Genomic DNA, 72,089 nt, shown 5'->3' with positions numbered 1-72,089 from the left:
TCCTCTGTCAAGATTTGTCTTGTTGTTTTGGTTTACATGCTGACATTGTTTTATGTGTGCATGTTGCTCACAATAAATCAATTTATGAAATAAAACATACAGAGGAAAGACTGATGTGTTTATTATAATAACCACACAGGTTTCCAGCTGTTTTGGGCTCAGCCATCTCTGTATTTACTCACAGCCCTAAGAATTTAGTTGATTATTAAGTTTTGTAGGGCTGTGTCATCACATTTGTTTTACACACTGTCAATCAAAGCTTGAAGGTGGCATAGCATTGAGCTTTATTTTTAATTAATTTAACAAATATATATGTAAGTGAAAAAAGTAGTAGACTTGTCTTCCTTCTTCATAAAAAGGTAACATTGATTATATTTTGATGGGTTAATTCTGACCAGTTACAACAGTCCATTTCATGTATGTTAATCTGCACCCTACACTTTTATTCTTCCTCTGCTGAACAACCTCTGAACCATGGAGAAACTTTCCTGAACTTGCCACTGCTGTGAATTTTGTATCCTGTAACACTGGCATGATGTTTACTGTCAGCCTCTCTCAGTTATTGTTTGATTGGGTCAGAAAAGAATCACTTTGAGGCTAATAAAGATTTGAGTGGGCACATGAAACTGAGATTTAGGATTTTCTTAGTAATAAAAACCATGCAGCTGTATATTAATGTCATGGTCCTGGGCCATGTTGGCCCAGTATTCTTAGTTTCTTGTATTTTTGTATTTCGTTCCTTATTTAGGCCATGTTTCCTGAGTTGTCCTGTTGTGTTGTTCCCTAAGTGTTTTCCCTTCGTGACTCTTACCCCCTGTGTGCTCCTCTGTGTATTTATGAGCCCTCGTCTCTCTTTGTGTTTATTCCATGTTTCCCCTGCCCGTTATGGCTATGTTCTTCCTGTGCTCTCTCTCTCCCCTCCTGTCTGAACCCCCGTGTACTTCCTATTTTACTTTGTGATTCCCGCACCTGTATACGTCATGTCAAGGTCAAGGTCAAGGTAACTTTATTTATACCCAAAGGCAAGGTAAATTTGCTTTACAGAAAAATGACAGCATTTGGCATCCCTTTAAAAACACACATACCTAGTAAATATATAAAGCTCACTGTGGCACATATATAGTAGTTTTGATATTTCGAATCAAAAACAGTTCTTATTTAATTCAGTGACAGCAACGGGGACAAAGCTATTTTTATAACGCTTTGTCCTACATCTCGGAAATAGAAACCTCCGTCCTGAGGGAAGAAGCTGAAATTCACCCCTTAGAGGATGGGAACCATTTTTAAGGATTGATAAAGCCATCCTCTGTACCTGCTTAGAGTACAGGGAGGCTAAACAAGACTGTGGCTCACCTATCAGACGACTGGACCATCTCACTATCTGATTTAGAGAGTTTTTCTTTGTGACAGAGGTCTGACCAAACCATGCCACCAAACAAAAGGATAAAACAGACTCAATAAAAGAACGATAAAACAAAGTTAAAATTTTTTGGTCAATGTGGAAGTGAACAAGTTTCCTAAGACAATAAAGGTGCTGGTGACCCTTTTTACAAACTGATTTGCAATTTTGATCAAAGTTCAGTTTTTCATTTATTATGGTCCCAAGATATTTATATGATTGTACTTGCTCTATTTTCTGACCTTTAATTAAAGTGACTCCGTGCCCATTTTGTTGTTTCCTAAAATCAATCACCATATCTTTTGTTTTAGATATGTTCAGCTGGAGATAAGACTCCTCACACCACTGAACAAAGTCATCAATGACTGGACCGTGGTTAATTTCACCCTCTTTCAGTAAGCTGACAATAACAGAGTCATCTGCATATTTAATAATGACCCTGTTTTCATGTCTGCCCTGACACATATTTGTATAGAGAGTGAATAATAAGGGAGATAGGACACAACCTTGAGGAGAACCTGTGGAGGAGAACACTGGGTCAGACAGAACCCCATTTATTCTCACTCTTTGTGATCTGTCAGTTAAAAAATCTAAAATCCAGCCCACCAGGTTTTTCCTGATTTCAAACTGTTCTAAAAGTCTTTTAATTAAAATATGTGGCTGTATTGTATTAAAAGCCGAAGAAAAATCAATGAAAAGAAGTCTTGCAAAAGTCCCTTTACTCTCTACATGTTTAAGAATTAGATTTAGTAAAGTCAAAAGTGCGTCCTCCACTCCTCTGTTGGGCCTATATGCAAACTGCATTGGATCCAGCTGACCTTCAGTCTCTTTCATAATCACATTTCTGATGATTTTTTCCAAAGACTTTCATTACAACTGAAGTGAGGGCAACAGGCCTGAAGTCGTTTAGAATTTTTGGACGACTAGATTTAGGGACAGGAACCACGACTGCTTCTTTCCAAAGAGAGGGCACATGTTGTGTTTGCAAGGATTTGTTAAAAATAACCTGAAATATAGGACTGAGTTCATCAGCACAAGATTTAATTAGGCGGCCACTAATATTATCAGGACCCTGGCTCTTGTTCACACTGACTGTATGAAAGGCCTTTTTAACATCGCTGAGTTCAATAATAAAGTGCTGAGTATCTCTCAGTTTCTGTTTCAGTTCCAAAATATCCTCGCTAAAATCAGAAGAACTAAAACGAGCATAAAACATGTTTAAGGCATTTGCAAAATCTCTGTCCGAATTAAAACCATCTAAAATGACCTGACTACTGCTCTGGGGATTTTGAAACCCTGCTATGGTTTTCATACAAGTCCAGGCAGACCCAAAATTTTTTGCAGCAAATTTGCTTTCAAGAAGGTTTTTGTAGCTCTGTTTTGCTTTCAAGATCTCGATTTTCAGTTCCTTTGTGGCTATCTGAAAATCGGTAACAGCCCCCTCTTTAAAGGCCTGTCTCTTTTTCCTTAAACAGGATTTGACGCTTTTAGTGACCCATGGCTTATTGTTAGCGTAGACTTTAACGCACTTACGGGGTATAATCATGTCTTTACAAAATACTGCATAAGAGCTAGTAACATCCACCAAAGCGTTGAGATCATCTCCACAAGACTGAATAAAAACTTCCCAATCTGTACACTTAGAAAAATTCCTGCAAGGTAAGCACAGATGCTTCTGACCATATGTCAACATCCTTAGTCTTTGTCTTCTCTTGTTTTAAGACAGTTTTATAGATGGGCAGAAGATGCACACAGTTATGGTCAGAAGATCCCAGAGGAGGAAGCGGGAGGGATTTATAAGCATTCTTCACCGATCCGTAACAAAGGTCCAACATTTTATCCCGTCTGGTAGGACAGGATACATATTGATACAGATTGCCCAAAGTTGATTTAAGGGAGACATGGTTAAAGTCCCCCATTATAAAGTTTGGTGCATCAGGAGAAAGCGCCTGCAGCTTCTGTACTACGTCTGAAATGATGCTGCAAGTGGAGGCGGGGTGAGCCTTCGGGTGAATGTAAACTACGGTAATAAAAAGTTGTGGAAACTCACGGGGGAGATAAAAAGGGCGCAGTGACATGGATAAAAGTTCAACATCTGGTGTACAAATACACTCTCTAACAGTCACAGCGCTACAATAACGTTTGTTCACATACAAACATACTCCCCCTCCTTGAGATTTCAGCACAGTAGAAATCCAACCACAATGAAGAAGAAAGAATCCATGACATTCTCACTATTGTGGAGCGTGTGTCACTTTGTAAGAAACTGTCACTTCTTTCAACCAAAACACATGCCAGCAATAGAACCGAAAAGAAATGATAAAAACTTAAAAACTTAAAAACTTAGGATGCCAGGCTCTCACTCACTGCCGGTCGCTGCGTGCGCATGCGCCCAAGTCCATGTGATGTTATGTTCACCCCGCCCTGTCTCGTTATGATTATCAGTGTCACCTGTGTTCCCCATGTGCTCCCACTTCCCTCGTTAACCCTCTGTGTATTTATGTCTGCGTCTCCCTCAGTTCTGTGTCGCGTTCTCCCTCATGCTGCGTGGATTTCCCTGTGTCTCTCTGCGAGTGTTAGTTTATGGTTCCCAGTTTAAGTTTTGTATTTCCTGTGATCTGCCTTCCAGCATTAAAGCTGTGATTTTGAGTTTATCCCCTGAGTCCGTGAGTTTGCATTTTGGGTCCTCATCCTGCCTGCCACACAGCGAGCCATGACAGAAGAACGCGACCACGACATGGACCCAGCAGCTCACAACCCCTCCGCGGACCTCCGGGAAGATCTGATCTACACGGTGGAATATCACTGTCAGGAGTGGGCGGCGCTACCAGCAGGCGAATACCGGGAGACCGTAGCCGTTCGTCTACAGCGGATGGTGTCCGGACTCCCGTGGCTGTTCGGCACGCTGCGCCCCCACATCCGGGACTTTCTCGTTTCCACTGTGGGCATCCGCCCGGGGCAGCTGTTCCAGCATGAAGAGCCGGAAACGGTCAGAATCGGAACTATGAGGCTCACCACCGTTACACCCTCTGTTCACGTTTCGTCGGCTTCCACATCTTCGCCACCGCCTGACTACACTACGCGGCGCACGGAGATGCCAGAGGCAAGTGACTTCAGTGAAGAGGAGCGGCAGCAGGTGTTACGGGCGTATCGGGAGGATGAGCTCCGTCGGAAGCCCTGGCTCAGTTCCGAGGAGGAGCTCTCGTCAGCTGCCCCACCTCAGACCAACCGCCCACCCTCGCCGCCGCGATCGGGCTACTCGTCTCCTGCTTCCTGCCTGGCACGGATGTGGTCGGAGGGCGAGGAGCTGGTCGCCACGGAAGGCCAGGCTTTGCCCACGGCCGCTCCAAAGAGAAAGTGGCGTTCCCGCCGCCGTCGCGCACCGCCACGGCCTGTTTCGCCCTCCACTGAGCAACACAAGGAAGCTGTGGGGGGCATGGACGTCGACCTCCAGGAGCGGCAGCGCACCGCATGTGCGCAACTGGAGGAAGAGCTACGGGAGGAGCCATGGCTCGCTCCTGACTACGGAGAGGTTTTTCGCGGGACACGCCTGGCCCTTGGGGGCCCCCGGAGGTGCCAGGAGCTCCCGCCTACCGCTCCTCCAACACTCGCCTCCTCAGCCTCTGCGACGCCGCAGGAGGCTCCGCCTTCCACGTCAACGGGGCCCACGGCCAAAAGAAAACGGCGTTCGCGTCGCCACCGCATCGCCCGACGCTCAGAGGTGAGTGAAACTGTCCAGTCGCTCCGAGTTACCTCTGAGCGGAAGGCATGTGAGGAGGCTACGGACTTAGCCGGTGAGGTGGCTAGCAATGAGCCATTCACCGAGCCGCAGGCCAGAGACAGTTCCGCTCCTGCTTCACTCAACCCGGCAGGGACCACAGACTCGATTCACAGACTGACAAGGTTTCCCACTGCCTTTTGTTTTGATAGCGGTAGGGAGGTGTTTCCTTTGGTGTCTCTTTCCGTGTCTGCAGTTTCAACTAAATCTGAGTTGCCTGTGGCTAATTTCTTCCCTCCTGAGCCGGCCCTGCTCCTCCATCAGTCACTGAATGACGGTAAAGAAAGCATAACTAGCGCTCCGGTTTGCCCAGCTACACCTGTTTCTCACGAACTGGAGACTATGAACGCTGATCACGAACCCATATTACATCGCCGTGAGGCAAACTTAACTGCAGATCACGACGACCCAGACTGTGTAATGCCACAACGTGAATTCTGTCCTCCTGAGGGTAACTCAGAGGGCGATTTCGACCGGTCTTGCTCCTGCACGATTACCTCCGATCAAGAGATAGAGGCTAACATTAGGGTTAATGTGACACCGTTTTATCCTGTTTCCACGAACTCATCACTAGAGACAATTCTGCACTTAGACAATGAGGTTACCACTCACGCACGGTCTAAAGTGTCACCTACCGCAGTTAATGGTTCAGATGCCGATTTATCCGTGTCTGTTTCCCAACTCAACATAGCCATCACTCCGAAGCCACAGATCACTACGGGTGCGGGTTCCAACAAACACATCCATCCAACACATCACAGTCATGCTACCACGGTGCCATCGGTTAGGTCCATACCTGTGTATTTATTGTTTTTCCAGGAGTCAGCCCCTGATGATCTAAGCCTTGTCTTTGTGAATCGAGTGGCAATTCTTGTTTTCCGTATGGTTGGATCAGCTCCTCTGAGCCGCACACTACCATCGATTAAGTCCAACCAGTTTATGTTGACCTCTCCTGGGACTACAAAGACTGGGCTAGTAACCTCTGAGCCACTTTGGACTGATGCAGACTTTGGGAACCTAATGATTGCTGGCTCAGAACTGGTGGTCCCTACCACTGTTCGCTTCATGGTTTTTTGTGCCAAGATATCAAGCCCTATAGACTGTGTTTTACCTGCTCTCTCTCTCTCTGGGTTTGTGCCTCAGCAGCCTGTGTTTCCTCAGCTCCTAGTCCAGCCAGGGACCTTCATAACTGTTTGTCCTGCGTCTGCTGTTGGACTTCCAGGTGTGCCTATCCGGCACCCTGCGGCGACACCACCGCTTCACGTCACGTCAGCTGGAGGATCCGAGGGTCCCGTCCGACAGCTGTTTTTCGTCTCCGCTGGCGGCTCTGCTCAGCCCAGCCAGCACCTCCTCGTCTCCGCTGGAGGGTCCGAGGGGCCCGTTCAGCCGCCTGTCTCCGCTGGAGGGTCCGAGGGGCCCGTTCAGCCTCCTGTCTCCGCTGGAGGGTCCGAGGCGCCCGTTCAGCCTCCCGTCTCTGCTGGAGGGTCCGAGGGGCCCGTTCAGCCGCCTGTCTCCGCTGGAGGGTCCAAGCGACCTGTTCAGCAACCTTCCTCGTCAACTGGGGGGCCCGAGGGACCTGTTCAGCAACCTTCCTCGTCAAATGGGGGGCCCGAGGAGCCCGTCCAGCCACCAGCTGCTCCATCAGCTGCAGCCTCGGAGTCTCCGTCCCCGGCTTCCACGCCGCCGCCAGCTGCAGCCTTCGTGTCTCCACCCACGCCGTCGCCTGGTCCAGCTCCGGCTTCAGCTTCGCCTGGTCCGACCCCCGCATTGCCTCTGCCTGGTCCAGCTCCGTCGCCTGTGGCCGCCACGCCACCGTCTGGTCCCGCCTCGTCTGGTCCCGCCTCGTCTGGTCCCGCCTCGTCTGGTCCCGTGCCTCGGCCGGTACGCCTGACACTGGGGAGGCGTACCGCCGCTGCCTTCCGCGCGGCCGGCCTCCTGAACTGCTCCGTCGTCTCCTTCGCCGCCACCGTTGCCTTCCGCACGGCTGGCCTCCTGACCAGCTCTGTCATCTGTGTCACACACCTGGTCGGCCCCCCGACCGTGTGGCCCTTGAACTCTTGTGCCCGCGGGCTCCGGGTCGGCCTCCTGAACTGCGCCACTGCTGCCTTCTGCGCAACCGGCCTCCGGATCCGTTCTGTCGCCGTGGCCACCTTTTCCGTGGCCGGTCTCCGGAACGGTTGGACTGAACTTTTGTGCCTTCGCCTCTCGGGTTGGCCTTCGGGCCTCTTTGGACATTTGCCTCCCTGTTCTGGACTTTTTTTGTGTATTTGTGGACTCGGTTTTGTTCTCCTGCTCCTTGTTTTTTGTTCGTTTCCTCATCCTGCCTGCCACACAGCGAGCCATGACAATTAATGACTAACCTGGTATTGTGGATGGATTATCTCAGTTGATCTCCTGACTGAAGTTTGTCCCTCACGTCAACTTTTATTAAGTGGAAAAAGTTAGCGTTAATCCTCCAGCTTCACTGTTCTAATGTGTTTATATTATGCTAACCATAGCTGTGTAGCTAGCCACCACGTACCGCATCATTATATAAAAGCTAGTCCAACTTTAGTAACCATACAAATGTCATTACTGTTTTCTGTCTTCATTTATGTCAGAAGTGACAGCAGAGCTGTACGTTTTAATTTTTCAGAAATTCCTCAGTCAGATCTAGGGATGGAACAATCCGATATACAGTATCGGTATCAGTCCGATTCTGACCTAAATTACTGGATCAGATATCAGGGAGAATTAAAAATGTAATCCGATCCATTAAATATCACAAAAGCACCTCACAAAACTTGCCACATGGCGTAACTCAGGTAGTGACCTTAGCACATCGAACCAGTATACATCATGTGATAGAGCGGCTGTTGTCTGCAAGACTCGGCGGTCTGGAGTTACTTCACACTGAAAGCATTTGGAGCCTCGCTACATGCTGCCAAACCAGCATTTCATCTCCAAGATAGCTATCCCAGAGAAGTAAAGCCAGTGTGTAAGTTCATCTCTGTATGTTTGTAAAGCATACCTACGTTAAACTTAAGAACCGATATATGGAACTCGGACGTCTGTGGGTTGTCATTGCTAAGTCTCACCGTACAAGTTTTACTTTGAAAAAATCAAAAAACAAAAAACAGTGTTGCAGGCTAAACCGTTTTGTGGTTTAAAAAAAATATGAAAACACTTTTTTTTCTATAGAAATGACACAAAATTCAATCTCAGGTTAAATGTGATAGAAACAGCTTACACTGACATGCATCTTGATTACAGATGAGTATCATGAAGCCATGTTTGCTTTTATTTGCACTGCTTTCCACTCTGGATGTCTATTTATGTTAAGCTTTAAGTATAAAAGGGTCCATTCTACAACTTGTTTTTAATTATTTTTTAAGTTGTTGAATATAAAAATTATTTTGTGTTAATATTGCACTTCTTTTTTGTCAGAACCAAAGAGTTTTCCAAATCTGAATAAAATTACATTTTGAATTACTTTTTCAATATTACTGTAAATACTTAGCTTTTAAGTTCTGCTAAAAGTTTAAATAAAAAGATCTGTATTTGCAGTTTATTCTTTTTTTTTTTTTTTTTTTTTTTTTTTTGCCTGTCCCGTTTGGCTCTTTTGCCATCAGAATTGTTGTCTAAAGGCAAAGAAAGATGCCCAACGGATTTACTTTACCAAATTGACCATCCCAGCCTTGCCGTAATGGTCCATTTGATTCACCTTTTATTGTTTATTTTATTTTCACTTACTGAATACGGGACAGACTTGACTGGGGGAAAGAAGGGGAGAAAGAAAGAGGGAAAGAGAAACAGCTGAGAAGAGGGACGGGGGAGAAGGGCAAAAGACAAAAACCAACAGAATGAGCAGAAAAAAAAAAAAAAAAAAAAAAAGAAAAAAAATGCATATATCAATCACCTGGATCACCTGCTGAGAAAGAAAAAAGAAAACAAGCAGAAGAGAACATGAGTAATAGAATAAACAACATCACAATGATATATGGGAATATGACAGTAAATACTAAATATTAAACATTATTGTGCAGCACATAAGATCAACATAACACAGTGTGCTTTGAGGTAGAAGCCAAAAAGGGTGTAGTTTGTGGGTGTGATCACCCGTGTGTACACCTGTGAGCATGGACGCGCTTGTTTTTTCAAAAGGTTCCTTCATGTAATGATCTGCTAGAGGGTGTGGGGGGGCCGCAGCCCCGTCCTCCAGGGCATGAAGCAGGTATGGAGGAGATCAAAACTCCAGACATCCAGAGGCCCCCAGAACACAAGAGACCAAGGAAGACCAACAGAGGGGCAGCCGCACCACTGTCCCAGTAAGAGCTGAGGAGAGTCCCAGATGAGGGCTCACTCAGCAGCCGCGGAGCAGAAGCCAGGGGGAGTTGTAGTGACGCGCCCGTGAGCTCCGCCGGCAGCCAGCCGTGCCTGAGTGACCGAGCCCCAGGCCGAGAGGCTGGGGGCACCCCACCTCCGAAGTGGCCCGAGCGAGCCCCAGGCTCCAGGCCCCGATAAGCGGCCGCCAAGGAGTGAGCCGGTGTGTACCTGGACGCCCATCCCCGGACACAAAGAACCACCAACGCACCGATGTCTGAAGGAGTCCGCCACTGGCAGGGGAAGTGGTGGTAGGGGGAGATAGGCCTCCAAACCTTGGAGGGCCTAAGATGTTCCCAGAGAGGTGGCGCCTGACACCCAACCTGACATATAGACACAGAAATACAGGCACACACATATACAAACATCCATTCCCACCCTCATGCTCTCATATGCACTTACTCCACACTCAACCAACGTGGAGACAGACATAAAGAGACGCTGTACACACAATCACACTCCCCAAGCATACTCTACAAACCGGGTCTAGGTACCCTTGCCCCTGGAGGGGGGAACTGCACCCAGACCCAGGTGGTGTTACCCTTTTCCCTGCGGTGGGGGGAGGCAGACCGCCCCGACTCCGCAGCAGCAGGGAGGCCCCACACTCCAGACCGCAGTCGGACGGCCAACTCCTCCTCCTAGCCCCCCCGCTCCAGCAGGTCGCAGAGAACGGGGGTGAGAGAAGACTCCAAACCTCCCTCCACCCGCTCATTGTAGTGTTGATGCATGTGTGTTCTAAGGTGCATTTAAAACCCAGGAGGGCATGGAGCTACCTGCAGTTTATTCTTTCCACACAGGTATAATAGAATAATGTTTTGTGCTGTAAAACTTGAGTATGAACTACAAAATGCAGCAAGCCATTAAAAAACAGTTTTATTGATTATAAAATACACTATATCGGATTCATATTGGCAGATATCCAAATTTATGATATCAGTGTTGGACATAGAAAAGTGGCATCATGCCATGCCATCTACAGTCAGAACAAGGTATGTCATCTTTAGATGAAACTAGCGAGCTAATTCTAGCTTCAAACTCCGTTGAACTTCATGAATCCTGTTTTCATGGATGTCTGCATGTTAAACTTTATTGTTACATGTGGTAGGGCAGACACACTGATCATTTTATTACAAATGGAATAATTAACGCTAATTAACGTTTGTAACGCTCAGTGACGCCGCAGTATTTGTTTGACTTCTTGACCAGAAGCGGGGTTTGGACACAGAAACAGCTGATGATTTCAGACTTAACCCTCCTGTTATGTTGGTTTCCAGGAACACCAGTTATGTTCCTGGGTCAATTTGACCCAGGGCAAGTTTACTCATCCAAACGTATCAGAAACACTGGCACTGATTATTTTACAATTTTCTTTTATAATTTTGATTTGTTTCGTTTTCTGCAGTGATGCAAATGACATGTGACATCTCTTCTGTTCTGGGTCAATCTGACCCACAACACAAGGCTAGACCCATGGCCATAAAGAATAGTCTTTATGGCCATGGGTCGCTTTCTCTGTCTGCTAATATGAGTAAATGGAACTCACCCTGCAGAATCTCTCATTCTCTCATTTATATGTCAGAAATGATACCAATAAGATATTTACATATTATTTAAATATCTACATAATATTTATGTGAGGCTGCACTGTGTTTAGTTCTGTTGGTTTACAGTGAGAAGATCCTGAGTTCAATTCCACCATCAGTACGGTGTACATTTTAGGACATCATCAGGTCTCAAGAAAAAAGTTGTCAGATATCAGACAAAAAAATGTCAGGTCTCAGTTCTCCAAAAAAAAAGTTGTCAGGTATCAGAAAAAAAAGTTGTCAGGTCTCAGTTCTCAAAAAAAAAAATTGTCAGGTATCAGAAAATAAATTGTCAGGTCTCAGTTCTCAAAAAAAAAAGTTGTCAGGTATCAGAAAAAAAATTGTCAGGTCTCAGTTCTCAAAAAAAAAAATTGTCAGGTATCAGAAAAAAAATTGTTAGGTCTCAGTTCTCAAAAAAAAAAATTGTCAGGTATCAGAACACAAGGTACCATACAGAGAGAAAATCTTCCTGCAGGTGGCGGTGTTGTCATGTCCCACCCAATGACTGTATAAAAGATGGACGACAGGACAGCTCCCCAAAAATGAAGCCAAAACCTCTCTATCGCCCCCTGGTGTCTGGCTGCAGTATATACGTCATAAACCCCGCCTCCCCCACGTTAGCGGATGGGACTGGGGTCAGACTAAAATAAGTTTATTCTCCTCAGATAATTTTTTTACAAAGATTCTTTCTTTTGTTATCAATAGTTCTCATCACACTTATTGATGTTCAAGGGGTCTCCTCTCCCATAAGTTTGATTCTAATTCCTACCGCGGTGATGTTAAATTGGGGTGAAACGTCATCATAACAGCTTTGACTGGCAGCTGCAGTCACGGAGAAACTTGCGTACCTCTGTTCGGGAATAGCAGATAGAACGTAGGCTCTGAGAGGAGGGCCAGCGTTTACGCTACGAAAACACAACCGAGTGTTTTAACCTGACAGCCTGAGGTGTTCTTCAGTAAACTGGACTACCCGACAGAAGGACCCGAGGCCCTGCTGCACTTTTTCGGTAAGTTAAACGTGTTTGTCAGCTAATCCGTAACTACCGTCCTTAGCTCGGTCCTGAGACTTAGCTAGCTAAGATGAGGACTCGGCTGTCAGGGTTCGTTTAGTTAATCTGTGCAGGTGAATGAATTTACACCGACTAAAGAAATCAAGAGAAACGCTCCGGGCTACTCAGTCACTAACAGTGTTGGGAAGGTTACTTTTAAAATGTATTCCATTACAGAATACAGAATACATGCCCCAAAATGTATTCTGTAACGTATTCTGTTACGTTACTCAATGACAGTAACGTATTCTGAATACTTTGGATTACTTAATATATTATCATGCTTTTTACAACAATGTGAATGCACTATTGCTGTGTGATTTATTACTATTACTGAAGGTCCGCGACTCCGAACCGTAGTAAAGGGACTTCTGACTACTACGGCGGGGTCCCTGTCAGCTCGTAGCCAAAAAATAGCTTTACTTTGTTGTGTGGGTCAACTTTTCTTGCGAGAGACAGAGAGTGGCGTTGAAAGACTGCTCCAACAGAACTTATTGTTTTCGGAGGAAAACACGAACACGGTGTACAGTCGAGTCTTAATAGCTTACTTACAACTGGCCTCGTCAGGCACTCTTCTTGGCTGCAGTGGTTATTATTATATTTACATGCTTCCAGCTCCCGTTTTTCCTCGATGACAACTGGTACCTTTCCACTCCCCTTTTTTTCCCTCCTCGCGCTCACAGACACATAACGTGTATGGCAGTCCATTCTCCCTGCAACACGGACTACACTGCCCATGATGCTACATTCTTTAGAGCTATGCTTGTAGCATTCTGCCTGTTAGCTTAGCACAACAACAACAACAACGAAAAGGCGCTCTCTCACCCAGGAAACACACAGTAGCAGAGAGAGAGAGAGAGAGCGTTGCCCTGTAACCATGGCAACCATAACGCTGCCGCCTGAAACAACAGAACGTAGCTGTCAAACAAAACCCAAACAGTCCTGACCCGCGACAATATGAAACAGGAAAGTACCGCCGTGTAATCCATTTATTTCAACAAAGTAACTGTATTCTGAATACCACTTTTAAACGGTAACTGTAACGGAATACAGTTACTCATATTTTGTATTTTAAATACGTAACGGCGGTACATGTATTCCGTTACTGCCCAACACTGGTCACTAATTACTGTTACTGTACTTTTATTACAAGTATTATACTGTAAAAGCAACAGGCTGCACTCTGCTTCAGCTCCTGTGCAGAGCTGATTATTAAATATGTGCAAACAACAGCATGTTTTCAGTCTCTTGCCACATCTGTAAAGACAATAACTTTAAAAAAAAAAAAAAAAGCTTGTACTTTGTAGCTCTTCATTAATCAGGAACTATGGATTAAACTACTGTAGTGTACTGTAATACTGAAAAAAATGTAAGAGAACAACTTCAGATCCTGAGTGTGTGAGGACAGAAGAATCAGCTTTATTTCAATTTTGAGGGATAAAATTTATATTTGAGTTTGATGGTTCTGTTCTCTTTGTGATTACAGGAGCTGCCCTCAGATTCAGACCTCAGCACCACCCAGTGACAGCAGACAGATCATCCAACATGTTAACTGCAAAATGAACTGATGAAAACAATACAAAGGTTAAAGTACCACATGTGCTGTAGTGAAAGCTGCAGCTGTTTTATTGATAAAGTTAAAGACAAAAAAACAAAAGGATTAATCACCCATGTAACTGTGTCACTATATATCAGCATTAACAGGACCTCAGTTTTTATCTCAGACCTGCACAGCTTCCGTTTTAAACACTTGATGTACTCAGCTGTGTAAAGAGCACGTTTGAGTTTCTCTAACACAATTAAATAAAACCTGATGAAGGTCAAAGGTCACAGTTTTCACAGTTTTTTGCAGATAGTGTGTTATTTAATATAAAGTGATTCAGAGTTATTCATACCAGAGTAACCAGAGAGGATCATATCTTTTTAAATATATAACTTTGTACAGGACTGAATATAATATCTTTATGTAAAAGTCCGGAGCCTCTGGGGAGTATCCAAGTATTTATAACATTACACAAACCAAAGGTCTCCATCAGTGTTCACGAAATGCTGGGTTTATCCATCTTCTGGGGCGGGCCTACGGAGGAGTGATGAAGATTTCCCTGTGAGGGAGCTGCTGGTGAAGATCATGAGTGCTGCTTGATCAATGCGATGAGCTTCAGTGTTCCTGGTGTTTCTTAAATGATGCCTCTTTCAGTGGGTCAACAGAACTTCTGACACAGGACAGCTGTGATGAAAGAAAGGGAAGAAGTTTCTCCAAACCTCTGGACCCAGGAAACCCAGCTTGGTCCTGATGGTCTCCCTCACTAGTTTCTCTCCAGGGTGAATGTAGCTGTTATACATACAGTGGGGCAAAAAAGTATTTAGTCAGCCACCGATTGTGCAAGTTCCCCCACCTAAAATGATGACAGAGGTCAGTAATTTGCACCAGAGGTACACTTCAACTGTGAGAGACAGGATGTGAAAAAAAAAAAAAAAATCCATGAATCCACTTGGTAGGATTTGTAAAGAATTTATTCGTAAATCAGGGTGGAAAATAAGTATTTGGTCAATAACAAAAATACAACTCAATACTTTGTAACATAACCTTTGTTGGCAATAACAGAGGTCAAACGTTTACTATAGGTCTTTACCAGGTTTGCACACACAGTAGCTGGTATTTTGGCCCATTCCTCCATGCAGATCTTCTCGAGAGCAGTGATGTTTTGGGGCTGTCGCCGAGCAACACGGACTTTCAACTCCCGCCACAGATTTTCTATGGGGTTGAGGTCTGGAGACTGGCTAGGCCACTCCAGGACTTTCAAATGCTTCTTACGGAGCCACTCCTTTGTTGCCCGGGCGGTGTGTTTTGGATCATTGTCATGTTGGAAGACCCAGCCTCGTTTCATCTTCAAAGTTCTCACTGATGGAAGGAGGTTTTGGCTCAAAATCTCACGATACATGGCCCCATTCATTCTGTCCTTAACACGGATCAGTCGTCCTGTCCCCTTGGCAGAAAAACAGCCCCATAGCATGATGACCCCCATGCTTCACAGTAGGTATGGTGTTCTTGGGATGCAACTCAGTATTCTTCTTCCTCCAAACACGACGAGTTGAGTTTATACCAAAAAGTTCTACTTTGGTTTCATCTGACCACATGACGTTCTCCCAATCCTCTGCTGTATCATCCATGTGCTCTCTGGCAAACTTCAGACGGGCCTGGACATGCACTGGCTTCAGCAGCGGAACACGTCTGGCACTGCGGGATTTGATTCCCTGCCGTTGTAGTGTGTTACTGATGGTGACCTTTGTTACTTTGGTCCCAGCTCTCTGCAGGTCATTCACCAGGTCCCCCCGTGTGGTTCTGGGATCTTTGCTCACCGTTCTCATGATCATTTTGACCCCACGGGATGAGATCTTGCGTGGAGCCCCAGATCGAGGGAGATTATCAGTGGTCTTGTATGTCTTCCATTTTCTGATGATTGCTCCCACAGTTGATTTTTTCACACCAAGCTGCTTGCCTATTGTAGATTCACTCTTCCCAGTCTGGTGCAGGTCTACAATACTTTTCCTGGTGTCCTTCGAAAGCTCTTTGGTCTTGGCCATGGCGGAGTTTGGAGTCTGACTGTTTGAGGCTGTGGACAGGTGTCTTTTATGCAGATGATGAGTTCAAACAGGTGCCATTCATACAGGTAACGAGTGGGGGACAGAAAAGCTTCTTACAGAAGACGTTACAGGTCTGTGAGAGCCAGAGATTTTCCTTGTTTGAGGTGACCAAATACTTATTTTCCACCCTAATTTACGAATAAATTCTTTACAAATCCTACCATGTGGATTCATGGATTTTTTTTTCACATTCTGTCTCTCACAGTTGAAGTGTACCTCTGGTGCAAATTACTGACCTCTGTCATCATTTTAAGTGGGGGAACTTGCACAATCGGTGGCTGACTAAATACTTTTTTGCCCCACTGTAATATGGATTATTATTAAATAAAAAGAACAAATTAGACTACACTACTGAAACCTTCTGCTGCTGTTTTTAAAGTTTCCTTGTTACCAGGCTAAAGAGATTTAAACAGTTTTAGATCCATTACACTCACAGTCTTAAATGTTAAAATCTCAAAGGACAGCATTATATTTTTGATATTAACAGTAACTCTGGGCTTCTGTGGAGTGTGTAGCCGATCTCATCGCTGTCTAAAAATGGATTAAAAAAAAAAAAAAAGAAGTGCTGAATCCTTCAACAACACAGACTATTAGAGTAGCAGCTGTCTGTGTGAAGCACTTGCTGCAGGGTTGCGCTATGAATGTATTCAACTGCCAACAAAAAGCAGGACTCAGTGCAGGCAACTGCCATGAGTCTGACGATGTTGGGGTGAGACAGTCTCCTAATAAAACAGAAACATCTCCGAATAAAAAAAAAATCACTTTCACCACTGTCGCTAGCTAGAATGAATTAGCCAGACAAAAATAGTACTGATTTGGTTTCGTACAAAACTAGCTTTCCTTCTCTGATATGTAACTTTCACAACATAACCGCAACTTAATATAACACAACTGTGGCAAAAATATGAACAAAAGTTAAACTTACCTTATGTCGTTAGGAGCCTGAACTGCGGTAAAACTCCGGTGAGTTCAATTACCTTACGCTCTCCCACTGTCACACGTTGATGACGTATTTGGAAATCAATTCGGGTGGGACATGACAACACCGCCACCTGCAGGAAGATTTTCTCTCTGGTACCTTGTGTTCTGATACCTGACAATTTTTTTTTTTGAGAACTGAGACCTGACAATTTTTTGTCTGATATCTGACAACTTTTTTTTTTTGAGAACTGAGACCTGACAATTTTTTTTCTGATACCTGACAACTTTTTTTCTTGAGAACTGAGACCTGACAATTTTTTGTCTGATATCTGACAATTTTTTTCTTGAGAACTGAAACCTGACAATTTTTTGTCTGGTATCTGACAACTTTTTTTTCGAGAACTGAGACCTGACAATTTTTTGTCTGATACCTGACACCTTTTTTCTTGAGACCTGACAATGTCCTAAAATGTACACCGTACATCAGGGGCTTTCTGTGTGAACTTTGCATGGGTTCTCTCTGGGTACTCTGGCTTCCTCCCACAGTCCAAAGACAGTTAGGGTTAGGTTAATTGGAAACACTAAACTGCCCATAGGTGTGAATGCGGGGGTAAATGTGAGTCCGAATGTTTGTCTGTGTCTATGTGTTAGCCCTGCGACAGACTGGTGACCTGTCCAGGGTGTACCCTACCTCTCACCCTAAGACAGCTGGGAGGTTGCTTAGTTTATGTAAAAATATAGTTTGTTATTGTTTTGGTTTACGTGCTGAAATTGTTTTATATGTGTATGTGTTGTATATGAGTGTAGACTTGTATAGAGTTAAACATGTATGGATCACGTAATGTCAACTTCTGAATATTGATTTGTAATTAATGAAATTTGAAATAAGGGGGTAGGAACAGAAAAAGTGTAAACCTCATCCTACTCCTTTTCAAGCACACACATTGTGTAGACAGAGATATTCATGAAAACCTGATGGGGTTTTTTTTAAAAGATTTTTCTTCTTTTCTCTTGTTATTTCAGTTAGATTTGTATGTTTGAAATAAAATTCTATCTATCTGTCTATCTGTCTGTCTGTCTGTCTGTCTATCAGCTCCAGTGCCCCCTGCAAGCGTGAAAAGGATAAGCAGAAGCGAATGGATGGATGAATGGATGGATTTATGTGATTACACTTTTCATTTTTGTGCTAAAGTGATTGAATTGTTCTTCACAATCCAGAGCAACGGTAATAATGAGAAAGGGTGTTGTTTTCTTTTCCAGATGCTTCAGGTAATAGTTCAAAAACATCAGTAAATATAAATCACTCTGGTTTATAAAAATGTAAACCCTGGCGCCTCGTGATATAGAAGCAGCAGGTACGGAACCTGTCCAAACTGGAGTAAGGTGTTTTTTTAGTAGTCATGTGACCACATGTTTCGAAACATCTGCGTTTCAGAAGCTCGACCAAGTGTCAAACTTCCATCCCTGGGATCCAACTATCAACAAACAGCAAACCCGTCATTTTCACATTTTATCAGCTGCTCTCACAGAAACACTGAACTGCACTTCTCTAAAACGGTGAGTACTGTAGACTGTCCTGTTAAATATGCTTCATACATGGAGTTACCTGTGTAGCTGAGTTATACTGGTAGGAGATAATAACCAGTGTTGGGAAGGTTACTTTTAAAATGTATTCCACTACAGTATACAGAATACATTACCCAAAATGTATTTTGTAGTGTATTCCATTAAGTTACTCAATGAGAGTAACTTATTCAGAATACTTTGGATTACTTAATATTTTGTCATGCTTTTTACATCTAGATAAATGCACTATTGCTGTGTGATTTATTATGTTACTGAAGGCTACACGTCATACCAATACCAACTAGATTTTTAAATCTTAATATAAAATGAGTAACAGTAGGGTGCACATTAGGTAAAATAGTTTTCTCGTACACAAAACTATTTCTGTATCACCTGTTTTCTTTTTGTCTGTTAATAATCATGCGGAACTGCACGATTATTTGCAGTTAGCAGGTTGTTAATGCTATCCATCAAGTCTAAAAACAGCGTGTTAATATGCAGAGATCCCAAAGGCTGCTCCAAAAATGATCAGATTATATTTTTAAATATTTGTTCAATTCAAATTTGTTCCAATCAGCTTAAATTATCTTTCTTTTCTTAAAGAAATCTACTACATCATGTAAAATTTTTTTTTATGTCATGTGTAATTTCCACTGCAAATATTAATCACAGTTAAATTAAGAGGGGATGGCAGTAAAAACTCCGGAGCTCTGATGTCAATAGGAGACTGCCATTCTAATTGTAGAATGATCTCGCTGCATTCTTGGGAAGTCTGGTCTTCCGTGTGAACTTACGAGGTCCAGACTAAATAAAACGTGAGTATGGACTCGCGTACTTGAGTATTTGGAAATGGCCTAACAGTCTGCAGTTTATGAACTAACCTCAGCTAACACCAGCTAACTATGTTAGCTCGTGGCTAGGTAACATACACTCTTAAAAATGCTGGGTTATTTTCATAACTCAACTGCTGGGTAAAAGCCTTGGGTTAGTAGGTTGGGTTATTGTGACCAAATATTGGTTCTGAAATCATGACTCAGGAGTTGGGTTGGTAATGTACCGAGTTCTTCAGTTCACTTCATAGCTTGACTAACTCTGTTAGGTCAAAATTTGCTTGGGGTATTTGCTATTTAGAGATCACTGTATACAGAACAAAGAAAGTATGAGATTGGGTGTGGCATTTGTAGGAAAAAGGTAGAAAAAAAAGAAAAAGGAACACAGTCTACCTAAACTGTTTAATTTAATTCAATTATTTAATTTAACCTAAGTGACCTCTGTGTTGATAACAATATCAGTGTTTCTCTTTTGTTTTGTTTAAAAATTACAGGATGTGTGTTTCAGCCCTTGCAGAACTCATAGGCCAGCATAGGTCTACACAATGTCAGGAAAAGGCTTCATTCTATCAGGAAAAAGAATTCAGCACCAAAGGAACCTTAAGAAAATGTTCATCTTGCCCGGTACTAGAAAATAGATTTGTTTCTGCTTTTTGCAGCAATCGAAGGTCTTTTGATGGGTGCTTCAAAGCATTTTTTGTTTTTGATGCAAGTTACCCAAAGTCATGCGCACAGGTTCGGGAATGCCTTCTCACTGTCATCTATCCCAAGAATAGATGAATCCCAGGGCATGAATCAAATATGGTCAAATGAATGAGGGCTCATTTAGCTATGATGGAAACGTAAAATGTTGCTCATAAAGGTGCATGAAATGATCTGAGAGGGAGATTCCCTCTTGCCACTTTTCCAAAGTGTCAATGTCTGTTAAGTACTGAGATAATCATCAACTCATCAGTTTTTTAAAGTTAAGAGTTTTTACATGTAATTTGTTCTAAAACCAGAGCTGGCTTTACATAGCACGTCTTTATGTGTATTAACATGTACATATGCTGTAACCAAAGACTGATTTGAAGTAATGGATATAATACAATGAATTATATATTTTTTGTTACTTGCATTTTACTTTAATTGATATATGTTTTATGAATTTGCCATCTATGTTCTATGTATCATATGGCAATAAAAAGCTTTTTTGATAAAATCTGTTTTGAATCTAGTTTTCGGAATTTTATAATAAGTACAAATCTTAACCCAAACGTTAATGGTAATATAACCCATGTGATGGGTTCTGACTTTCGACTCAATTTTTGGGTAACCTCAACTTCAAACATTGGTCAATTTAACCCAATTTTTGGATAGTTATCCTAACTCAGTGTGCTGGGTCAAACCAGTAACCCAACCCTGTTAAGTTGCAGCAACCCAGCGTTGGCTCGGTCCATATTTGACCCAGCGTTGGGTTATTGAAGTTTTGCACATCCCATTCTTCTTATTAATTGGTGTTGAAATTTCCAAGTAAGAAATGCATTCCTGCCCGTGCACTGCTGGCTCTGTTGTGCTGGCTGTGGGTCATTGTGTAACTGATGCCTCCAACATTAACAGGACTCTTACATTAGAGCCTCTTATTGCATGTTTTGTTTGGGCTTCCGGCAATCAGAATCAGAGAAACTTTATTAATCCCAGATGGACATTGAGTTATTTAATTAAAAAAAAACAAAAACAAAAAACAGGTTATACTCGAACCCAGACCGGCCGCTCTCAGTCATGCGATATATGATTACATGCTAATCCAAGTGAGCTAATCGTGCGCCTAAATGTGTTTAATCATCAAAATTCGAGAAGCCATAGAGAGGGGATAGCCTAACACAGTGGTTCCCAAATTTTTTTTGCTGGGCCCCCCTTTTGTTTTACAAGAAAAATGTTCGCGGCCCCTTCGCGCGCACATGCACACGCACGCACGAACACATTGTGGAGCAGGGAAATTATTTTACTGCTATTGGTAAATAATCATCATCATTATTACTATTGCATTAACAATATAATCTGCAGCATTGATATTGTATTCAGAGGTTTAAACAGTGTGTGTGTCTTTCAGAAAGACTAAGTTGCAGTTGACAGGAAGTTGCAGAGAGTTTGCAGAACTGAAACCGAAAGTTATTCTGAGGAGCAGGTTAGACGAGGCTATTTGAATTACTAGGTTATTCAAATTGTCTGTTATACTTTTATATTCTTTTATTAAGCTTTTAGTAGAAGTTCTTGATTAAAACATTTATTCAACATAGTACATGTAGTTTCAGTTAGGTTATTACACATAAGGATGAGCCTCTGGTCTGGTAAAAGGTCAGAAGTGCAACGGGTGAATTGAGAGAGCATTTGAGGACGACATAGACAAACACACACACTCAGTTAGAGAGAATCATTTATAGGTGGAAGTTTAATCATGTTTTGCTTGGGGTTGCAAAAAGAGCAGTTTGTCGCAGAACTGCTGCTGAGGTGTCAAGATGACAAGAGAGCATCCGGCAGTGACAGGAAGTACCGGCCATGAAGATAGAAGACAACGTTCTTTTAAACTGTGTTAAAAGTCATTGTGGTTTTGATTTGACGTATGTATATATTCTGTCTGTGACGTATGAAGGGGCGTCGTTAATTCAAACCCTGATGCTATAAAAATCTGTGTATGCTTTGATTAAGTCGAAGATTAATTCCTGTCTGCGTACAGAGTAGTCTTCCCACGCGTGTATTCATTAAAATCAATTGTTTGACCAAGATCTTCTGGACCTGGTTGTTTGTACTCTCCTTCCTCAATTATGTGAACCTTAACAACATCCTCGAACCACACACTCATATTTTGCTCCATTGCAGTTTATTTCACACCTCAAACATTTAGTAAACAATTAAGCAAATACAAGTAATCTGCAATAAATTACAGGTAGTAAGAAAATAAACTACTAACTCTCTTACGCTACGTCCCCACCTACACAGGTATTTTTGAAAACTGTCACGGTGTGATTATTTTACGTGTAGTTGTTTTTTTCCTGTGTAATAATATTCAACATTGCTATCAATACATTTTTCAAAAAATGTCTCTCTGTGCAAAATGGGTTCAAAAACATAAACAACTGTTGGATGCTGTTTGTCCGTGATTTGAACAGGGGGAACAAATTGCGGCAGGATCAGCCTAATATTATTTGTATCCCACTGTAACTTTACTGTATAAAGAGCTAACATCTCCAAATTTTCATTATAAGAAGTGTTTGTGAACTAAAAATTAAAAGAGTGACATATAAGAGTGACCTGTCCATCATGCTAGCAGTGTCCAAGCATTCATTTTTCTTTTTCTTTCTTTCTTTTTTTTTTTTAAATTCATCCCCCCCCAACACCTGCTATAGCTGATGTTATTCCAGGGATGGACATATGAAGGATTTTATTTACTTTTTTAACTGATTCCCAGTACTAACTGCAGGTAAGGTGAAGCTAACACAGCCTGTTTTGGTTTCCAGAGTTAGAGTACATTCATCAAATTAAAGTGGCTGTCATAAGTTGAAAAGATGTTATCTCAGAGTTTACTTTTAAAGTCAGAGTTTGTGAAGCATCATTCCTAGAATAGGGCCCTGGTCAAATATGACTCCAAGATTCTCCACAGATTAACTAGAAGCCATGGTAATGGCAACCAGAGTAAACATCTTGTTAGATATCATACTTCTAAGATTTTTAGGGTCGAGTACAAAAATCTGAGTTTTATCTGAATTTAGAACTAGTGATTGTGATTAAGTCAGACTGCAAACAGAGGGTGAAACAGGTTGTTTGCATGGTGAGCAGTGAGTTGATCTTGCAACTGTTCATTTAGCTAAACTTTAAACTCTGTGTGTGAAACACTCATTCTTTGTTTTAAAACTCAAAAATATGAATTCCAGACAAATCCAGTCAGATGTAACAAATGAGTTTTAGTTTAACTGCCTAAAACTAATGTGTGAAAGACTTTAACTATTTATTTCATTTCTTAAAATCCCAGTTTTTGTAAGGTAAAGACCGTACAATAACACTGAGAAAACCCGAACAATCAAGCAGACCAAGGTCTTTGGTGACAATGGCAAGAAAAAACTGCCTTTTACCAGGAAGAAAATGTCGGGTTGCAAATTTTGATGTCGATATGATAACCTTATCCATACAATGCTGCAGAAAGACAGCAAACAGCAAAGAGATACAAGGTGACAGACATAAAAAGTTGGTCAGGGCATATCTGACCTTCCTTGTCCATAACCCATTATCCAGCTGCTGGATAACTTTCCACTCTTTGTCTTTTGCTTCATCAGTTATAAGTTTTAACTATGGGTATTTTCCCAATTTTCCAGATGTCAATGATACAACAGGGATTGATTAAACGTGTCACGGTTCTGGGTCAGTTTTGATCCACTATTTTGAGTTCTTATGTTTTGGTTTATTTTTTTCATTATGGATTGTTTTTGGTTTCTCTGGTGCTTTGATTATTATGATAAATCTATGTTTTAGTTATTCTGGTGAGGGATTAGTTCTTAGGGTTGTGTCTCAGGTTTAGTGTAGGTTTAGTTCTGTGTCTAGTCTGCGTCTTTGTGTAGTGGTTTCTTGTTTCCTGTCTTATTGTGAAAGTCCGGGTCTTATGTGAGTGTATTTAGTTTTGCCTCCCTTGTCTTGTCTCGTCTCGTCAATTACTTCCAGCTGTGTATCTACCGTGTGTTTTCCCTGCTATCAACCATCATCTACCCTCATCTACTTTCCTTCATGTTCAGGTTTGCAGTTTTGTAGTTTAGTTTTTTCCCAGTATAGTTTAGCTTTTGTTCCATTCTTTCATTGTTCACTGTGTGCTTTATATTTTCAGTAAACCACCTTCACATATCAGCGAGTGTCTGCATTTGGATCCTCCTTTATTTTTCCCTACACGGCTCATCCCACTTGCCGTGACAAAATGTGTTTGTCAGACTTTTACTCCAATCAGTATGTCAGTGTACACATTGGTACACCTGGTGCAAGGCCAGGTGCACAGTAAAAACAGTAAAAACAATTAATCCTCCTGACAGCTTTCAGAATCAGAATCAGAATACTTTATTGATCCCTGGGGGAAATTATTTTTTGTTACAGTGCTCCATTATAAACCAACATTAAGACAAGACAGACAATACGCTAACTAAGAATAGTACAATATATACATATATATATACATACATACATAAGTCACTCATAAATAAATAGCTGGAAAAGAAACATGTGTAGTTGTAGCAGTAACCAGTGTGTTAAGTGGATGCGTTGTACAGGGAGATGGCCACAGGCAGGAAAGATTTCCTGTGTCGTTCAGTGGTGCTTTTCGGTAATCTCAGTCTCTCACTGAACGAGCTCCTGTGACTCACCAGCATGTCATGGAGTGGGTGGGAGGTGTTATCCAACATTGTCTTTATCTTGTACAGCATCCGCCTCTCCGACACCACCTTGAGGGAGTCCAGCTCCATCCCCACAACATTGCTGGCCTTACAGATTAGTTTATTGAGTCTGTTGGCATCTGCTACCCTCAGCCTGCTCCCCCAGCATGCAACAGCATAGAGGATCGCACTGGCCACAACAGATTCATAGAAAATCCTCAGCATTTTCTGGCATATGTTGAAGGACCTCAGTCGCCTCAAAAACTAGAGACGACTCTGGCCCTTCCTGTAAAGTGCTGTGGTGTTTTTTAGCCCAGTCCAGTTTATTGTCAATGTGAACTCCAAGGTATTTATAGTCCTCCACAATGTCAACACTGACCCCCTGGATTGAAACAGGGGTCAAGTGTTTCCTGGTCTTCCTGAAGTCCACTATCAATTCCTTGGTCTTTGCCACGTTGAGCTGCAGATGATTCTGCTCACACCACGTGACAAAGGAGTCGACCACAGCCCGGTACTCTGTCTCATCATCCCTGCTGATGCATCCAACCACCGCAGAGTCATCAGAAAACTTCTGAAGATGGCAGGTCTCCGTGCAGTGGCTGAAGTCTGTGGTGTAGAGGGTGAAGAGGAAGGGGGAGAGGACAGTCCCCTGTGGTGCCCCTGTGTTGCTGATCACCTTGTCAGACACACACTGTGGGAGACGTACATATTGTGGTCTTCCTGTCAGGTAATCAACAATCCAGGACACCAGAGAAGCATCCACCTGCATCGCTGCTAACTTATCACCCAGGAGGGTCGGCCTGATGGTATTGAAAGCACTAGAAAAGTCAAAAAACATGACCCTCACAGTGCTCGCCGGCTGGTCCAGATGGGTGTAGACACGATTGAGCAGGTAGATGATGGCGTCCTCAGTTCCGAGACGAGGCTGATAAGCGAACTGAAGGGGATCCAGATGTGGTCCCCTTCAGTCCTCTTTGTCATGTTTGCTGCCAAAAATAGGCTATAAAATTTGTTAATGAGGGTTTTTTGGAACATTTTGGATAGTAGGCTGTCAGAAAGAGAGAGTCACGGGTGCAACAACACCTTCACCCATGTGACCGTAGGTACTCAGGTGATATGTCAACAATTCTCAGAACCACCTCAGCTAGCTTTATGGGTGGCTTTTTAAAAAATTGTTGGGATTGAGGGAATGCAGTTAAATCAGCCCTTAAAGAGTTCATGATACTAACAGCTCACCTCTCTGCAGCAGACGCCTGCTGGGCTTTTTTTTTTTTGTGTGTGTCCCGTTTGGATCTTCAGCCATCAGAATTGTTGTCTTAAGGCCAAGAAAGATACCAAGCGGATTTATTTTACCAAGTGGATCATCATGGCCTTGCCATATTGGTCCATTTGATTGACCTTTATTATAATTATGAATTTATTTTATTTTCGGTTGCTACAAACGGGACAGACATGACTGGGGGATAGGACAGGGAGAAAGAATGAAAGAAAAAGAGGGAGAGAAAGAAAACCAAAGGGGAGAAGAGACGGTGAGAAGGGGGGGGAAGAAAGAAAGAAAAACAAACAAAACACCTGGATCACCTGTATGGAGAAAAAAAAACACAAGAGAAAGCAAACAAAAAAAAGAGCAACATAATACAAAAACAGCACCATCACAATAAACTAGCTAGCAGTAGATAACAGTAGATACTAAATATTAAATGATATTGTGCAGCACGCAAAATAGACAGCGCACAATGTGCTTTGAGGCAGCAGCCAAGAAAGGTGTAGTCCGCGTCTGTGAACACCCGTGTGTACACCTTTGTGCATACCTGTGTGGATCAGCATGCTTGTATTCCAAAGGTTTCTCCATGTAACGATCTGCTAGGGAGTGTGGGGAGCCATAGCCCCGTCCACCAGGGTATGAAGCAGGCATGGAGGAGATCCAGGCCCCAGATATCCAGAGGCCCCAGAGTACAAGGACCCGAGGAGGACCACCAAAAGGGGGGGAACCGTGCCACCCTCCTGGGAAGAGCTGAGTAGAGCCCCAAATGAGAGGTCACCCAGCAGCTACTGAGCAGAGGCGAGAGGGGGTTGCAGTGGCGTGCCCGCGGGCTCTGCCGACAGCCAGCTGTGCCAGAGAGGACCGAGCTTCAGGCCCTGAGGCCAGAGGCCTGAGGGCATCCCACCCCCCGAAGGAGGCCTGACCGAGCCACAGGCGCTAGGCCCCGCCAATCGGCCACCAGGAGTGAGCCGGTACATACATGAGCGCCCAGACGACAAGGACCACCAACACACCAATGTCTGAGGGCATCAGCCACCGGCAGGGAGTGTGGTGAGGGGAGATAGGCCTCCGTACTTTGGAGGGCCTGAGATGTACCCAGAGAGGTTGAGTCTAAGACCCAACCTGACATATAGACACGGACAAACAGGTGCACGCGGACACAAATGTGCATTCCCACCCCATATGCACAACCAAATACTCAGCACTCACCCAACGTGTAGACAGACACAAATAGACACTGCACAGACAGTCGCACTCCCCAAACATACTCTATATCCCAGGTCCAGGTACCCCCGCCCTCAGAGGGGCAAGCCGCACCTAGAACCAGGAGATGTAACCCTTCTCTCTGGGGTGGAGGCAAGCGGACCACCTCCTCATCTGCAGTAGCAGGGAGGCCCCGCATCCCAGACCTCAATCTGACGGCCAGAACCTCCTCCCAGCCCCCCAGCCCTGACGGCTAACAGAACCGGGGTGAGTGAAGACCTCAAACCTCCCTACACCCGCTCATATGTAGTGTTGCTGTGTGCTGTTCTAAAGTGCATTTAAAACTCAGGAGAGCATGGTACTTGCTTCCTCTCAGAGAGCAGCACAGCTCCTCCCAAAAACCCTTAGTGTCTAAATGCATTTAAAATTGAGGGTAGGGCACCAGCGCCAGAGGTGGGTTGGAATACACCGATCATCCTCTGGATGCTGTAAAACGTGTCCACCCCCAAGGCCCTATATGTATGTGTTATGTGAGAGTGTGAGTAATGTGGATGTCTAGGTTGCAGAATAAAATTGAGGCACAGGCGGCCAGAAGGGGACAGAGGGGGGAGTGCCTCCCCTGCACCCTGGTGACATACCTGCACCTATGGTTGCCAACTCCCTGAAAAATAAATAAGGGACACCTTGTGGCCAGGGCCGGGCAACCCAGTTGTCTTCACCCTTCCCAGTGTGGTAGCTCTTTTTTTTGTGTGTGTGAAATTATTTTTTAACCATTTGACTTGAATTTGATTTAAGCAGATGCATATTCTTTGTGATATGACCATATGGGAAACAAATGATCATTTAGCCATTTATTTTTAGCTCAAAATGACAACATTAACACAGTAAAACAGGTCTCTTTCTTAAACAGAAGCCTGTCATGCTTAACTTTTGAGAATACAAGTAAATCTTTCTTTAAAAGAACTCTGTCCTGCTTAACTTAAAATTATATAAATTAATAGAAAGCAATAGAACGAAAAATATTCTTGTAACTGTGCACATATAGTGCATTTAGTACAATTGGCTTCAGCTGAGGTATTATTTCAGCTTTTCTAATGCTAATCAGCTGCTCCTGTTTGTAAAACCCGCTTGTTCCCATGATTACGCATCTTAACTCATCATCATTATTCATCTATATATTACTTTTATGTATTAGTGATCTATTTGTTGTAATCATCTATCCTTGCAGTTGTTTATTACACAAAATAAATTTCATTATCACACTTCTGGCCACATAGCGCTGATATTCACTGCACATGCCCATATTAACCTTAACCAGAGGGTTTAAAAAAAACAAACCAGTGTTTACATACCATAACTGCTTCTGCCGTGGCCTGGTGGACAGAAAATTGGTTAAGGGTTCCCCGAGCTTTCACGCCCCTCATGTTCTTCATGTGCCCACCACTAGAAGCATGCCTATGGAAAAAGTGCGCCGGCACACAGTGCAGTGCGCTTTATAGGTGTTATCGTGCACTTTTCCAGCCAGGTGTTTTCCTTTTCCCATTCCTCCCTGTACTTTTGCAGCCTTTTTTTTCTTTCTCTGAGCGAACAAACATTGCTGCTCTAATGCTGGGCTTACACTATGCGATTTTTTCAGTCACACGATTCATCTCCTGCTCAAACTGTACGATTGACTCGCAGAGGTTAGAAGTTCATAGGTCACGATGCAGGGTCTCACACTATACGGCCCAATGCTCTGATGCGACCTGAGTGCTCACACTGTGCGTACATAAAATGAAGGTTATAACAGAAATTCTATCGCTCGCTCTCCCTCTCTGTCTTTCACTCACACAGACACGCACACCACCACCATCAACTTTGCTAAATTGCTAATGAAAAACATTGATCAGGCAGCTGTGATTGAGCAGCAATGTAGATCCAACTATTTTCAAGGTTGTTGTGGTCGTGATCATTTTGTGAGGCCACATCGAAAAGGCTCGGATGAGCTTTCCAAAGTTCTACAAGTTGTGCCTCCATCGCTTGTGTCCAGATCACAGGCTGCACTGCCGTGCGGCGCCGTCTTTTTCACCGACGTTTACGTGTTTGCGCGTGAGCAGTGTGAGCGCCTGTGGTGACACCCTCACGAGCGACTGATGATCGGGAGCTGGTCATGAGGTGTTAATCGCTTCTCCTTACCCCACGTATACTACACGATGCATGATGAAGGCCAAAATCGGGCCAATCACCAAATCTCATTCTGTTAAAAAAACAGTCCTACTTTGTTAATTTGACCATTACTTTCAGTTATTCTACTTTTGTTTTCTTTGTTCTGTGTTGTGTTGATGTGATTTATTTACTGTGTCAGAACATCGGCTGTTATAGGTTTCCATGTGGCATCACAAAATGCGCGTGTGGGTGGGTGTGGTAGAGTGGGAATAGGGAGGCAGCTGAGGATGGAGAGGGAAGAAAGGGAGGGGCAAGCGGCCCCTCCCTGGGGCCAGCTCCCCCGCTGACCCCAGTAGGCACCCCACACTCTGGAACCCACCAGGGCAAGGGGGCCCAGGCCCATCCGGACCGAGGGCCCGCAGCAGCAGCAACGCCCAGCCCCACAGAGTCTGAGGCAGCCCACCTGACTCCACCCCAGAGAAGACTGCACCCACCCCATCATCCAATCATCTACCAAACTACACAAGACAATAGACACCCAGGTTCATTCTCCACCTCTCCTAAATCTCTCCCCCTTAGAGAGCCCCCTAGTTGGGCCGATGAACCAGAGGTCCCCTGCACTGGGGCTGAGCCCCCCTGCACCCACCCGCCCACTGCTCCGGCGACACAACAGCCAGGACCCAAGCCCCCAAGGCCCGGCCAGCACCCCAGACTGGGGGGCGGAGCACCTCCAGACCCCCAAGCCTCCACGCCCGTCCCGGATCCTCCCAGGCTACCAGGCCAGTAACCAATGTCCACCAGCACAGACCCTCCCCCATCTCCGCTGTACGCCTGCTGGGCTTTAAAATTACTGAGATCCTTTAAGACCGGTTACCCTTTAGGACTCACAGTAGGGTTCACTTTCAGGTTGGTTTCTGTCAATAAAGGAGGAGCACAGTTTTAATTGAAATCAGTTAAAGGTCCATCTGAGTTGATTAATAAGTTGAAGATGATGATTAGGAAATAAACAGTTTTTTTAGTTTTAGTACATCACCACTGTAGATTAAAAACCACATAATCAATGTATGATTCAAGCACAGACTTTGTCTTTAATGGGAAGGGATTTATTAAAAAAGTTACCTTACCTTTCACTAATAGTCCTTGGATAAACTGAAATCATCTTATATGCAAAGAATATCTGTGGTGCTTTTCCATGTATCTGCTGACTTAATGAAGGCCCAGTTTAGATAACCACATATTTTAAGTGCTGTCTTGTGCCAGTGGGTGGTGGGGGTCAAAGAGTAGCTACTGGTCTGTGTGTGTTGTTTACTTTAACATTTGGTCTTTAATCCTCCAGAATGAGCACACCACAGTACAGGAATGATAACCTGTTGTCTTTGGTGTCCTCCCCTGGTGAGCTTGATGTTTCCATCCAGTGTGTTGATGTGTTTGGTTAAAGCCTCTGCTTCTTCAGTTTTGATTTTAAATCATCTACTGTACATGTCTAAACCAGTGGCTATATGCTGTGTCTTTGAAAGAGCCTACAGCTTTAATTTCCTCTCCCTCCTGCAGGTTGGCTGCAGTAGGGGACACCTCATTACTTTTGCCTGTGGAAATGTTTGTTGTGTTTGTGGTGGTAAGGAAGAGGTCTAACAGGGTGCAAAGCTAAACAGGGGTGAAGCTGAGTCTTCCGTGTAAGGAGCTGTCTCTCTGTAGACACTTTCTGATGGTGGCTACTGCCTCAGTTGTGAAATGTGAGCTGATAGTTTAAAATGTGGACCTTGCTGATGAAGTCCATGGAGAGTGATGAGTAGTGTTTCCCATAAGTAGAATTTGTGGTTTATAAGGTCAGATTATTTTATCATTATACTAAACTTATAACTGAAAAAAGTCTAAACATAAACTGTTATTACCTTATTATCATGTCATTGATGTTTTATTCCAAACAGATCAGTGTTGGATGTATGTGGCCGAGACACTAAAACCTTAACATAAAGAAATGAATGTGATGTGATACATAACTGTGTTCACAGTTTCTTCTGGTAAAATCATCTTCTTCTTGTTTTATAGAAAGATCATGGGAGAACCTGTAGAACAACCGCCAACCAAAGCATCAGCAGGTAGGAAATCTGTGGTTTGTCTGATGAGATGTATGGATGTACATGAGGTAGATTCCCCTTTTGTAACCTTTTTTTTTTTTTAGAAAAAAAAGATATTCTGGCATTTGTTAGAAAAAAAATGTCAGAACATTTAGACTTCATTATATATATGCTTGCCTTTAAAACAAACAGTCTCTATCATTATAAGTACATCAAAATCAAATGTTTCGAAACATGTCTTAATCTTTTTTGGAACATTTTTATAACATGAGAACTGCCAATCTTGTCTGCCAAGCCTGGCAGAAAAAGCAACTGGACTTTTTTTTTTTTACTTTGAACCCACACACCCTAAAATTCAGTATTTGAATATGAGATGATGAAGTTTTAATTCAACAGATTTAGAGTATTTTTCACATGATTGAGATTGAGATGCATGTTTATGTCTCTTTACTCTTCCTGTAGAGGAGGAGCTTGCCAGCGTACGGTCAGCCTTTGTTTGTAGGGTGTCACCAGAAATCCTCACACAGCTCCTTGAAGCTCTTGTAAGTGACGGTGTTTTAAATGAATTGGAGAAAGAATCAATACTGGAAGGGAACCCAGTCAGAGCAGACAAGGCACGCTGCTCCATCGACTCAGTGAGGAAGAAAGGGGACCAAGCATGCAGGATAATGATCAGACATCTTCAGAGTATAGATCTCTCTCTTTTTTCTCAGCTGCGTTTATACTCTGATCCATCTGCTCAGCAAGGTGAGGTCATGTATCTCTATAAGAATGGTCACCACCAGTTTGTTGCGATGTGAAAGTGTGAAACTTCAGAATTCATTGTAAGAAAAGGGGGAGGAAAAGAAAGAAAAGCCATAGTTGTTTGACTTGAATGCTTCAGGAAAAAAAATGAAAACAAAATGCCATATTTATATAGAATAATGTAAAGCATTTATTTTTGTGTCCAGAAATGGTTTACATTATCTGTCTCCTTTCTAATTTACAGCAGGAATTATATTTGAATACTGAATGTCTGTCAGGTGCTTCTTTTAAATGGTGAACATAGCAGTAGGGATACATTATAACACTTGAACATTGTACTATTTGGAAACAAAGTTATTTCTTTTGTTTTTTTTCTGTTATTTCTTTCTTTTCTTTTTTAAATTAAGATGTTCTTCAGGATTGTCAGCCTAAATTCAAGTCTAACCTGAATAGGAAGTTCCAGTGTGTGTTTGAGGGGATTGCTAAAGCAGGAAACCCAACCCTTCTGAATCAGATCTACACAGAGCTCTACATCATAGAGGGAGGGACTGCAGAGATCAATGATGAACATGAGGTCAGACAACTTGAAACAGTATCCAGGAAACCAGACAGGCCAGAAACAACAATAAGAAAAGAAGACATCTTTAACGACTCACCTGGAAGAGATAAACCAATCAGAACCGTGCTGACAAAGGGAGTGGCTGGCATTGGGAAAACACTATTAACACAAAAGTTCAGTCTTGGCTGGGCTGAAGACAAAGCCAACCAGGACATCCAGTTCATATTTCCATTTACTTTCAGAGAGCTGAATGTGCTGAAGGAGGAAAAGTTCAGCTTGGTGGAACTTGTTCATCACTTCTTTACTGAAACCAAAGAAGCAGGAATCTGCAGCTTTGAAGACTTCCAGGTTGTGTTTATCTTTGATGGTCTGGATGAGTGTCGACTTCCTCTGGACTTCCACAAAACTACAATCCTAACTGACCCTTGCAAGTCCACTTCAGTGGAAGTACTGCTGATAAACCTCATCAGGGGGAAACTGCTTCCCTCTGCTCGCATCTGGATAACCACACGTCCTGCAGCAAGCAGCCAGTCAGATCCCTCCACACTGTGTTGGCATGGCGACAGAGATCAGAGGATTTACTGACCCACAGAAGGAGGAGTACTTCAGGAAGAGATTCAAAGATGAGGAACAGGCCAACAGAATCATCTCCCACATCAAGACATCACGAAGCCTCCACATCATGTGCCACATCCCAGTCTTCTGCTGGATCACTGCTACAGTTCTGGAGGATGTGCTGAAAACCAGAAGGGGAGGACAGATGCCCAAGACCCTGACTGAGATGTACATCCACTTCCTGGTGGTTCAAGCCAAAGTGAAGAAGGTCAAGTATGATGAAGGAGCTGAGACAGATCCACACTGGACTCCAGAGAGCAGGAAGATGATTGATTCTCTGGGAAAACTGGCTTTTGATCAGCTGCAGAAAGGAAACTTGATCTTCTATGAATCAGACCTGACAGAGTGTGGCATCGATATCAGAGCAGCCTCAGTTTACTCAGGAGTGTTCACACAGATCTTTAAAGAAGAGAGAGGACTGTACCAGGACAAGGTGTTCTGCTTCATCCATCTGAGTGTTCAGGAGTTTCTGGCTGCTCTTCATGTCCATCTGACCTTCATCAACTGCAGTCAATCTGCTGGAAGAACAACCTACATCGTCCTGGTGGTCAAAATTTTTTAATGCACCAAAACTACAGCATGTCCACCAGAGTGCTGTGGACAAGGCCTTACAGAGTCCAAATGGACACCTGGACTTGTTCCTCCGCTTCCTCCTGGGTCTTTCCTGTCTGTGTTAGAAGACCTCTTAGGAGAGTCTGATTGGTCTGCAGTGAAAGAGCTCACAGACCAATCAGGAAACATTCCAGTACATAAAAGAGAATCTCAGTGAGAATTTGTCTGCAGAGAAAAGCATCAATCTGTTCCACTGTCTGAATGAACTGAACGATCTTTCTGTAGTGGAGGAGATCCAACAGTACCTGACTTCAGGAAGTCTCTCCACTGGTAAACTGTCTCCTGCTCAGTGGTCAGCTCTGGTCTTCATCTTACTGTCATCAGAAAAAGATCTGGATGTGTTTGACCTGAAGAAATACTCTGCTTCAGAGGAGGCGCTTCTGAGGCTGCTGCCAGTGGTCAAAGCCTCCAACAAAGCTCCGTAAGTACAATTGTACTCATCCATTTAACATCCAGTTGTGTCAGTAACTTATTTCTGACACATTTATTCGGCAAACAATAGCTTTTACTTGGGTGGCGTGTCGTGCATTAAACAAAGCATTTCCATTGTGACTTAGTTATAATCAAATTATTTGAATTACTCAGTGAATCATTGCAGCCATAGAATCATCCTTAGTTACACTTTATTAAACTTAGAATTCTGAGTGCTTCTTTGGATGTACTTAGAATTGCTTCTTCACTCACCTCTTTCCACTTTCTGTGTGTTCATGCACCACTGTTGAATGTAACTTACTAATAAAATCCCTACAAAATCTGTCTACTGCACTGTGCCTTGGTCTTCCACATTGTGATTTTTGTTTGTATTTTGTTTGTTTTTTTGGCCTGTGCTTTCCCCTCACGTCAAACTGGTTGAAGCAGATAGTCCAGCACCTCAGTTTATCCTCAATCTGAAACTAGCTGTTTTAGCTATTTAACCTTTAAACACACCTCCCCTTGTCATCCCTCCTATTGTTGCCATAAAATTTAATCTTGATTTTAAAAATAAACCACCAAATAAAAAAAACAACAACAACAAACAATCCAAGTCAGACTTCATGGCACCAAATTCTTAAGGTTTTGTCAGCCTTTGATGATAAACTGCACCACAATCTAAAACAGGCTTTCTCATCATTATTATTATTTTCTTTTTTGAGCTTAATTAGGAGTTAAGCATTGATCTCAGTCTGTAGTTCAGCACCACTGAAAGAATAATAATTTCCTAACAGCTTATAAAACAAATGATCGGCATAGTTTTCCTCAGTGTGTTGCATACCTATTTTGTAGATTTATGCATCTATGTTGTCTTCCTGTTCATCTTAGCCACACACAGAACAGCTCTTTTTGTTGCAATTGGATCTAGAACACAATTCAAATCAGGCAACATCTCCTAACCTGGATGATTTTTAAAGTGGATTCTAGGAAGCAGAGTTAAAAATTGTCTTGAACTGCTTGTACGATGATAGCTGTCCTTTATGATAGCCTTGGTTGCCCCACATTGGTAGCCATGCAAGGTGGCTCTCTCCTTGGGCAAGAAGACCATCCAGTCTCACAGTTTTTTTTCCCCTTGTTGGCTGATGATGTTCATTTTGTTTGTTTTTTAGCTGACTTATAGTCATTCTCATCATTGTCTTCAAATTACAGACTCCTGACTGCTGCTATAGATTACCCAGCTTAACAGGTGACCCATTGTTTTGAAAGTTGAGTTGTGATTCCAGTGCCTGGGACTGAGTCTGCTCAAGACCATTTCCTCTGTGTCATTCTCCTCATTTCCCCCTCCCTCCCTGTCTTCTCTATCCTATACAGTGAAGACAAAAGTGAATACCTCAAGTTCTGAAAACTCTTCCCTTTCATCATCTTCCACATGATCTCTCTCATCTTTTTTTTTTTTTTTTCTTTTTTGCCTGTCCCATTTGGTTCTTTAGCCATCAGAATTGTTGTCTGAAGACCAACAAGGATACCCAATGGATTTACTTTGCCAAATGGATCATCGTGGCATTGCCGTATTGGTCCATTTGATCGACCTTTGTTTTTATTATTTATTATATTTTATTTTCAGATGTTACAGACGGGACAGACATGAGTGAGGGATAGGAAAGGGAGAGAGAAAGAGGAAGGAAAAAAAACAGAAGGGGAGAGGGACAGTGAGAAAGGGGGGGAGAAAAAAAAATCTCCTGGATCACCTGTTGAGAGAAGAAGAATAGAAAACAAGCAAAAAAACAAACCAAAAACAAAGCAACATACTAAACACAACACCATCGCATTAATCTAGCTAAGTGTAAACAGCAGTAAATACTAAATATTCAATGTTGTTGTGCAGCACGCAGGACAGACAGCGCACAATGTGTTTTGAAGTAGCAGCCAAGAAAGGTGTAATTTAAGTCTACGAGCAGTGAACATCCGTGTGCATACCTGTGTGGATCAGCACACTAGTATTCAAATGGTTTCCACATGTAATGGGCTGCAAGAGGATGTAGCGAGCCATAGCCCCGTCCCCCAGGGCATGAAACAGGCATGGAGGAGATCCAGGCCCCAGATATCCAGAGGCCCCAGAGTACAAGGACCCGAGGAGGACCACCAAAAGGGGGGGAACCGTGCCACCCTCCTGGGAAGAGCTGAGTAGAGCCCCAAATGAGAGGTCACCCAGCAGCTACTGAGCAGAGGCGAGAGGGGGTTGCAGTGGCGTGCCCGCGGGCTCTGCCGACAGCCAGCTGTGCCAGAGAGGACCGAGCTTCAGGCCCCGAGGCCAGAGGCCTGAGGGCATCCCACCCCCCAGAGGAGGCCTGACCGAGCCACAGGCGCTAGGCCCCGCCAATCGGCCACCAGGAGTGAGCCGGTACATACATGAGCGCCCAGACGCCAAGGACCACCAACACACCAATGTCTGAGGGCATCAGCCACCGGCAGGGAGTGTGGTGAGGGGAGATAGGCCTTGGAGGGCCTGGGAGTTCCCAGAGAGGTGGAGTCTAAGACCCGACCTGACATATAGACACAGACAAACAGGCACACACAGACACAAACATGCATTCCCACCCTCATGCACACATATACAAACACTCAGCACTCACCCAACGTAAGGATTGACATAAATGGACATGTACACACAATCACACTCCCCAAACATACTCTATACCCCGGGTCCAGGTGCCCTCGCCCCCAGAGGGGGAAACAGAACCCAGACCCAAGAGATGTTACCCTTCCCCCCGGGGTGGAGGCAAGCAGACCGTCCCAGGGTCCGCAGCAGCAGGGAGGCCAATCGGACAGCTAACATCTCCTCCCAGCCCCCCCGCCCCAATGGCTAGCAGAGAACGGGGGTGTGTGAAGACCCCATACCTCCCTCCTCCCGCTCATGTATAGTGTTGCTGCGTGTTGTTCTAAAGTGCATTTAAAACAAGGGAGAGCATGGTGCTGCTGCCAGAGAGCAGCAGGTGTTAGCACGGCCCCTCCCGAGAACCCTCAATGTCTACATGGATTTAAAATTGAGAGGTGGGCACCAGCGCCAGAGGTAGGTTTGAGTACACAGACCGTCCACTGGACGCCGTTAACGTGCCCACCCTCAAGGCCCTATATATATGTGTGTGTTATGAGAGTGTAAGTAATGTGGATGTCTAAGTTGTGAGATAAAATTGAGGCACAGGTGGCCAGAAGGGGACAGAGGGGGGGGGGGATGTCTCCCCTGCACCCTTGTGACACACCAGCACCCCAAGGCCCTGCCTGTGTGGGTGAGTGTGGTGGAGCGGGAAGAGGGAGGTAGTCGGGGATGGGGAGGAAAAGGAGGGAGGGGAGGATGCCCCTCCCTAGGGCCAGCTCCCCCGCTGACCCCAGTAGGCACTCCCGTCCTCTGGTACCCACCAAGGCAAGGGAGCCCAGGTCCATCCAGACCGGGGCCTACGGTAGCACTGCCAAGCCCCACAGGACCAGGGGCAGCCCACCCTACCCCACCGTCGAGGAAACTGTACCCACCCCAACATTCAATCGTCTCCCAGACTACATGAGACAACAGACACCGAGGTTAAGTTTATTCTCCACCTCTCCTATGTCTCTCCCCCACCTGCAGAGTGGACTCCTGCAAGGATGGAACAACCTCCCCGCCAGTTGAAGAGCCCCCCAGTTAGGCCGATGCACAAGAGGCCCCCTGCACCAGGGCTGAGCCCCCGTGCACCCACCCGCTCACAACCTCGGTGACACACCGACGAGGACCGAAGCCCCCAAGGCCCAGCCAGAGCCCCAGCACGGAGGCGAAGCACCCCCAAACCACAAACCCCCACCCCTGCCCCGGATCCACTCAGGGGCAGCCAGGCCACCAGGCCAGTAACCTACGTCCACCAGTACAGACCACCCTCCAGCCCCGCTGCACGCAGCCACGAGGAGAACAACCTCTAAGAGCGACCAGAGCCCCTAACCAAGTTATGAACACAACCCCCGGGTTAAGCCCTCCAGGGATAACGTCTCTAGGGGTCCTCCAGGCGCCCTAAGCCCGTCCCAACTCCATATCAACCACAGTAGCTAAGGCGGCACCAAACCACGATCCCCTACCCCCGCTAGGTGATGGAGCCGATCAAAGGAGCCCAGAGGGATTGATCTAATGTGGTGGCAGAGGCTATATCGAGACTAATGTGATCTATTAGAAGGTTTCTATATTGGCTAGAATTAAGATTATTTTTATTTTTCCAGTTCATGAGGACCGTTTTCTTGGCGATGCATAGGGCAGTAAAAACCATGTGGACTGTATTAGTTTCTGTAGTGACCTCATCCAGTTTTCCCAAATAGCATACTAAAGGGGAGGTTGGAATTTTACATTTCAGACACTTTGATAAGTCTTCACATATCTCGTGCCAAAACTTCTGCACTGGTGAACAGAACCAAAGAGCATGAATGTAATTGTCTGGTGTATTGCCTTGACAGTGTGAGCAGTTGTTGGAAGATGTAAAGCCCATCTTGAACATCTGATGACCTGTATAGTGCACTCTATGTAGTATTTTGTATTGTATTAATTGCAGACTGGGATTTTTAATCAATTTAAAGGTTTTTAAGCATACCTGAGACCAGAAGTTTTGGTCTAAGCTGACTGATAAATCTACTTCCCACTTTGCAATAGGAAGGGATATTGATTAATCTAATTTAGAAAGTGTTCTGTATATTTTAGATAATAATGTGGGGGATTTAAGAGTAATGAAATGTGCCGCACTTGGTGGTGTTTGTAATTCAACTTGACTGAGGTTAAATTTCTTTTTTACTATGGATTTAATTTGTTGATATTCTAAAAAATCTTTTCTTGTTGATCCCATATTGTGCAACTAGTCTGTCAAATGGAATAAATTCTGTTCCCTCTAATATATGTTCTAAGTATTTAATTCCTTTACAACTCCATTCTGGGAAATTAATCATATTGTTGTTTTGTAATATGTCAGGGTTATTCCAGATAGGTGTACGTTTGCATGGGATTAATGAAGACTCCGTTATTTTTAGAAACTCCCACCATGCTGTCAGAGAAAAGCTGATGTTGATACTTTTAAAGCATTCATGTCTTTTGATGTTTGAGCTAATAAATGGTAGGTCTGAAATCTCTAGATCCTTGCATAGTGCCTCTTCAACATCTAGCCAGGGCTCATCTAAGAAGGTATGTTTTAACCATTCTGAGATGAACTGAAGCCTGTTGGCTAAGAAGTATTTGTGAAAATTAGGCAGATCTAATCCTCCTCTATCCTTGGTTCTTTGTAGCGTTTTTAAGCTGATACGCGGGGGTTTATCTTTCCAAAGGAATTTGGAAATATATGAATCCAGAGATCTGAACCAATCTTGTGATGGTTTGTTAGGGATCATCAAAAATAAGTAATTTATTTTTGGCAAGATCATCATTTTTATAGTGGCGACCCTTCCCATGAGTGATATGGGTAAAGATTTCCATCTAGTCAGATCGCCTTCTACTTTCTTTAGAAGTGGGATGTGGTTTAATTTAGTTAAGTCTGAAAGCTTAGGAGAAACATTAATACCTAAATATTTAATATTTCCAGATTGTAGTGGGGCAGAGGAAGAATTATGGAAGGAGCAGTTAATGGGAAGAACTGTAGATTTTGGCCAGTTAATTGAATAATCTGAAACTCTTGAAAACCAGTTTATTAGAGTAATTACCTCAGAGAGGTTGGTTTGTGTGTTTTGCAGAAAAAGCAACACATCATCCGCATAGAGACTGACTTTATGTTCTATGTTCTTACATTTTATGCCCTTAATTGTTGTAGCCTGTCTAAATGCTGCTGCTAGAGGTTCGATAAAAATTGCAAAAAGTGAAGGGGAGAGTGGGCATCCCTGTCTGGTGCCCCTCAGGAGACAGAAGCTGGAGGATGTCTGGTCATTTGTTCTGATACGAGCTGTTGGGGAATTGTATAATATTCTTATCCAGTTTATGAAAGAGTTTCCAAAACCAAATTTGTGTAAAGTTGCGAATAAAAATTTCCAGTTAACTCTGTCAAATGCTTTTTCTGCATCTAGAGATAATATTATGGTTTGTATTTGTATATTATGTTTTTATTGTATGAGTAGTCTATTAAATTAAGTAATCTACGAGTGTTTGTTGAGGAGTGCCGACCTTTTATGAAACCAGTTTGGTCAGGATAAATTAAGAGGGGGGTTATTTTCTCTAATCTCTTTGAGAGAGCTTTGCAGATTATTTTAAGGTCTACATTTAAAAGAGAAATTGGACGATAGCTTGAGGGAAATAAAGGGTCTTTGCCTGGTTTTAGCAGGAGACTAATGTTGGCAGAATTCATATTTGGTGGTAGTCTGCCATTTTCCTCGATTTCTTGCAACATTCCGTGGAATACTGGTGCCAAAATTGTCCAGAATTCTTTGTAGAATTCTGCAGGGAAGCCGTCTGGACCTGGAGCCTTATTATTGGGCATACTTATCAGGGCTTCCTGGAGTTCACCTGGCGTCAGTGGCGAATCCAGTGCCATTGCTTGACTGTCTAGTAATTTTGGAAGAGTTACGATGTCAAGAAACAAATCAATTTCATTTTTAGATGGGTTTATTTGTGGTGAATATAAAGTTTCATAGAAATCCCTAAAAATGTTGTTTATTCTTCCAGGGTCATATATTGTGTTCCCCGATAAATCTTTAGCAGCACATATACTTGTTTTTTCTTTCTTTATTTTTAACTGGTTAGCTAGAAATCGACCTGATTTGTTACTGTGTTCAAAATTCTGCAAGCGAAGTCTTTGTATAAGGAATTGTGTTTTTTTATTAATAATTTCATTTAATTCTAGTTTTTGTCATGGTTCGAATTTGAGGAGAAGACAAACGACTGCATGGTCTCAGTAGGTGTCAGAATAGGTGATTTTATTATACATATGTACATATGGGGAAGATGAGCAGCACAAGCCTCTAAGCGCTGATCTCCCACCGAACAACCACGTCACAAGGTTTTTATTACAATGATGACGTCAAGTCACATGGTAAGTAACAGTCAGTTCCCAGAGCTCAGGAAGTTTCCCCTTATATGGCCTCCAAATGTTTTCACTCAGTCCAGCACTCAGAGAAAACCAGTGTGTGTGGTGTGTATATCTATTGTAAGTGTGTGTGTGTCAAACAGGGACCATGTAGGGGCCTTGTCTTGAGACGCCCTCACAGTTAGATATTACTGGACATGATAGCAGTTTGGGCCTGTTCAGAGAGTTTACCTAATATGGACATGAACTGCTAGTTTTTAGAGAAAAACAAGTGTGTATTACATTTGTGCCTTTTGTGAAAGTATATCTATCAGAAAACTGTCCTCAGACGACCCTCCTATTCTTATTAAGTGTGTGTGTACACATGCATGTGTTATATAAGAGCGTGCATGGTCTTTAAAGGCCTGTGTACGTGCAGAACTGAACATAGAACTAAGGCAGGGTCCAACAGGACCCACAGACTTCTGAGTGGTTACAGAACTGTGAAACAGCTTTAAGCAAATAACAAGAATAGTACAGAACAACAGTAGACTGATTAAAGTACTGATAATCTGTGTAGATTAATATTCTAGTCAAAGTCACCTAGATGTGATTCAAAGATTATTCTGTCAACTGGTTCAACAATGGTAAATGATTAATGGTTGATACTTCTGATTATAACTGTGATCATAAGAGTACAAAATAAAATATCTCCTGGTCACATTCCTCCTCTTTGGGCTGGCTTGCCAGCCCAACTCACACCATGATTTGTCTCCAAACCAAACAACCACGTTATGACACTTATCAACCCCAACACCTCCGTTGTTTTCCAATTTTCCCACAACCCAGCTGTTCTTTTAGCTTCAGACTCGAGTTTCAGCCTGTCACGCTTCAGGCCTCCTTGCCACCTCCTCTTGGAGTGAAGAAACGCCCTCGGATTCTTCTTTCTTCGACCCCCCCAGGTGGACTACTGGGGAGGACCGGTGTACAGGGGGAGAGGATTATTCTGCCTCTACGTTCCCCCTGTGTTGTTCGGAATGGAGCTGATCTCTAGCAAGCTCTCTTCCGGGCCCACCTCCTTATAAGAACATTTGCAGTGTGTGTACAAAAGCGAACAACAGACATCAAAACCAATTGGGCATTCTTAATTCTAACTTCCATTTAAATGTAGTACTCAGTTTCTGATCATCTAATTATGCTTCTCACTGGTTCTCTAAATTGTCTAGAAACCTTTAATTTTGCCATACCTAAATTATTAAAACACCAATGATATCATAGACCCCTTATATAGCTTTTTGCCTTTATGAGCACTATAATGGGCAACAACCTGCAATCTGTACCAAAAATCTTCATGGTTACACCTGCAATCAAAGACCAGATGCACTTCATATCCGATTTAATTCTTCCTTATCTAAAACCTCCTCAGTTTCAAGTTAGTTTTGATTAGTCACAATTAATAGTTCTAGTTGTATTTGCAATCTCCCCACTGGAAGCTGCACAAGAACATCACACATCCTCTCCAAAACACTCTTCCGCCAAGCTGTAACCCTGTGTAAAAGCGTTAGTCAGCAGTTACATGTTAAGCTCCTTCAACTCCCAATTTACCTAAAAAGCAAATCCGTTAAATCAAGCAGCTTATTTACAACCACCTGTAAATCATAAGAGTAATAAAAGATTCAGCAAAACAGACAAGTATCATGTTCAGGTTTTCTCCAATCATTAAATCACTATTATTGCCACAATTTGTTTTATTCACACTCGGGCAATGTTACTTCACTAGTTTTTCACTCAGAGCCCCCTAATGGCCAGTTAGTGAGCTCTAGGTTAAACTGTCCCCAAATTAGTTCTTTGTTATTATTACTTGTTTTATTATTATTCTTTGTTTTCATGTCACTTGTCTGTTTTTCTACTGCCCCCATTCTTACCAAAGCAAAGCAGACATTAGCAGCACACTGACCGCAATCAAGCATCCACACTCCAGAGGTGCTATACAAAGATTCCCTGTCAGAGGAAAACATTAAGAACTGTAACGCTGTAAAGACGAATATATAAATGTTAACGCTGCGCAGTTACCTCTGTAAGCAACACACGACACAAAAATAGCATTTAAAAGTTCACTCATCCTTGAATATTTTGTCATCCTTCTACTCCTGTAAAAAGAAACACACATAAATTCATCCACCCTCTTCTTCTATCTAGGTGGAGGTTAACCTTAAGTCGTAGTCAAGTCTTGTCATCTTTTACCAGTCAGTCCATTTGTTTTATTTCCAGTCTTTCATCCGTTCATTCATTCATTCATCCATTCTTTCTTTCTTTTGCTGATAGTGGAAACCCTCGCCGCATTTAGATTTCCGCCCTCAGCAAAATGACGTCATTTCCAAAAGAAAAACAAGAACTTGAGATCGGATTACCTCGCTGAATCCCTTTTTTTTTTTTAGACAGGGGCTCTCGTTTCTAATTGTCCCCACAAGTGTTTCCTCCAGAACCCATTTCAATGCGGAGAAACTCACAACAATTTTCTCGCCGACGTGTAATGCTTGTAATTTCCGATGTGCAGATCTGCTTAAAGAAAAGATTCAGAAACAAAAATCAGTGCACTGTTCAAAATATAATGGGCCCCTCTCAAACATGACCATGTTTCCTAAAACTCCCTCTATTTAAAAACAAAAACAACAACCACCCAAACCTAACTAACAGAATCAGTCAGTCATCACCACATAATTCCACCTCCTCAATACACCGAAAATCTAGATAAAACCACACAATCTGCACTTTATGCACTTTAACATGCCTAGATTCAACATACTCAAATGTTTTTTATTAACCATTCACACCATTCTATCACTCATACAAACAGCAAGCTGTTTTTTTTTTATTTTTCTTTGTGTTCTAAGCCAGGTTTAATCAATGTCTGTGCATTAATCATCGTGGGCTTGTCTTGTCTTTGTAGGGTTAATGCGTTTTCTGCTTGTGTATGTGAATTTGCATATGTTGCTTTTGCAGCGTGTCAGACTCCTTCATAATTCTCCACTTAAGCCGTCAGTTTTCTTTCCCCAATTTGTTAACCCAAATTTATAAACTCCCACCTTATTAACAGCATTCCTGGTCCTCTGCCAGAAGTTAAGGCCCCACTTGTCAGGTTTGTGGAGACATGGCGCTGTGAACAATTCAACCAGAAACTTGCCTTATCAGATCCAGTCAAATTAACCCATAGGTTTTTCCTTCCGACTGCTGTACGTGGAGAATTGATCCAGTTCTGTTTATTTTCCTCCTGTAGAAACACAACTGAGACATTTTATTACTATCATGAGCACCTAAACTACCAGGTTCCCTTCTCTGGTCAGCAATACCAGCTTATGTCATGTGTATAAGTGTAAGCAGGTCTTCATTGCTGTTCCTATGTATTTTTGTTAATGTTCAGTGCGTGTAAGCTGCTTTCTTCATTGCCTCCATATGTTACAGTCAGAATTAATTCATGCATCGTGTCACTGATTTCTTAATTCAAAACTGTCTCACTTCTGATTCTCTATAAGAACATAATTGCACATGTAACACTTTGTGTATGTGTGTTTTCCATTCACTTATGTAATTGTCAGTTATTGTCTCTCTTTATTTTATCTTCTTTTGTTTACCTCTTTTAGTTTTCTGGTGGACATCTCTAAACACCATCATGAGTTCAGGCTTTCGTTTCAATCTAATTATACCCTGTATTCTTACAGTCAAGCTTCACCTCTCACTGGTTCCGTCCTCTTCTCTCAGTGTCCTTCTGTGGTCCTGAATTCACCAACAAACACAGTTCGTTTCCTCTCTGTTTCTCTTCAGTATCTTCCTTCTGGATCAAGTCCCAGCCTGGCAAAATATCACATTCAGTGTCATGTCACACTGTTCTTACCAGCCTGCAGTCCACTGTGCATTTTCCATCACGTGGTTTCTTCTTTTCTGTCTCTTCAAGATTACTCCAAGTATGGCAAATCTGACAATCAGTGTCCAGTGCTTCCCCACCGTTCGACTGTCCAGCCTGTAACTCAGAGTGCATGTCAATTTTTGGTTTCAGGGTCAACAGTTCAGTTGCACTGTCTTTTGACTGCTTGTAAATTCTTCTCAAGTGGTCACGATGTTCTATTGGTCTTCATCAGACGATTAACTGTCCCTTGAGCTTCTTCTCAGGATGGGGACAAGTGCCAGGTCAAGCTGTAAAGTTTTAAGCCAAAATCTGGCCTGTTTTCTCCCAATTATGCTACTCTAATGGTTTTGGCGCCGTACTCAAAATTCCAGGTTGAGAGAAGTCCACCTCTATTCATCTGTAACCTGTATTGGCACACTAAAGCATAGCATTATTGTCATTTTCATTTCTTTTCTTAAATGCTCACTCATCACCAAAGAAACAGAAAAAAATTTTGCACCTTTCCTCTAATATCAAATGGACACACACGCTGCCCCCCTCTCTGTCCCTCTCTGCTCATACACACACTGCGGGGTTAGACGCCCCCCTCCTTGCTGCTGCCTGAGACAGAGAAAGAGAGAGAGAGACACTTTTCCTTTTTTTTTTTTCTACGCTCTGTCTGCCCAGAGTTTACCTCATCTCTCTTATATGGGCATGCACACTTCCTGTCTCACACACACACACACCGTCCCCTCTCAGTGAGAGAAAGGAAAAGAGTTTTGCTTTTCCTTTTTTTCAGAACACTCAAAACACTGCAACCACAGGACAACTTAACAGACAGTTTTAAACAAGTAATTTACACTTTATCTACACACACGCGTAATTTATGTTCTATTTACACACGGGCCCGCATAGACGTCTTATGCCAGAAGAGGTTACACCTAAGTTTTTGACTAATTTAAAAGCATCTAAGCCCAGGCCTCACCTTACTGATCAATTACACGCTTCGGGAACGCCCTCCCGAGAGCGCTCGAATTCCTAAGAAAACACCATATGCCAGAACAACTTCTCTTCTCTATTTCTCTGCTGGTGTTCCTAAATTTTTCCACTAATTTAAAAGCATCTTTCAGCCCAGAGCCGCGCTCTTGCTGGCCAATTACCGTTTCAAGGACGCCGCCTTGAAAACGGTCAGATTACTAAATTCTAGTTAATTTATAACCGCTTCCCGCAACTGGCAGGGAGCTCCACTTCCAGCCTGGTACCAAACCCACGCCTTCAGCTATACTTAAAACTCACAAGCCAGCCACGTTAAAAGGTCACGGTCGGTCCCAGACCTGTCGATCAATCAGGCGCAGTAAGGAAGCGGTCTCCCGTCGACCGCTCCGGTTAGTTTGGGATGCTCGAAGTTCCCCGGCAACCAACCGAGCAAAAAACCTGACCCCGCGTCCGAGGTCAGGGGTCACCGCCACAGTGCTGAGCAGCTGCGCCCTTAAGGGACCGCGTCCCCCGTCCTAAGAAAATTTACTTGTTTTAAAAGCCTCACGGTGAGCTCTCAGCCCCCGTTTATTACCTGAGACCCGAGACCGCGTCTCTGCTAATTAATTAAACCAAAAACCCTACACTAACCAGATGACTGCTGGCATCCAGCCACCCACATCGGTTTTCCACACCTTAAAACCGTGTTATTTGTTTCCACACACCTTAAAACCGTATTATTTTAACCTCATATAACCTCTTAAACCTCTTAAAATTCGCTCCCCCAATAAACAGCAATAAATTTTATCAGTCAAATATTCCCCAAACATCTAACACTAATTACCCCCAAAATCACCACGGACCGAACAGAAGCTCCACTGAGTGAACCTTTAATTTAGCACCTATTTTCCAATTGGGCACCTTTGGAGATCCATCAACAGGCGGTGCTTACCTCTCATATTTCGGGGCCCATCACTCAGTGTAGCTCCCGGCCGTCCGTCTGACACCACTAGGCCGTCAGCCAAGCTCCTTTTAACATCCCTCCTCAAACCGGGATTCGGCACCAGATTGTCATGGTTCGAATTTGAGGAGAAGACAAACGACTGCATGGTCTCAGTAGGTGTCAGAATAGGTGATTTTATTATACATATGTACATATGGGGAAGATGAGCAGCACAAGCCTCTAAGCGCTGATCTCCCACCGAACAACCACGTCACAAGGTTTTTATTACAATGATGACGTCAAGTCACATGGTAAGTAACAGTCAGTTCCCAGAGCTCAGGAAGTTTCCCCTTATATGGCCTCCAAATGTTTTCACTCAGTCCAGCACTCAGAGAAAACCAGTGTGTGTGGTGTGTATATCTATTGTAAGTGTGTGTGTGTCAAACAGGGACCATGTAGGGGCCTTGTCTTGAGACGCCCTCACAGTTAGATATTACTGGACATGATAGCAGTTTGGGCCTGTTCAGAGAGTTTACCTAATATGGACATGAACTGCTAGTTTTTAGAGAAAAACAAGTGTGTATTACATTTGTGCCTTTTGTGAAAGTATATCTATCAGAAAACTGTCCTCAGACGACCCTCCTATTCTTATTAAGTGTGTGTGTACACATGCATGTGTTATATAAGAGCGTGCATGGTCTTTAAAGGCCTGTGTACGTGCAGAACTGAACATAGAACTAAGGCAGGGTCCAACAGGACCCACAGACTTCTGAGTGGTTACAGAACTGTGAAACAGCTTTAAGCAAATAACAAGAATAGTACAGAACAACAGTAGACTGATTAAAGTACTGATAATCTGTGTAGATTAATATTCTAGTCAAAGTCACCTAGATGTGATTCAAAGATTATTCTGTCAACTGGTTCAACAATGGTAAATGATTAATGGTTGATACTTCTGATTATAACTGTGATCATAAGAGTACAAAATAAAATATCTCCTGGTCACATTTTGTCTTGCGTATTTTGTTCAATGTTTCCTGATCTTGGTCGCACGCGTAGGCTTCTTCTAGTGATTTGATGGTTTTTTCTAATTCCTGAATATTTTTGTTTTCTTCTTTCTTTTTGTGTGATGAGAAAGAAATTATTTTACCTCTCATCACAGCTTTCCCTGCTTCCCATAGAACAAAAGCAGATATTCCGGGAGTGTCATTAAAGTCTAAATATGAAGTCCATTCCTTTTTAAAATATTTAATAAAGTCTTCATCTTTAAGCAGTGATGTATTAAATCTCCAGTTTTTACTTGGCGTAGTATTATTCTTGTGCATTAGTGTTAAAGATACATCTCTCTCATCTAAAATCACCAATATTCTCTGAGTAGAGAATCTTCTCACAATCTTGAGCGATAAGGATCCTTGTGGTTAAAGTTATTTTGTGTGTGTGTGTGTGTGTGTGTGTGTGTGTGTGTGTGTGTGTCCGATTTGCATCTGGGATAAAGTGTGAAAAATTTGCGGCTGCCAAAATTACATCGAGGCTAGAAGAAAAACTTACACTTAGTTGCTTGTTTCATCATCCTTGACAACTCATTCACCAGGGGTCAGAAAATGCAGCAGAACAGCACAAAGTATGTCTTACTGGATAGCTGCAATAACCACAATGTTACCTATCTTTGGTATTTCCTTATAGCATGAGCGTAATATTTACTGAACAGAGTCATCGTCTGTAATCTTTGCCTGCTAAGTTTGTGCTGACCACTGCCATATTTCAGTATCAGGCTCTAAAATGTACAAATGAATCTGAGAAGAAATTATGTTTCTACTAGATTTGCAGTTTGTTTTTATTTCTTCTGAATTAGAAGGTGAAGGAGGTGGAGTTTACAAGGAGTAAGTGCTAATATAGAAGGACAGCTATTTAATTAACCATTAATGGTATTGCATGCTGATATTTCAAACATTTGTTTCATTTGAGTGATTTAATTAATTTATTTGTTTCTTTGTTTGATTTTTCAGACTGAGTCACTGTAACCTCTCAGAGAGAAGCTATGATGCTCTGTCTTCAGTTCTCAACTCCCAGTCATCTTGTCTGAAAGAGCTGGACCTGAGTAACAATGACATACAGGATTCAGGAGTGAAGCTTTTGTCTGTTGCACTGCAGAATCCACATTGTACACTAGAAACTCTCAGGTCAGGATCCAAAAGTCCTCACTGCTGATCATTTAAAGTCTGAATCACATTATTCTATAAACAACTGAACATTTTAGAATTGGCAAGTGAAATTTTACTTACCTTTGGATAGCTTAGTAGTTTTTTAATTACTGTTTGAAGATTTTTTACAGTCACATGTGTTGTTTAATTGGTAAAAGAGAAGTATTTTTTGGTTCATGTTTTCTGTGGCATGTTTTGTTTGACACACCGATGAGCAGGCCATTTGTTCTACAGCAGTCAATGTAGCCAACAAGATGCCTGCTCCTTTCAGTTGTTCTGCTCACTGTATCGCTAATTCCCAATTTATCCAGACAGCAATGATGTAGGTCCTGATGGTGCTGTTGATAGTGAGGACACCCAGGTGGTCAGAGATGGGTTGGAAGGCCAGAATAATATTCAAAGCCTGAGTATGCACTAAAGAGCTAACTTCTCATTTCTCACTTTCCAGAGTAGAAAAGAGTCAGTGTCCCATCAATGGCAAGTATGTTAGAAATCAACATACTTGCCATAGTGCCAGGTCCACAAATACACAAATACATCAAATACATCATTCAGATTTTGCTACAATCCAAATATTCAATTTGATGAGTTTGTGAGCACGTTGAGCTCTTTTTCCACATTGACTGGTTTGGATATTTATTGTGGCAACATTTTTTTTCTGCAACTTCTGCAAGTTTCAGTCTATGGCCAGTAATTCTCGTCATACCGACACTGTGGGGTTCCCAGTGCTGACACAGTGGCTCCTCCCGATGTGCAAGATTGATCAGATGACTTAGATGCAATATCCATGTCATTTCTTGCCTAGTTTCTCCAGTTTACTGGTTGTGGTCACCTAAGTGGGGTGGACCCCTCCCTTGTTTCATGCATGCATGGGATGAAAACCGTTTCCAAATTAAATGGTATGGTGTCTACTGGGCATCAATTAAAATGCATATTCTATACTATTTAATAATCTCCATATCCATATTCCAGGAAACATGATTGAAATTTCTTTCTTCCACCTGTGTAGAGAGATATTGGTTCATAGCTTGTTTGTTTGGTGGCTTGTTTTGTTTTTCATTTATATTAAATTATCTGTAATTTTAGAGCACATATTTTTAAAGTTTGATTTTTTAAAGTTACATTGTAATCGGATCCTGTGAGAATATGTCTTCATGTCTGCAGGACCTCCATAAATCAAAGCTTCAGTTTCATGTTTGGATCCATTTTTAGAGAGCTGTTTATTCGTATATCCGACTTTGATTTATGCTATTTTCTTGTTCACATTTATCAGAAGGTCAGATTTAGAATTGCCAGCTGAAAAACAAAACAAAACAAAAATAAATTGGGCAACTATTGTTGTGTTTTGTGGAGCAGGGAAATTATTTTACTGCTATTGGTAAATAATCATCATTATTACTATTGCATTAATAATATAATCTGCAGCATTGATATTGTATTCAGAGGTTTAAACAGTGTGTGTGTCTTTCAGAAAGACTAAGTTGCAGTTGACAGGAAGTTGCAGAGAGTTTGCAGAACTGAAACCGAAAGTTATTCTGAGGAGCAGGTTAGACGAGGCTATTTGAATTACTAGGTTATTCAAATTGTCTGTTATACTTTTATATTCTTTTATTAAGCTTTTAGTAGAAGTTCTTGATTAAAACATTTATTCAACATAGTACATGTAGTTTCAGTTAGGTTATTACACATAAGGATGAGCCTCTGGTCTGGTAAAAGGTCAGAAGTGCAACGGGTGAGATGAGAGAGCATTTGAGGACGACATAGACACACACACACACTCAGTTAGAGAGAATCATTTATAGGTGGAAGTTTAATCATGTTTTGCTTGGGGTTGCAAAAAGAGCAGTTTGTCGCAGAACTGCTGCTGAGGTGTCAAGATGACAAGAGAGCATCCGGCAGTGACAGGATGTACCTGCCATGAAGACGAAGACAACGTTCTTTTAAACTGTGTTAAAAGTCATTGTGGTTTTGATTTGACGTGTGTATATATTCTGTCTGTGACGTATGAAGGGGCGTCATTAATTCAAACCCTGATGCTATAAAAATCTGTGTATGCTTTGATTAAGTCGAAGATTAATTCCTGTCTGCGTACAGAGTGGTCTTCCCACGCGTGTATTCATTAAAATCAGTTGTTTGACCAAGATCTTCTGGACCTGGTTGTTTGTACTCTCCTTCCTCAATTATGTGAACCTTAACAGTTTCAAGGGGAGAAGTATTTAATATGCCCCAGAAGTTGTTAAAATACAACATTGCTCATGAAAAAAATATATATATCAAGACATCAATTAATAGAACAATATAAAGAGTGCTTAATAAATCCAAAATGTAAATATAATAAGGAAACATTTTCTGTATCTGTCCTTGCAGTGAAAGTGAAAGTGAAACAGATAAAGGGCTCTCCTGTCTGCCAAGATACTGGTCCAGGTTATTCATTTATCATCCATAGTCAGTCACCATGGTGTAAACTAGTCTGTAAGTGACTATGGCTAACGAGTAAATAGAGTTAAAAAAATTAAAACTAATGCATGTGATCACTCTTATTTTATTTTCCTGTTTGCTTTCAGACCGCAACACACACAAATATTGACACAACACTCACAAGCATCGACAGAGGCCTGCAACAATTTATTGCAACAATGGTTGTTTGGGTTTAGTGCAAACAAGCTGCATCAAATTATTGCATCCATTGTTGTGTCCTTGGGCTAGACACTTTACCCTACCGCTGGTGTTGGCCAGAGGGGCCGATGACGCGATATGGCAGCCTCCACCAGTGTGTGAGAGTGAATGAATAATGGAATTGTAAAGCGCTTTGGGTGCCTTTGTTGCGCTCTAAAAGTAGTTATAAAACTTAATTTTTTCTGAATTGTGGGGAAAATCTTTAAAGACTATTCTTATTTAATTGTGTTTTGTTTTTGGACACATTTCTAGTTATTTTTTGTAGTTTACTGGCTCCAGGAGGTCAGAGTTCAGATGTGTGATGTCATCAGTAAGCGCAAAAAAAAAAAACAGTGTCTGAGATGTGAGGGAGCGATGTTTTGCTGATGATACGCTATCCTGCCTGTAAACTCCAAACCTGAACTGAGGAGAATAAAGTTGCAAGAAAAAGGAGAATGGAGTCATGTCTCTCTGAGGGTGCAACATAATCTTGGTGTTTCCGCCCGGTTTGGAGTTTATACCGCAAAAAAGGACGAGCTACATGTGACTAGCCTCGCTCACTACCCCCCACCTGAACTCATACCGCAGTGCCATCCCTCCAAGAAAAGGCAGTGAAGGTAAAAGTTTTTCGTCATGTCTAAAGTACTGCAGATGTCTCCTAATTGGGAGCAACTTCTTGAGGAGATAGAGGAAAAGTTGCTCACACTGCTAGCACCGGATTTGAATGAGATTTGTACTGCCCTCAGTTTAGCCATGGATGAAAGTGAAAAAGACTTACCTCGTAAACTGAGGCGGCGTATTCTCCAGTACTTAGAGGGAGAGGATGTTACTGCACGAGAAGATGAAGGAATGTCTCTGTTGTTGGAATTAGATGACAAAATTAATGAAGTGAAGCAAAAGAGATGCGAAAGTAATGCCCCGTTGTCTCAACAAGTGGTACAAGAGCACCACCCTGTGGCTGAAAATGTGATAGCACCCAGTAATTCAGACGAGCAGAGAGAAAGTGTTTCTCATCTGAATGCTACACGAGTCTCCCCTGTCGCCACTCAAAGTGTCCCTTTTGTACACCCACTGTACCGACGGGATCTTAAAATAATGGGACAAATTGGAGAACCAAACCAAAAGGACAAATTAACATACACTAGCTTGGAAAGACAAATCCAGAGGGCATTGAAGAGGGGATATGATGAAGGAGAAATTGTTGAAGCCATCATTCAAGCTATAACCCCAGGAACAAAACTGAAAAGCTACCTTGAGAGTAGAGTAGATTTGACTTTGCAAGCTCTCAGGCAAATATTACGGACTCATTACATTGAGAAAGATGCCACAGAGTTGTATCACTCGCTCACACGTGCTGTACAGGAGCCAAAAGAAACTCCAATCCAGTTCTTGATGCGAGCAATGGATTTGAGACAACAACTTGTTCTTGCTTCAGAGAGAGTTAAGTCTGGTTTAAAGTACAGTTCGGAGCTCATCCAAAATCAGTTTCTCCAGACAGTACTCACTGGCCTCCATGATGACACCATCCGAGCTGATGTGAAGCTACACCTGCAAAATCCTAAAATCACAGATGAGGTTCTTCTGGAAAAAATGACTGCGGCATACAGTCTGGAAATGAAAAGAAAGAATAAGCTGTCAGCTGCATCAAGAGCAAAGATTATCAAAGTTGCAGCAGTAAGTGGGGAAGATCAAGAGGTGGAGAAAGAAAGCAGTATGCACACATCAGAAAGTAAGAACAAGCAAGGTGGAGCGGTCAAACGAGACACATTAATGGATAAAGTTGATCAAGGCAACAAGGCTATATGTGAGGCTCTGCAGAACCTCACCACTCACATTGCCAGCCTCCAGCAGACCGTTAAGCCTCAGCACATGAGAATGGCCGAACCACCTGACCGGAAATACCAGTCACAGCCTAGAAGCACAAACGTTAGACAGTGCCAGCAGTGTCAATCATCCAATACAGGAAACAAATGTGACCACTGTTACAAATGTGGCAGTACGGAACACTGGGCAGCAGGTTGTCGTAGGAAAAAGTGCTCAGCTAATTCAAGTAAGATCGAAATCATACTTAACCCTGAAGGGGAGAAGCACCAAACCGACCCATTCAGCCTCAAAGCACCCCTCACTGGTAAACAACAACAAATGGCGAAGCTGGTAGGCAAAAGATGCCAAGTCCTTGGCTTCTTAGGAGGTGTGGACACCACAATATTGCGGGACACCGGCTCACAAGTATCGATAGTGGGGACGAACTGGAGAAAGAAACACCTGCCTGATGCTGAAATGAGGTCAGTGGAAGAGCTGCTCGAAGAGGGAGCTTTAGAGCTCTCAGCTGCTAATGGGACCAGTATTCCATATGAAGGATGGATAGAGACTGAGTTCAGCCTGTCCAAAAATGCTGTTGCTGGGATGACCAACAGGCCCGTCCAAGTTCCAATCCTAGTCGCCAGTGGTGACATTGAATGCCCCATCATCGGCTTTAATGTGATAGAAGAATTAGCCTTGAGAAATGACACCAGCAAAGACTGTATCCCCCCAGGGCATATGAGGGACAGATTGTGCTCAGCATTCGAGGTGGGGCGCAAAACTGCAAGAGCTGTCCTGTCTGTCCTAAAGAAACAAACGCCTGACAGTCATCCCCACATAGCCCGAGTAGGAAGGCAACCTGTGACCATCCCGAAGCGTAACATGATGACAGTGCAATGTGGTTGGCTAAATAAGAGTGTGTTGAGTGGGTCACATGCAGTGTTGGAGCCGAACTGTGAGACACCATGGCCAGCAGGCCTAGTTGTTAGAGAACAGCTAATTCAGCTCCCCTCAGAAGGTGATGCTAAAGTTGCAGTGACTGTGGAAAACATGTGTTATGACCCAGTGATGTGTTTGTTGGTGTCGTGCCTCCCCCCGGAGGATGGCTGGCGGTATTTTCCCTTTTTTCTCTCCTAGGAGGTGGACACCTGGGCGTGGCTGCTAGGTATCTGGGTGGAGTCTCTACCTATCTTCGGACTGGATAATTGATGGACCACCTCCAGTACTTAACGTCCGGATGACAGTCACCTGGCAGTGCTTTTTGGAACCCCGTTGACTCGGTCACGGAGTTGTGTGTTGTGTCATTGTAGTGCAGGCTGGAGTATTCACGTGTACCTCTAGCCTTGCCATGTAAATAATTGTAAATAGGTTAACAAGTGGCGGTCACTTTTTGTTCCTTTGCTGTATAACTTTCACTGTCGCAGCCTAGTAGGCGTGAGAAGCCGTTTTCTTTTGTTGAACCAGTTTTCTCCTGTTTTTCCGTTAGATAGTTAGGTAAGTGACTTGTCTTTTGTTTTGGCTTCTTTTTATTTTGGTGTAGGGAAGAGTAGGGATTGTTTTATAGGGAGTTTTGTTTATTGTTTTGGCATTGCTCACTGCCGATGAAAATAAATGGCTGCTTAAATACTTGAAAAAGGTGTCGTTGTTGGGGTTTGTGCGTGGGTGGGAAGTGAGTGGGGCAAACTATTTGTTACGTTTATTTACTTGCCGGGACCAGAACGTAACATATTGGGGGCTCGTCTCTTTTGTGTTCTTTTTGTGGCTTGTTTTCTTGGTTGGCGGGTTTTTCTTGTGTGGGGGGGGTGTGTGTGTGTTAGGATGGAGTTTAAGTTGGAGGACTTCACTCTGAGCCCGTCTGCGGGGAAGTTGGACAGGTGTAATAAGGCTGACCTCTTGCTTGTTGCTGATTTCTTTGATGTGACTGTGCCGTTGACTGCGAAGAAGAAAGAGCTTAGGGAGCTCCTGTGTGTCCAGTTGACGGACAGGGGGTTGTTTGGTGAGCCGGGTCCTGCAGGGGGGGTTGAGCTGGGGGCTGTTGCTGGTGTTTCTGCCCCACTGAAAAATCTCCCTTCTCCACCTAGCCCTTCTGTGGAGGAGCTGCGGTTAACGCTGCGCATTAAGGAGGTGGAGCTAAAGAAACAGCAGCTGGAGGTGGACGCTATGCACTTGAGGATCAGGGCTCTGGAGGTAGAGAGGGGAGCCTCTGTGTCTGCCAGTCCTCCTGTACCTCGGTCAGCCCCGCAGTCACCATCCCCGCAGTCACCCTCCCCGGAGTCATCATCCCCGCAGTCGCCATCTCCGCAGCCACCGGCCCCGATGCCAGGTGGTGGCTTTGATGTGAGTAAACACATCAAAATGGTGCCGGCGTTTCGGGAAACTGAGGTGGATTCGTATTTCACAGTGTTTGAACGTATCGCAGGTGCGCTGCACTGGCCAAAAGATGTGTGGTCTCTTTTACTCCAATGTAGATTGGTGGGGAAAGCTCAAGAGGTGTGCACCGCTCTTTCTCTGGAGGACAGTTTTGACTATGATGTGGTGAAGGCGGCTGTCCTGCGCGCTTACGAGCTTGTGCCAGAGGCTTACAGGCAGAGATTTAGGAATGGAAAAAAATCCGCCAACCAGACCTATGTGGAGTTTGCCAGAGAAAAGAAAACTCTGTTTGATAAGTGGTGTCATGCTACAGAAGTAAAAACCTTGAATGACCTGTGTGAGTTGGTGACGTTAGAAGAGTTAAAAATCAACTACCAGACACTGTGGTAACCTACTTAAACGAGCAGAAGGTTACGACTCTCGCCGCTGCTGCTATACGGGCTGATGAGTTTGTATTGACACACAAAGTGGTGTTTTCGGCTCCTGCTCACAATATTCCGTCTTCCGGTAGCCCGCCTATATGGTCTCCCAGGGGCACCCGCCGTGCCATCCCCTCATCCATTGAGAACCGCGCGTGTTTTTTTTGCCATGAGCAGGGACACCTTATTGCGGTTTGCCCTGCTCTGAAAAGAAAAGAAATGATCAGGAAGGGTGCATCACCTGCCCCAATAAACCTTCTACAGACAAACCCTCCTACTTTGGGGGAAGTGATGGCACCCGAAGATGATAAAGTGGATAAGGAGTTTAAGCCATTTGTGTCAAACGGTTTTGTTTCCTTGACAAGAGAAGATCGGCGGGTTCCTGTTAGTATTTTGCGAGGCACTGGTGCGAAACAGTCGCTCATTCGTGCGGGGGTCTTACCGTTTTCCGCTCAATCCTGTTGTGGGGCTGATGTGTTAGCCTGGGGAGTTAGGATTCCTTTACACTTGGTGCAGCTTTCGTCTCAGTTTTTGTCTGGCGAGGTTAAGCTTGGGGTGCGACCCCAGTTACCGGTTGCAGGTATTGACATCATCTTGGGAAACGATCTAGCTGGCTGCACAGTTTTTTCCGTCGCCGGAAGTAATTGATATACCACTTACAGATAATAGTGGTTTCGATTGTGTTACATCAAAGGCTGTTCAAACCGTCAGTGTAAAGACATTTAGGCAGAGGGGAGGTGCAAGTGGATCTCAGCAGCAAAATGCTGAAACCAGGCCACCTGCTAGAGAAAGACAAGGACCTCGACGGCGCAGGAACCGCAGAAGAGGCCAGCTGATGGTGGCTAATGCTCCATCTCCCACCCTTAAATTTGACACAGACTTTGATTTTGATTCCTCAAACGCGCAATTCATTAAGGAGACGTGGGCAGAGGAGCGAAAGCGCAACCTGGAGACTTTTGGTGTCCCTGGGCGGTTCCTGAGGGGCCAAGGTTTCAGAGGTGGACGCCAGTGTTTTGGGGGCGGGTGCAGTGCTCGTGCAGGAGGATGAAAATGGCATTGACCACCCAGTCTGTTTCTTTTCTAGAGAATGTTATGGCTGATGCCCTCTTTAGGTCTTAAATCAAACATCTTTGTGTGGGGTGGGATGTTTGATTTTTTTTTGGGTGGGGGAAACTGTTATGACCCAGTGATGTGTTTGTTGGTGTCGTGCCTCCCCCCGGAGGATGGCTGGCGGTATTTTCCCTTTTTTCTCTCCTAGGAGGTGGACACCTGGGCGTGGCTGCTAGGTATCTGGGTGGAGTCTCTACCTATCTTCGGACTGGATAATTGATGGACCACCTCCAGTACTTAACGTCCGGATGACAGTCACCTGGCAGTGCTTTTTGGAACCCCGTTGACTCGGTCACGGAGTTGTGTGTTGTGTCATTGTAGTGCAGGCTGGAGTATTCACGTGTACCTCTAGCCTTGCCATGTAAATAATTGTAAATAGGTTAACAAGTGGCGGTCACTTTTTGTTCCTTTGCTGTATAACTTTCACTGTCGCAGCCTAGTAGGCGTGAGAAGCCGTTTTCTTTTGTTGAACCAGTTTTCTCCTGTTTTTCCGTTAGATAGTTAGGTAAGTGACTTGTCTTTTGTTTTGGCTTCTTTTTATTTTGGTGTAGGGAAGAGTAGGGATTGTTTTATAGGGAGTTTTGTTTATTGTTTTGGCATTGCTCACTGCCGATGAAAATAAATGGCTGCTTAAATACTTGAAAAAGGTGTCGTTGTTGGGGTTTGTGCGTGGGTGGGAAGTGAGTGGGGCAAACTATTTGTTACGTTTATTTACTTGCCGGGACCAGAACGTAACACATGACTGACCATGATATCACCCTCTGTAGTCGCACTACACTGGGGTGGCTGCACAATGTTGATGCTATCTACATGCCACATGTAAAATGTATGGAGGGTGAGCTTTCTAAGACATCAGACGGAAGTACTTCCTTACCCACAGTGCAGTCCAGTCAGACAACAAAAACTGAGCCCTGGGACCCACCAGTGGATTTGAGCCATCTGACAAGTGACCAACAGCAGCAGGTAAAACAGATGCTGAGGGAGGAATGCAATGTTTTTGCAAAAGATGACTGGGACACAGGATGCATTAAAGATCTAGAACTGGAGATACAGCTAAAAGACAAAGTGCCTGTGCAAAAGACATATAATGCAATCCCCAGACACCTTTATCAGGAGGTAAAAGCACACATACAAGACTTACTCAGTCGGGGCTGGATCCAAAAATCTTGTTCTTCATATTCTTCGCCTGTGGTATGCGTCAGGAAGAAAGATGGTGGCCTTCGCTTGTGTGTAGACTATAGGCTCCTGAATGCAAAGATACTGCCCGACAGACATCCCATCCCGAGAATACAGGAGATCCTGGAAAACCTTGGGGGCAACTCTTGGTTCACAGTATTGGACCAGGGAAAGGCTTATTACCAGGGTTTCATGAGTGAGAACAGCAGACCCTGTACCGCATTTATAACACCATGGGGACTCTATGAGTGGGTGAGGGTCCCATTCGGCCTTACTAATGCCCCAGCAGCATTCCAGCGCTACATGGAGGGATGCCTGGGAGACCTCAGGGATGAAATGTGTGTCCCATATTTGGATGATGTACTTGTCTTTAGCTCAAGCTTCGAACAACACATGCAAAATGTGAGGAGAGTGCTACAGCGACAAAGAGAGTGTGGTATCAAATTAAGGCCACAGAAGTGTGACTTTTTCAAACGTGAAGTCTGCTATGTGGGGCGAGTGGTTTCAGCAGAGGGATACAAGATGAACCCCAAAGAGGTTGAAGCAGTGCAAGCACTGAAACAGGAGAAACCATCGACCGTGAGAGAGGTGAGAAAGTTGATGGGTTTCCTTAGCTACTACAGACCCTACATACAGGACTTCTCAAGGACAGCCAAACCCCTCTATGAACTCTTAGCAAAGCCTAAGTCTGAACACAAGCAGCGTGGAAAGAGTAAGGAGTGCCACCGCAAATCTGCCCAGCTGCCACCATCCCATCCAATCCAGTGGATGACAGTTCACCAAGAGACATTGGACAAAATGGTAAACCAGCTGACAAACCCACCAATCATGGCATATCCAGATCTAGAGAAGCCATTTGTTCTTCATGTAGATGCCTCTGAGGATGGTTTGGGTGCAGTTTTGTACCAGCGTCAAGGGACTGCCCTGAGAGTCATAGGCTATGGATCACGGACACTGACAGCTGCAGAAAAAAACTACAAGCTACATTCAGGCAAACTGGAATTCCTGGCACTGAAATGGGCCATAACAGAACGCTTTCGTGATTATCTGTTTCATGCGCCTCATTTTACTGTGTACAGTGACAATAACCCGCTGACATATGTCATGAAGTCAGCGAAACTTAATGCAGCTGGACACCGCTGGGTGGCGGAGTTGGCAGATTATCAGTTCACTCTTAAGTACAGGCCAGGGGCAGCGAATCGAGATGCAGATTTCTTATCAAGAAGAGGAAAGCCCATTGAAGATATCATGCAGGAATGCACAGAGGAATGTCAGCAAGATGACATTGAATGTATTGGGAAAGCCCTAGAGAGAGAGAAAACAGGAGAAATGAACTGGATCTCAGCTGTCACCTGTAATGTCAACGCGCTGCCAGAGGGATGCATCGTCTCAGAACCAATTCAGCCGTTTGCAGTTGACGACAATCTTTTCCGCAAGCTTCAAGGCTACTGCGGTATCAGCCATTCTCGTACCTCCCCGTACCACCGACAGGCCAATCCTGCAGAGCGCTTCAATAGGACCCTCCTTCAAGCTGGCTGTAGTTAAACCTTTACTCAAAAAGCCATCTCTAGACCCAGCAGTCTTAGCTAATTATAGGCCAATCTCCAACCTTCCTTTCATATCAAAAATCCTTGAAAGAGTAGTTGTCAAACAGCTAACAGATCATCTGCAGAGGAACGGTTTATTTGAAGAGTTTCAGTCAGGTTTCAGAGCTCATCACAGCACAGAAACAGCTTTAGTGAAGGTTACAAATGATCTTCTTATGGCCTCTGACAGTGGACTCATCTCTGTGCTTGTCCTGCTAGACCTTAGTGCAGCGTTCGATACTGTTGACCATAATATCCTATTAGAGCGATTAGAACATGCTGTAGGTATTACAGGTACTGCGCTGCAGTGGTTTGTATCATATCTATCTAATAGACTCCAGTTTGTTCATGTAAATGGAGAGTCCTCTTCACACACTGAGGTTAATTATGGAGTTCCACAGGGTTCAGTGCTAGGACCAATTCTGTTTACATTATACATGCTTCCCTTAGGCAGTATCATTAGAAGACATAGCATACATTTTCACTGCTATGCTGATGACACCCAGCTCTATCTGTCCATGAAGCCAGATGACACACACCAATTAGTTAAACTGCAGGAATGTCTTAAAGACATAAAGACCTGGATGGCCGCTAACTTTCTGCTTCTTAATTCAGATAAAACTGAGGTTATTGTACTCGGCCCTGAAAATCTTAGAAATATGGTATCTAACCAGATTCTTACTCTGGATGGCATTACCTTGGCCTCCAGTAACGCTGTGAGGAACCTTGGAGTCATTTTTGACCAGGACATGTCCTTCAACACACATATTAAACAAATATGTAAGACTGCTTTCTTCCATTTGCGCAACATCTCTAAAATTAGAAATATCCTGTCTCAGAGTGATGCTGAAAAACTAGTTCATGCATTTATTACTTCCAGGCTGGACTACTGTAATTCATTATTATCAGGATGTCCAAAATACTCACTGAAAAGCCTTCAACTAATCCAAAATGCTGCAGCAAGAGTCCTGACAGGGACTAGAAAGAGAGAGCATATTTCTCCTGTTTTGGCTTCCCTTCATTGGCTTCCTGTTAAATCCAGAATTGAATTCAAAATCCTGCTCCTCACATACAAGGTCTTAAATAATCAGGCCCCATCTTATCTTAATGACCTTGTAGTACCATATCACCCTATTAGAGCGCTTCGCTCTCGCTCTGCAGGCCTACTTGTTGTTCCTAGAGTATTTAAAAGTAGAATGGGAGGGAGAGCCTTCAGTTTTCAGGCCCCTCTTCTGTGGAACCAGCTTCCATTTTGGATTTGGGAGACAGACACTATCTCTACTTTTAAGATTAGGCTTAAAACTTTCCTTTTTGCTAAAGCATATAGTTAGGGCTGGACCAGGTGACCCCGAATCCTCCCTTAGTTATGCTGCAATAGATGTAGGCTGCCGGGGGATTCCCATGATGCATTGAGTTTTTCCTTTCCGGTCACCTTTCTCACTCACTATGTATTAATAGACCTCTCTGCATTGAGTCATATCTGTTATTAACCTCTGTCTCTCTTCCACAGCATGTCTTTATCCTGTCTTCCTTCTCTCACCCCAACCAGTCACAGCAGATGGCCGCCCCTCCCTGAGCCTGGTTCTGCCGGAGGTTTCTTCCTGTTAAAAGGGAGTTTTTCCTTCCCACTGTCGCCAAAGTGCTTGCTCATAGGGGGTCATATGATTGTTGGGTTTTTCTTTGTATCTATGAAGCGCCTTGAGGCGACTTTTGTTGTGATTTGGCGCTATATAAATAAAATTGAATTGAATTGAATTGAAATTGAATCCTAGGTATGCTCCGGACACTTGATGAATCTCAGAAGTCAAGATGGAAAGACCATTTGAACAAAGTAGTTCATGCCTACAACTCGACTGTGCACGAAGCAACAGGATTTTCTCCATTCTTCCTTCTCTTTGGCCGTGAACCAACCTTGCCTATCGACCTGCTCTTCCCAAAAAGAGAAGAAGAGAAGAGTCAGTCACACACTGGCTATGCAGAGAAATGGAGAGGAGTTATGCAAGAGGCCTATGCAATTGCGAGGCAGAACATGAGAAAGAGTGCAAGAAGGGGACAGAAAAACTACAATAAACGTGCATGGAGCTCTGTGCTTCAGCCAGGTGACCATGTCTTGGTGAGAAATCTCACACCCAGAGGAGGTCCTGGGAAACTGCGCAGCTATTGGGAGGATATGATTCATGTCATCACCGAGAGGAAAGGTCCTGATAGTCCAGTGTATGTGGTTGAGCCGTTGCAGGGGACAGGAAGAAGACGAGTGTTACACCGTAACCTACTGTTGCCGTGTCCTTACCTGGTTGAAGAGCAGCCTGAAAGCAGCCTGAAAGAGAAAAGCCGTGGAAACAAACAGAGACAGTCAGCAAGAAGACATCATCAGACCAAGCCCGATACTGAACAAACAGACACAGGCAGTTCTAGTGAAGACGACTGTCACACGTGGACAGCACTCAGGTATCCTGATCCACCCCTCAACCCAGAAACAGAGGATTTCTGCCCCCGGAGTGACGCACTCGGAGAGAAGTCTGAGCCTGCTTTCAGAGCAGAGGGGCATCCTGAAGAGGAACAGGTGGAGGAGAGACGCAGTTTGGAGGAGGAGGTTGAAGCTCCAGCTGTTGGACCCGAGAGTGACCAGAGTGATGCTGAGACATGGAGGCACAAGCCAAAGAGAATGAGACAGCCCCGGCGTGTCTACACATATGAAAAACTAGGCCAGCCAACTATCCAGCAATGGAGCACGTGCCCTGTCAGTGTGAACAGCCCTTCAAGTGGCATCCATCATTCCTCTGTCCCACCATTATTCATGTATCCTTTACAGTATGAATAGATATAACAGAAAAACACAGAGTCAACTTCACAAGAGAGTTTAATCTAAGCGTAACATTACAGTTGCAGTTCATGTTGATGTAGTATTGACACATATTACAGTTAAAAGAGAAACAGGTACTCTGAGCATTATTACTATAATAAATAGAGGGAAGGTTTATCATTCTTGCGTCAAAGAGTAAGACAGTAGTGAGTACAAGATGGGTTTACTGAACTCATGGTTTTGAAGTGTGTAATCACATGATGTTGGGGTGTAAATGGTATTCTCCTTGTCCCACTGCGAAGATTCGGCGGGCCCACCAATACTTCGAGGGATAACCCACCCTTCAGTACAAAAGGACTATGAACATTTAGTTTTGTATCGTGACCATGAGAGACTTGTCCTGAGATACTAAGAGATGGTATAGCCTCTCACCCAGTAGTGTGTAATATGTGTGGAAATACTTGTTTGCTCACTCATCTGTGGTTAAATGTTCTATTTTTGGTTAATTGTCAAAGATTAGAAAGAAAATGTGTGGCAACATTTTTCTTTTGTGGGGGAGGGTGTTGCGCTCTAAAAGTAGTTATAAAATCTAAATTTTTCTGAACTGTTGGGCAAATCTTTAAAGACTATTATTATTTAATTGTGTTTTGTTTTTGGACACAGTCCTAGTTAATTTTTGGAGTTTACTGGCTCCAGGAGGTCAGAGTTCAGATGTGTGATGTCATCAGTAAGCGCAAAAAAAAAACGAGTGTCTGAGACGTGAGGGAGCGATGTTTTGCTGATGATCCGCTATCCTGCCTGTAAACTCCAAACCTGAACTGAGGAGAATAAAGTTGCAAGAAAAAGGAGAATGGAGTCATGTCTCTCTGAGGGTGCAACACCTTGAAAAGTGCTATATAAATCCAATCCATTATCCATTATCATTATCATTCTAATGTCCGTTCGTCACCAGGTCTGTCAATTTCCCATTGAAGAGCCATGTGGTTCTCCAAGATCTTTTCCATATTGCGTTCAATAAGCACAGTCTGAGTGCTCACAGCTCTCCCCATCACTTTGATCATACTGGCTAGCCTTGTAGGGTTTTGAATGGCCGTGACCACTTTCTTTAATCTTTGAAAAGCCAGCTCTGATCAGCAAGAACCGTGTTATCATGGTTCTGAATAGGTGTAAATCTTCTATGTCCTTAATCAACAGTCCCGCCAGACACATGACGCACCACTGGTGCATCCCATCCATCGTGTATCCAGCAGGAAACATCCCTCCAGGAATATTGGGTTATCCCAAACACAGGCTTCTTGTTGAGAAAAGGGTGTCAATTGCATTGAGGGACCAGTTGATCAAATCCATTTTCTTTAGGTTTTAGAGGACAAGACTGAGAGACTCTCTGAAGGTTAAAGTTAAATTGATGGGAAAACAAAAACCGTGGGAATTGTCTTTTATAAATAAAGCTAAATTAAATTGAATGGATAGAAATGTATAATAGATGATATTGTATCTGAGAAACAGAAAATCATTGCTCAAAGATGGATTGTTGTTTTCTGTGTCTGCAGTCTGTCAGGCTGTCTGATCACAGAGGAAGGCTGTACTTACCTGGCTTCAGCTCTGAGCTCAAACCCCTCCCATCTGAGAGAGCTGGACCTCAGCTACAATCATCCAGGAGACTCAGGACTGAAGCTGCTGTTGGCTGGACTGAAGGATCCATGCTGGAGACTGGACACTCTGAGGTATGGCGAGAATGTTTGATAGAGAAGGAAGTTCTGAAGCCTCTGCAGCTCTATCAATTAACCAGAAACAAGTGACATATATCTCAGTATATTTAACAGTGCGAGATATTTTTCTTACTTTGATAATGATTAGGATTAGATTATTCTCTGTATAGACAGGCCAAGGACATACTGTATTTATGCTAGATTAAAATAAACACTGGAACCAGGGGTAAACTGTTAGCCTAGCTTCATCAAAAGTAAAAAAAAAATCTTTATTTTACAATGAATGCCATGGTAGAAGCTGTCAACTACAGGGAGATGTTTTCTGTACAGTTAAAGAAATGTGTGTTTGGTTGGTGAGAGACAAGCTGATTGGACAGTGTGTACGTGTCAGGATTGGTGGCTTTTTGAATTGCTAGTGGATGATATTGCTGCTGTTGGTTATTCTCAAATTAAGGATTTAGATTAAGGATTATAGACTTCAGACGAAGGAACGGTGGTAGTCGTACTGACTGATAGCCTGTATAGGTCCGGACCAGTACCCTGCCTGTTTCTGGAAGGTTCTCACAAACAAACCAGTCAGTGTTTGTGACTAGCTGGAACTAGATGTTAAAAGTTTATTTTGTGACCCAGAAAGATTAATAAGAGTAATTTTAAAACTTAGTAGCGGCCGCCATTGCCGGAAACTGGAGTTTGGCTGGACCGGGCTATGAATTCTGGGATATGGTGGGCCACGAAGGACACACCCAACCCATCCTTCAAATTCGGGGAAAAGGAGGACGCATTTGTCGGCTGCATTCGGGAGGAGTCTACGAATTTGGACAGCCTTCGGCGCGTCACTGTGACGTAATTGGTCTACAAATGTATCCTCAGGAGGATGCAGCCCATGAATTTGGACACAACTATAGTCTGTCACAGACAGCGAGAGGAGATTTAAACCAATCAGATGTATAATATTCAAATGACTCAGCTCCTTAATTGCCTTTGGCTGCACCTGTGTCAGATGAGCTGTTGAGTTACTAAGGTTACATGAGCTCGATTTGGGATTGGCACATGGTTCATGCAGACCTCAGATAATTACTGAAGTGCTGCTTGGAATATGTGAACATAAGGAGAAAGAGCTGTGTTTTTGTGTCGATACTAGTCAACAAATGTATTGATCTACAATAGTTTTTATACCAAAGTGAAGTGTATGTAGTTAAATCATTCAGATCTCAGAGGGCATGTACAATAACCATAATGACACTAAGAGGAGAAAAATAACTGGCAGCAAAGGCAGGGAGGTGTCCTTTCCAGCTAAACAGAAGAGGGATATAAAGATAATGAAGGTCACAGTTAGAATCAGTCATATTTCATTAAATACAGTGGTGTACTGACAGATCCAGGATCAGTCCAAATCATCAACAGTTTGATCCACGTATGGATTAAAATGTATTTGTGAAAATGTTGGACTGTTCCTTTATCAGTGTCTAACAGTATGTGTATGAGAGCAATGTAACGTCCATGTGTGCATGCTGAAAGAGACTGTGCTGGTCTGACCCGTGTCCTCCTTTCAGGGTGGAGCCTGCTGGAGTCCAATGGTTGACACCAGGGCTGAAGAAGTGTAAGTGTGTTTTTAATGTGAAATGTGAAAATAAAGCAGCACACATTCAACCTCTTCAAACTGTCACGTCACTCATTCACATCTCTGATAACTGCAGCTGGATTGTGTTTGTTCTCTCCATCAGATTCCTGTCAACTCACAATCGACACAAACACAGTACACACAAACCTCAAACTGTCTGATAACAACAGTAAGGTGACACATGTGGAGGAAGTTCAATCATATCCTGATCATCCAGACAGATTTGATGGTTATCCTCAGCTGCTGTGTAGAAATGGCCTGACTGGTCGCTGTTACTGGGAGGTCGAGTGGAGCAAAAATATTTCTATATCAGTGAGCTACAGAAGAATCGGAAGGAAAGGATACAGTGATGAGTGTAGGTTTGGATTTAATGATCAGTCCTGGAGTCTGCTCTGCTTTGATGATGGTCCTAATTATGTCAGGCACAATAAGAGACAAACATTCATCTCCTCATCCTCATCCTCCTACTCCTCTGTCTCTAACAGAGTAGCAGTGTATGTGGACTGGCCTGCTGGCACTCTGTCCTTCTACAGAGTCTCCTCTGACACTCTGATCCACCTCTTAACCTTCAAAACTACATTCACTGAAACTCTTCATCCTGGATTTTGGGTTGGTCCTGCTTCTTCAGTGTGTCTGTGCTGAGTTGAGTATAAAGAGTGTCCTCATGTTAAAGAAATACTCTGACTATTGAAAAGATAGTTAAGTCTGTACATGTCTGTCTCTTTCACTCAGAAACATGTTTTCAGATTCATGGATTCAATCAGTTGATGTTTTAAACTGTTCTAAATGATTACTTGTAAACTTCTTCTTCATCAGTCCTTTAAAGATGTAAGCTACGATTATTCAAGGATCCACATTTTGCTTCACATTTTCAAGCTTCACAGTGAATATTAGTATGTTGTGTCACTTTATTATTATCAAACAATAATAATAATAATAATAATAATTATATATATACATATAAAAAACACCCAGCACGCCCCTGCGGGCGGTTTATCCTTCAAGCTCGGGTCCTCTACCAGAGGCCTGGGAGCTTGAGGGTCCTGCGCAGTATCTTAGCTGTTCCCAGGACTGCGCTCTTCTGGACAGAGATCTCCGATGTTATTCCCGGGATCTGCTGGAGCCACTCGCCTAGCTTGGGAGTCACCGCACCTAGTGCTCCGATTACCACGCGGACCACCGTTACCTTCACCCTCCACATCCTCTCGGGCTCTTCTCTGAGCCCTTGGTATTTCTCCAGCTTCTCATGTTCCTTCTTCCTGATATTGCTGTCATTCGGAACCGCTACATCGATCACTACGGCCGTCTTCTTCTGTTTGTCTACCACCACTATGTCCGGTTGGTTAGCCACCACCATTTTGTCCATCTGTATCTGGAAGTCCCACAGGATCTTAGCTCGGTCATTCTCCACCACCCTTGGGGGCATCTCCCATTTTAACCTCGGGACTTCCAGGTTATACTCGGCACAGATGTTGCTGTACACTATGCCGGCCACTTGGTTATGGCGTTCCATGTATGCCTTGCCTGCTAGCATCTTGCACCCTGCTGTTATGTGCTGGATTGTCTCTGGGGCATCTTTACACAGCCTGCACCTGGGGTCTTGCCTGGTGTGATAGACCCCAGCCTCTATGGATCTTGTACTCAGAGCTTGTTCTTGTGCTGCCATGATTAATGCCTCTGTGCTGTCTTTCAGTCCAGCTTTGTCCAGCCACTGGTAGGATTTCTGGATATCAGCCACCTCCTCTATCTGCCGGTGGTACATACCGTGCAGGGGCCTGTCCTTCCATGATGGTTCCTCATCTCCCTCCTCTTTCTTGGGTTTCTGCTGCCTGAGGTATTCACTGAGCACTCAGTCAGTTGGGGCCATCTTCCCAATGTATTGTTGGATGTTCGTTGTCTCATCCTGGACTGTGGTGCTGACACTCACCAGTCCCCGGCCCCCTTCCTTCCGCTTAGCGTACAGCCTCAGGGTGCTGGACTTGGGGTGAAACCCTCCATGCATGGTAAGGAGCTTTCTTGTCTTTATGTCAGTGGCTTCTATCTCCTCCTTTGGCCAGCCTATTACCCCAGCAGGGTACCTGATCACGGGCAGGGCGTAGGTGTTGATGGCCCGGATCTTGTTCTTACCATTCAGCTGACTCCTCAGGACTTGCCTGACCCTCTGCAGGTACTTGGTGGTTGCAGCTTTTCTAGCGGCCTCTTCATTCATATATATATATATATATATATATAGCAAGAGAGAGAGATAGATAGATAGATAGATAGATAGATAGATAGATAGATAGATAGATGATTGATTTGTACAGTCATTTATGGTATTTATTATACAGTAATACTTAAAGCTGTTGACTTGTGACTGTACAAAACAGATGTGATTTGAGTCAAAGTTCAAATGTTCCAGATGTTTTCAGTGTCTCTGATGATTCAATGTGAAAAAGGAAAAAATGAACAATTGGGAGGAAGCAAACGTTAACATGCTGATATTGTACCTAAGTAAAGCATTTGGTCGGACTGCAGTGAATATGAACTTTGATTTTTAGTGAATGAACCTTTTTCCTCTCATCATCTTGTGATATTAGAATATTTCAAATCAATCAAATGTATTTGAAATGTCAGATTTAAAGTCATGAAATTCTTGAAATGTTTGTTGTATATGCTATAAAATTGCACTGTAAAATGTGCACTACAGGAAAACTCAGTGGAATGCATTAAGCTCTAACTGTATTTTAACAAGTTTCCACAGGGACTTCAGCCTTCAGCTGATCCAAAATGCTGCAGCAAGAGTACTGACAGGGACTAGAAAGAGAGAGCAGATTTCTCCTGCATTGGCTGAAATCCACAATTTATAATCCTGCTCCTCACATACAGTCTCAAGTAATCAGGTCCCATCTTATATTATTCATATTTTCTATGAAATACGTTTCAAATCTCATATGATCAAATCTCATGAACCCATGTTAGCGCTTCTTCCTCCTCCTCTTCCTTACACACTAGAGTTTAGGTGTACACCTTATGTCAAAATTTGATTGATGACCCCAGCCTTGACTGGCTAATCGATTCCAGATGTGTGACTAATCGCATCCGGTGGGAAAAAAGGAGGGGCGGTTCCTGGGGGGATCAGAGAGGGAGGGTTCCTGGGGCATGGAGAGTTCAGGGGGGTAACGCAGCAGATTTCTGATGAGTCAGTGCTGTATAGAGCGACAGAGCGGCAGTTAGTTTTTCACAGACAGACTCATAGTTTGAATTCTGTTTAAATGTTTCAATATTATGACAATGATCTTGATAACCATTTTCTCGGTAAAGAACTATATCTTTTTTCAATAGTGGCTTTATTTTGATTTATTACGTTAATCTTATTACAGACGCAATAAAATAAAAACCTTTAAGATTATCAGACTAGTAACGGATTGCATTTATATAGCGCTTAGTGGAGGTGTGGGGATTATATAATTTTAATATCATATTTTTTCGTTTATATCCTGTTTATTAAGCTTTGAGTAGTGGCATTTGATTAAAACATTTATTCAATATATTACACATATAGTTTCAATCATGTTATTACACATATTGCAAAAATGTGCTCATAAAAGAGTTGGCCTTCTGTCTGGTAAGAGGTTACAAGCTTCATCTGGTGAGGTGAGAGGTGAGACAGAGTGCAGTGAGGTCGAGACAGTTCGCCTGCATACACTGACAGTATATAGATTCATTTCTAGGTTAGAGTTAAGACATATTTGGCTTGTAACTGCATTTTGTGCCTGCATAAGCAACAGTTTTGTAGAATGTGTTTCTGATGTTCCAGAGATAAGCGAGAGAAAGAAGATCAACAGGAAGCACCTGGCGTGGAGACGGAGAAAATGTCTTTTTGAGTGTGTGTCAAAGGTTGTCAGCAGAAGAGCTGTGGTTACTGTAACTTATGCATGTTGTGTATCTGCTTTGACGCATACCCTGACATATAAAAACATTTTAAGTATGCTTTTTTGGGGGATTTATGCTGAGGATTGTGATGGTGTATTTCCTCCACACATGTGTTTAATAAAATCATTGTTTTGACGCACTTGGACCAGCAGTCATTTGTCTCACACCTCAATCACGAATCGGGACAGTTTTTGGTGCCTTGACCCAGATTGAGGAGGGACGTTGTTTGGTGGTTCGGATGAAGGAGGCTGAGGTCCAGTGGTCAAACGGACGGACAGGAACCAGCAGGTCGACTGAGTGATGGGCCCTTGGTAAGAAAGGTAAGGCACCGCCTATTGATTAAACTAAATATCTAAAAGGTGCTGAATTGGAAATAAAGGTAAATTAAATGTCCACTCAGTAGAGTTTCTGGTGAAATGTCCGTGGTGATTTTGGGTAATTGGTGATAAAAGTAAAAGTTTGGGGAATATTTGACTGACAAAATTTATTGCTGTTAATCCTGGGTTGTATTTTAAGTTGATGTGATATGTGTTTAAGTTGATGTGTTATGTTCATTGAGTGTGAAGTCAGCCAAGAGAAGAGATTAGATTAGGGCATTTGGATAATTGACTAGAAATAACATCAGATAAATAAACTGGCGGTTAGAGTCCACAGTGATGTTTTTTAAAATTATTTAAATTACTTAGGATGGAGACGGGGTACTCTAGGGGTGCAAAGTTCTGAGTCTTATTGACTCCATCTTGCGGCGGACGCGCTGCAATTTCCTGCAGGTGACAGGATTAATTCGGGTGATACCCGCGACAGGTAGGGACAGTCGTTAATAATCAGTGGTCAAGTACCACTTTTCTTGCACCATTTGACCAACAGAGGGGGGCCCTCGGGCGTGACCATTTCAAATGTGGACGGCAGGTAATCTTACATAAAGCTCCAGACGCCAACAGGACGCTGGGGTGGGGTTCCTGTTGAACTGCGGGAAGCGCTTTTAAATTAAGCTAGGATCGGGTCGCTGCCCCGGGCAGATAACGGCTATAATTGACCAGGAAGGTGGGCAAACCTGGGCTTAGAGGCTTTTAAACTTGTCGAAAAGTTAGCTGTACCGGTACAGAGGTTTTGAAGAAGTGATATGGAAATGCTGAATAATTTGTCTTGGCATCTGGTGTCTTTGGTTATGGTTATACACGTCTGAACATATAATTTAGTGTAAATTGGTTGTTTAAACTGCGTGATTATAAGTGGGTGTGGTGTGAAAGTGATTTGATACAGAAGCTGAGTAAATGAGGATAAAACAAAATACTGTGTGAAAAGTGCTGTGTGAAATTTGCTGGTGAAAAGCTGAAAGACTTGATAATATGTTGCTGAACTGTGTTAAATTGTGGTGAACATTTCAAGTGTTTTTTAAGTTTGAAGGTTGTGAACAGGTGAAGCGCTGAATTTTTACTCCCTCCCTCTCTTTTTACTCCTGTAAAAATAGAGAATTGCTGATTTTTTTGCTAAGTATATAATTGAAAAGGAATTATTGTGTGATTTGTGGTTGATATTTTCATTTAGCCTAAGAAGGCAGAAGTGTGCTGTTTATTTTTTGACATTTTATTTGAAGCGAGTTGTTTGATTTATGTCTTCTCCCTATTAAAAGTGGAAGAAGCGCGTGTACAGGGGATTTATTTCTATTTTTAAGTTTTGCAGTTGCCGGGTGGAGTGACTGTGAGAGTGAATTTTTGCTGGCTTGGCATGGTTAAATTGCTGAAGTTGGGTTTTTTGATAAGTTTTGTGTTTTTTGGGA

At 43.2% G+C, this 72,089-nt stretch overlaps 1 long non-coding RNA gene across 1 annotated transcript; it reads right to left on the bottom strand.

Annotated features, from left to right (window-relative positions):
• Positions 1-41,030: 41,030 nt before the first annotated feature.
• On the bottom strand, positions 41,031-47,914 carry LOC120738629. Its single transcript, XR_005697026.1, has 2 exons — positions 45,544-47,914; positions 41,031-45,461 (listed from the first exon to the last, which is right to left on the bottom strand). It is a non-coding gene; the product is annotated as an uncharacterized LOC120738629 (long non-coding RNA).
• Positions 47,915-72,089: the final 24,175 nt, after the last annotated feature.

Source organism: Simochromis diagramma, unplaced genomic scaffold (assembly GCF_900408965.1).
Source record: "Simochromis diagramma unplaced genomic scaffold, fSimDia1.1 OVJJ01000026.1, whole genome shotgun sequence".
Classification (NCBI taxonomy): domain Eukaryota; kingdom Metazoa; phylum Chordata; class Actinopteri; order Cichliformes; family Cichlidae; genus Simochromis; species Simochromis diagramma.
The sequence above is the reverse complement of the archived record's forward strand: the minus strand, read 5'-3'. Positions and strand labels throughout refer to the sequence as shown.